General features: G+C 53.7%; 1 long non-coding RNA gene across 45 annotated transcripts; it reads left to right on the top strand.

Annotated features, from left to right (window-relative positions):
- The first annotated feature begins 18,929 nt into the window (after positions 1–18,929).
- Positions 18,930–65,971, top strand: LOC132251310 (uncharacterized). Of its 45 annotated transcripts, none has more exons than XR_009463271.1 (21): positions 23,600–24,417; positions 24,812–25,448; positions 29,575–29,641; positions 31,239–37,170; positions 37,669–38,507; positions 38,662–38,751; positions 39,129–39,291; positions 39,378–39,471; positions 39,718–40,657; positions 40,762–40,922; positions 41,025–41,156; positions 41,265–41,362; positions 45,260–45,421; positions 52,166–52,254; positions 52,457–52,525; positions 53,162–53,288; positions 53,374–53,462; positions 53,745–53,808; positions 54,518–54,707; positions 55,613–55,692; positions 55,898–65,971. It is a non-coding gene; the product is annotated as an uncharacterized LOC132251310 (long non-coding RNA). The 45 variants fall into 45 exon arrangements; XR_009463272.1 differs by having other exon boundaries at positions 41,262–41,337; XR_009463270.1 differs by having other exon boundaries at positions 41,262–41,362.
- The last annotated feature ends 3,343 nt before the right edge of the window (positions 65,972–69,314 follow it).

Below are 69,314 nucleotides of genomic sequence, written 5' to 3'. Positions count from 1 at the left end.
GTAGGCTGGACAGCTTTCCAGGCACAGCTCCTGCTTGAATCCCCGTTGGAGGATTACGAGAAACTTGGTTGCTCCCTCGGAGTTACTGAAGCTCCGTGGGTTCTGTTATTCGGTTCCCAGGTCCCCAGAGCTGTTAAGACTCCGTGGGTTCGAAAATTGGGTATATAGGATAGGGATACGTCTAGGATTGCGCTCGGCAACGGGGAGAGGCCAGAGGCTGTTTAGACCTCTGTTGCCTGGTTAAGAAAGGCGCGTTGGGTCCGTAAGGGTCCACATCGCTTAGAGAGCTTCACACAGCGTGAAGTCTCCTCCTCTCTCCCTCCGGGTGCGTTTTTTCTTTCCTTGCTCTCCGACTTGGGCGGAAACTACCCAAGGCCAATAGCTAGCCGCCGCGTGTGCCTACATTTAGAGCCGGCCAATAACGTGGCGCAGATCTAAATACAAATGGCGGGAACTCTTTGCACCGAGCATTTCTCAAATGCAAAAAGGAATGCACCGTGCAAAGAAAGCTACAAATCGTCGGGAAACATCTCGTTGCACCGGGGTTCTCTCCCGCAGCAAAGAACTCCACCGTGCAAGGAAGCTGCAATTTAGCGGGAAAAATAATTTAGCGGTGCCGAAGCACACACAAACAACAAATCACAACTTTGGGTTGTGACACTACTACTTAAGGATAAAGCTACAATGTTGCATATGTGGATCATTTTAATGTATAGACTTTCCTTAGCTCCTTTTAGGCCTGGTGCTTTGTTTAATTATTTGATCGTTTCCTTTACTTGCTGACCAACTTAGTTGTCACATCTGCAAAGGTTCATGCTGCAGTCAGTCAGAACAAGGCTTTGGACCTTCTGTTTGCAGCACTTCTCCAGCTTAGCGTAGATGCCTTGAAAATGGCTCAGGCTCGGGCCGGCAGCTGGGTCATCTTACCCTCATCCATGGTTAACGGATCAATGGTTAACAGTATGAGCATTTTCCCTTGTGCGAAAGTGTCTGATGTGGATCCTCCCTTTCTCACAGGCCAGTTCTTCTGTGCTTGTCCTTGGAACAAGCTTGTAGGAGAGGAGGTTCAGCATGACCATTGGCTCCTACAGGCCTGGGGTTTAAGGGCCCCCGACAGCTGTCACGTTTGCAACAGGTCCCTGTGTGGGCTGCTGCAAAACAGGTGTGGAAGACATTAAACTTTGCGTTGTAGTTGTATCAGAACTGGCAGAGCCGTCTTGGTTTACTTAGAGCTATACAAGTGACTACAAGGAGGGTTCTCAAAGGAACTCTGACCTCTACAAGTTTATAAGCGTATTTATACTTCAGACAGCGAGAAAAGATGCAGGGTTTAGACAAAGCAACCTTGAAAGAAACAGAAAGAAGTTGATCATTCATTTGTCACACACAAGCAGTTTACTTATTCAGAAAAAAAACACTGTTTTGGGAACAGTTATCAGCTTCTGGTTCAAGGGAAAGAAGGAGGTTAACAGCTGCACACGGAGCTTAATATCTTAAGACAAAACAAGGCACAAAGGTTTTTTTCTTACTGGAGAACATTTTGAAACACATAGCATCAGCATCTTTTTCTCTTCTCTTTCTCTCTTCGTCTCTCCTCTTAGTCAAGTAAGAGACCTGGTTAAACTTAATTTCACACAGGCCTCATTTTCCTGTGCCTAACACCACAGGGCCTGTGAGCCTAATATTTCTGTCTGCCTCTGACTCCCACTTGTCCTGGAAGCCTCCCATGAAACCCCTTGTCCCATCCCAGTTTGTAGCATGGCTCCACCACTATTTCCCAGCTGCCAGGGGAGAGTTGCAAAGCCAGTGGGGAAGAGCTTTCCTTGCTCCCACGCTCCTTATTTCTCTTATCTTGAAGCTGTTTGTCTGTCCCGGTGCTCCTTTTCCGTCCTCCCGCTCACGTAGCCACCCTGTCTCCTCGGTATGCTGGGAGGTGGTGCACATGGACCCCTAAGAAGGACCGTTTGGTTCTGGACTGATACTGCAGCCTCTCTAGAGACCACCTTGCAAAACGCCAAATATTCATTTTTTAAAGAGAAAAAGAAATGAAAAACCTGTTGTTGAGAGAGCACCACAGGACAGCAGTTCAGTGCCAGCGGGGAGTTTGGGATTTCTTGTGTAAAATAGTATAATAGTGAAAATGGGGTTGAATTGATGGTGTTATTCATTGTGTACTTATTCTGAAAAACTTGAATCTGTACAGTGATGTATCCATTAAGGGTGTGTATGTATAATACACACCATACTTAACACAGTGGTCCTCTTACTATCCGTCTGTCTCTGTACACGGGGATAGTGATATAGATATTCACCCGTCATACTTGTGTATAACCGTCTCCTAGTGGCTGTAGTTAATACAGACAGACTAGGTATCCTGTGCAGCCGAACTGTGTGAAGAAAGTCCCGGCTCAGTGCTGCCCTCCTGTGGTTGCGTCCGAGCACGGCGGAGCTCTGTCGGGGGCTCGGTGCTGCCCTCCTGTGGTCCGGTCGGGACATGCACCCAGCACGTGCAGGTGGAGAATAAGCTCTCCTGTGGCCGCGATGAGCAGTGCGGCGGGCCCCCAACCCGGCTCCGCGCTCCCCGTCTGGGGACGGAGCGGGGCTTGGAGCCCGGAGATGAGGGCCGGGAACAAACCCGGGTTCACGCTGCTCGGGGCGGACACACGATCCCGGGACAGGGATCCCGGCGCGACGGAGCCCGGTTCGGCGTCTCGCGTTTCCTTTGGTCGCTATCAGGAGTGCGGCGATTGGCTGACAGGGCTGTGTGGGCGGGGTCAGACCTAAGCGGACCTTGTCTTTGTTCCCTCTGATTAGCCGCTGCCGCAGGAGGCGGGTCCAGGACTCGCCCGCCTTATCCGCAGTCTGATTGGCTGTATTGGATTAGTGAGAGGAGTGGCGATTGGTCCGACTCCTGTCCCCAACGGAGCCGTTCAGCTGGCCGGGCGCAGGCGTGTGCCGCGGGGAAGTGGGGGGCGGTGTCCCCCTTTGCCCCAAGCCGCGCGCCCCGCTTCCGGACCGGTGCTGCCTGGCGGGCTCCGTTCCGACCTGTGTCGTTGCCAGCAAGATTTCCACGGAGTTTCCCCTTTTTGAAGGAGAAAAGAAAAGCCCGTTGTTCAGTGAGAAGCGGAAGGGATCACTTCAAGTCTAGGGGAGAGTGGGGAACATCGCTGTAAATGAAGTAAAATATTGAGCCGAGGGGATTGAAGTGACAGTGTTAATCGTTGTGTGCTTACTTTGGGAAATTGAATTTGTACAGCGATGTGTGTAATAAGGGTGTGCGTGTGCGTGGGGCATAGGTGCCATAATTGGCAGTGAACCCACTACTGTTTACAGAAGGGGAAATCGAGATAGTTGTCGTCCAGACCTACAGTGATAAGTGCAGCTCATACATCTATAACAGGGGCATTGTGCACCCATAGCGCGCGTCAGAAATACACTTGTGGGCGCAGCACCCGCCAGATGAAGGCACGGAGGGGAAATCCCTGCTGAGTGCTGCCCTCCTGTGGCCACGCCGGGCATCGCAGCGCGGAGGTACCGCCGGGAACAAGCCAGCTCCGTGCTGCCGTGCTGTGGCCCACCCGCGGCCCTGCAGCCCGGCTGTAGGGCAGAGGAAATAAAGGCGGCTCCGTGCTGCCCTCCTGGGGCTGGAGCGGCGCTTGGAGCCCGGAGATGAGGGCCCGGAACAAAGCCGGCGCCGTGCCGCCCTCCCTGCGCTCCAACCTGCGCGCTGCAGCTGGGTTTTCAAGCCAAAGAAAAGAAAATATTCCCCTGCGCTACTTCCCTGTGCTTTAATCTGGGTTGCGCGGCAGCGAAAGCACGAAAAGCGGCTCCGGCCGCGCACCTGTAGCTCAGGCAGGCGGGAGATAAAGGCAGGGAGAAAAGAAAAAAGACGTGGCTCGCTCGGCCGGGGCCAGGCGGGCTCGCGCTGCCCGGGGCGCGCACACGATTCCCGGGACATTGATCCCAGCCCGGGGAGCGCGGCAGGCCGGGGATCGGAGTCTCGCGTTTCCATTGGCCATATTAAGACATGAGGCGATTGGGTGGAGTTGCCACTTGGGCGGGATCAGGGCCGCTCCGCCCTTCTTTGCTCTGATTGGCCTCTGCTGACGGAGGCGGGTTCAGGCGAACGCCCTCCGCTGGCCCGGGCACTCGAGCGGTCGCGGAGCGCTGAGGCAGGCTGCTCTGACTGCCACGGCGGGGCGGGAGGGAGATTGCGTTCCCCACCCTGCGGGGCCTGTCAGGCTCTCTTCTGAGGCTGGTGTTGAAGCGTGAAGCTGTGTCTGTCCCAGTGCCCTTTTCTCTCCTACTCCCGCCTGCGTAGCCTCCCTGTCTCCTCGTCATGCTGGGTGGTGGTCTAAGGGGGTGCACGTGGGCCCCCAAGAAGGACTGTTTGAAGCACCACGAGACGTCAATTCAATTGTACGGGAGAGTTTGGGATCTTTGGTGTAAAATAAGGTAATACTGAAAGCAGGATTCACCTGACCGTGTCATTTATTGCATACTTACTTTGAAAAACCTGAAACTGTAAAGACATGTATCCAATAAGGATATGTTTGTATGTGATCCTGTTACTCTCTCTCACTCTGTCTCTATAGGTGGGGATCGGGATATAGATATTAATGTATTCTCCCGGAGCAGCCGGGATTTCAAGCCAGAAAAAATAAAAACGTGTCGTATGCTGCTCCCTTTCTTTTGAACCTGGGCTTTGCAGCCAAATCATGAAGACAGAGAGAAAAAAAACCCAGCTCCGGCCGTGGACCTGTTGCTTAGGCAGGGAGGAGATAAAGGCAGAGAGAGAAGACGACCACAGGCCCCCTCGTTCGGGGCGTAAGTCGGGCAGTGCCCGCGGCGGACACGTGATTCACGGATGTGGATTCAGGGCCGGGGAGCGCAGCAAGGCCGAGCCAGGATTGGACGCTCGTGTTCCTATTGGCCAACATGAGGCGTGCAGCGATTGGGTGGAGTGGCCTCTGGGGCGGAGTCATGACCACTCCTCCCTTCGCTTTGATTGGAGTGCCGGGGGAGGCGGGACCAGGATACTGAGTTCATTGTTCCCATTCTGATTGGTTACCGGGGACTGGAGGGTGGTGTGCGGGCTTCTGTGCGCCGATTGGTCCGGCTCCGATCCCCAGCGGCCCCGCTCAGCTGTCCGCGTGCGCCTGACGGCTCTGCGACCGGATGTAGCGGCGACCACGTGCGGGAGATCGCGCTCCCCACGGCGGGAGCGCCCGGCGCGGCGGTGCTAGCGCCCACGTGTGAGGGAGGCGCGCGGGTGGGGCCCGGGGCGGAGCAGGCCGAGCCGCCGGGCGTGACCCTCGTGTCTGCCCGGCCGGCGCTTGCCCCGCGGAGGCAGCAGCGCTGCGGGAGGATTTGTGCGGGGAGCCGCCGCCCGGCCGCTCCCTCCAACAATCGCCCCGCGCCTGCGCCGTCTCACCGCTCCCGCCGCGGGGGCGCCCGACGCAACGCGGCCTCGTGCCACGGCGCGGGGTACCGCGGGCGGGGCGAGGGTGTTGCGGGGCGTCGTCTGCACCGGGGCGGGCTCGTGAGAAACCCGCCATTTTGTGTGATGTTTTGGAGGCGTTTGTACGGAAACGTTTGTGGAAATGTGGCGACAGCGGGACAATTCCGTGGGGGTTGGGAACTTTATTGTGGAAATGTGTGCAATTAGGGGGGTGTTCCTTTGTTTGTTTGAAAACTGATTATTCTGTGCGGTGATGAAGGACTCTTTGAAAAATATTGTGACTGTGTGTGGAAAACTCATGATTTGAGAACTGTTTGTGAAAATGTGTATGGAAATGTGATGTTGTGTGAAGAAAATTGGGTGGATATTTTAGGGTCACGGGAATATTTTTGTGTGCCTGGTGTGTTGTGGGGCCGATGGAAAACTGTGTGGTGGTTATGTTGTGTGAGGGAAACGGGGTGGAGATTTGGAAACCTGTTTTCAGGGCATGTGGTGGTTTTGTGTGGAAAACCAGCCCTTTTGTGTTGTGACGTGAGAACTCGTAATGGAAATGTGCTGCGCCGGGTCCGTGAGGGTCATCTTATCCCTGCGGTGCGGTAAACGGTGCGTGCGTTTTCACTCGCATGAAAGTGTCTAACGCGAGTCTGGCCTTTCTCCCAGGCTGCTCCTCGTGCCCCCGTCCTTGGAGCCAGCGTGTCAGCGAGGAGCCGCAGCCACAAAACTGGGGCTTGGGGCCGAAGGACCCCCAGGAGCTGTCGTGTCTGCAAGGGTCGCTCCGGGCACTTAGACAGGTGTGCGGGGCCTGCAGCGCTGCCTCGCCAACAGCCGAGGCCCCACGGACGACAGGTGAGTACGTGTTTCTGCTTTGACACGCTCACTGGACACTCGGTTTCTGCCTGGACACACATTGTCCACGTGTCCTGCTCCAGCGGGAACACCTCCAGTGACGGCAGCTCTTGCCTCTAACTGCTGGTAGCACCCCCCACAAACAGTGACCTGCACGTTGGTTCGCAGGATGCTGGGGGCCCAGACCCCACAGATTTTGTATTCTCCCTGCCTGTGCCTGGACCAGGTGCTGAGCACTTTGGTCTGTGCAAGCTTCAGCACTTGTTAGCCACACAGCCCCTGGGACCGTGTCCTACGTGAGAGCTTCTGTCAGCCTCTCCTAGTCTGGTGCTTCCTCAGAAGGCTTTTGTGAGATCCCCTGTCCTGTCCCAGTCTGCAGCAGGCCTGCACCACTGTTCCCCAGGTCCCTTTAGAGTTGTAGGGGAGGGGGGGGAATGCTTCTTTGTCCCCTGCTCTTTGCTTCTGTCAGCTATAAGCTGTTCATCTGTTTTTGTTTTGCTTTTCCCTCCTCTGTCTGTGCTGCCACTGCCTGGCCCCTCTGCTTCCGCGTGGCCGCACTATTCTTGCTGCAGCTGCCCCAAGTCCGCACCTGGGTTGCCCTAGAGCTCCTCTCTGCTGCCATTGCTTTTTTCCCGGGCCGGGAGACGAGGGCAGGTACCAAAATTGGCCCTGCGTCCTCCCCGCTTCAGGTCCTTCAAGCCAGGCATGGAGCATGGGCGGGGGGCGGGGGGGGGGAGGCCTCTCAGTGCTGCCGCCCTGTGACTAACGCTGGGCATTGCAGCCAGGAGACAAAGGGGCAAAAAATTCTGCTCTGCGCCAGCAGGGATCTGTGTTTTCCTCTTCCCACCGAATAGTGAGACACCTGTACGTGGCCCCGGCATTCCCTGCAGACATGGGTCACCTGCTGGGCTGCAGAGGCCCTGGGGAACGGCAACATGTTGGGAGCCCACAGCTGGCAGCCTGCTGCCCATTATGTACAGATGTGGGGGCATGGGTCCCTCCATCCCTTGGAAGTACGTGCAGCAGCAGGGAGCTGGCGCCCCCGACCTGAGCCCGCAGCAGGCAGACAGTGGGTGGGGGGTGCTGGACTTGGCTCCACTGAAGGAGCAGCGGCAATGGGGGACTCCCTCTGGAAGGGCTGGGGAGGTGAGGAGGGTGTGCAGGGGAGTGAGGGGCCTTTCACTTAAATCATGGATTTTGGGGGTTTTATGGGAGGATTAGTAAAGAGGTTTACCTATCAGAAAATAAGCTATTTTTTATCAGGGAAAACCAGGATTCCAGGTCAGTAGAGCAGCGTGTGTGAGGTGGGTGCCCACAGTGTAATACAGTGTGGGCTGTACGCACACTCCCTGGGCACTGCTCTGAGACAGGATCCCGGTGTCGGCCCCGTGCCCGCGGCAGGCAGCAGGAGCGCTCCAACAGCAGCGCGGCTCCAGCGCCATTGTGCGCTCCGGGCAGGAGCGGTAGCTCCGCGTCCCTACGTTCAGGTAGTCCCTGAGGGGGCCGGGGGGGAGCAGACCGAAAGTACTGTGCATGGCCCTTGTGGGTGCCAGGCCGACACTAGCCCAGCGAAGGCAGCGGTGCTGCAGGTGGGATCTCCCGTGGGCAGGTGCGGGGCAGAGCATGGAGTGGCGTGCAGGGTGCGTGGGCTTTTTGTGCGCGCTGCCGTAGCCTGGCCGCTTCCTCCTCGAGCCTTGGAGCTGGTGCTGCCAGGACGCTCCTCCGCGCCACCTGCCCTTGGTCCTTGTACTCGCCCCGCTCGTGAACAGTCACCGCTCTCGTGGGGTGGCCGGTGCAGCAGGGCCGTGCGTTGCGGTGGCGGTGCGGGTGGGAAGGACCCAGCGCCAGATGGACCCAGGGGGGAGCCAGTGTTTTAGCAAATAGAAACCTAGGATTCTGGACTAACCTAGGGATTGGCACCACACCTTGTTGAATGAGTGATGGAATACTTGTAGTAAATGAAGCCTTTCTAAGTCAAGTGAGCCCGAACCAAAGCAAAGTCCAGTTATTAGTTATAAGGTGATGATTTCTCACCAAACGGGCGTCGAAGAGGCGGTCTGTTTCTCTTCAGCTTCTCCAGTAAGCTGGGCACGGCGGCCGTTGGTGTCACAGATTTCTCACTGTTGAAGTGCGCGCTGTTAGCTGTTTCACCGGCTGTGTTATACCCTTTGTCCAGCATCTTCAAAGTCTTCTTTTAGTTGTAGAAATCAAGAGAGTCCCCAGCAGTGATTGCCAAGAACAGCCTGTTAATCAACCTGCTCATTATTGGTATCAGACAGTTCCAAGTGGAACAGTTTCGTAGTAGGTAGGGTGGGAAGGAACCTGAGCAGATCATCAAGTCCGACCCGCTGCCATAGCAGGAGAAAGTACTGGGGCCAAATGACCCCGGCAAGGTGTTCATTTAACTTCCTCTTATAGACCGCCAGGGTAAGAGCCAGCACCGCTTCTCTTGGAAGTTGGTTCCAGGTCCTAGCCGACCTGACTGAAGTCGCGCCTCCTGATGTCTAGTCAACCTACTCTCTGCCAGCTTGTGACCTTTGCTTCTAGTCACTCCTGGTAGTGCTCGGGGGAACGGGGACTCCCCCGGTGCCTGCTGGTGCCCTCTGACTAGTTTGTAAATGGCCGCTAGATCCGCCCTCAGCCTTCTCTTGTGGAGGCTGAACAGGTTCAGGTCCCGTAGCCTCTCCTCGTAGGGCCTGCCCTGCTGCCCGCTGATCATGCAGGTGGCCCTCCTCTGAACCCTCTCAATGCTGTCCACATCCCTCCTGAAGTGCGGCTCCCAGAACTGGTCGCGGTACTCCACCTGCGGCCTGACCAGTGTCGCATAGAGGGGGAGGATCACCTCCTTGGACCTGCGCGAAATGCAGCTGCGGATGCGTGACAAGGTGCGTTTTCCTGACCACATCCCCGCACTGTCGGCCCATGTTCACTTAGGCATCAGTAATGATTCCAAGATCCTCTTCTGCCTCTGCTCTGACGGGAAGGGAGTTCTCCAGCCTGTAGGTATCCTGCTGGCTCTTCCTCCCCAAGTGCAGCACCTTGCACTTGTCAGTGTTGAAACCCATCCTGTTCTCATCTGCTGACCCCCGTAACCTGTCTGGGTCCCATTGCAGCCTATTCCTCCCTTCTAGCGTGCCCACATCCCCCCACATCTTAGTGTCATCAGCAAATTTGAATAAGGTGCTTTTTACCCCCTCGTCCAAGTCACTGAATGACCTTCCTCAGGGACGAGAGGTTATCCATTTCTATGCAGTTTGGAACATATCTAGAAACTGATTAACCACCCGGAAAAACCCAGGTGTCCTTGGAAACCGAGGTAAATCACGAGAAAACAACAGAGACCAAACTAGATCGGGAGAAGGCACCTGTCCCAAACGGAGAGTGTCTGTTCCTGCACATAAACACGAGTTGATTGCAGAAGAAATATTTGCCATCCTTATTAATCAAAGATAGACATTTCACAGGGTTACATACCAGACAGGTAGGAGCCTACTTGAAATGATCGTGAATCTAGTAAGATAAGCTGGAAGGGAGACCTTGTTATTTCTTCCCAGATGGCCTAGCCCTGGACTCGCAGCCTTGTGCACTGCACAGTCGGCATCAGTATTTTGCGTTCCAGGTTTTGTGAGGAGGCCCCAGCTTGGCACGAGTTTTAGAGTCATGGGGGGCCGTGTGGAAAGGTGCCCGCGTGCGGTGACGTGGAGCCGCGTTGGCTCGAGGAGGTTTGTGTGTGGAAAACCGGCCGTTGTGTGGTGAGCTGGGAAGCGTTTTTCTGTCAGTGTGGTGATTGTTGTGGTGGGAATGTGGTCTTTTTGTGTGGTGATTTCCACAAAAATGCCTCCAAAACACTTTCCACTGTTAATTGTGTGTGGTGGTACATGGCCTTTACTTGAAAATACAGGGTTTTCTGTGCAAAACTGGTTACTTAGAAACCGTTTGTGGAAATATGGTGGTTTTGTGTAAGGAAAACGGGGTAGTAATGTTAGGCTGATTTAGGAACTTTTTTGGTGCGACTGGTGTGTTGTGGGACCTGTGGAAAACTGCGTGGGGATCGGTTAAGCGTATGGAAAGATGGTTATGTTGTATGAAGGGAAGCGTCTGAGGATTTGGAAACCTTTTTTGTGGCACGTGTGCGGGCTCGTGGCGGTTTGTGTGTGGAAAACCGGCCGCTTTGTGTGGTGAGTTTTGGTAGTGCCGTGATGTTTTTGGTGGGAACTTGGTCATTTTGTGTGGTGGTTTGGAGGAGTTTTTGTGGAAATGTTTGGGGATGTATTGGGACATTGGGAGAGTCCTGTGGGGATTTGGGACCTTTATCTGGAAATGTGATTATTTTTTATAGATCGCATGTGGACCTTGTTTCTTGGAAATACTGTGATTTTTGTGAGAAAAAACCTGATGATTTGGGAACTGTTTGTGGAAATATGGTGATTTTGTGTGTGGAAAATGGTGTAGTATTAGGGTGTTTAATGAACTTGTTTGTGCAGCTGGTGTGGTCTGGGACGTGTGGAGTATTTAGCGGTGATTGGGTAAGTGTGTGGAAATACTGCTGTGTGATGGAAATTGTGGGGATTTGGAACTCGTTTTGGAGGGCACGTGGCAGTTTTTCTGTAGAAAACAGGCCATTTTGTGTGGCGATCTCAGAAGCTGCTTTTTTTTTTTTTTGAAATGTGACTATTTGGGTGGGAAGTTGGTTGTTCTGTTTTATAATAATTTGGAGATGTGTTTGTGGCAAGGTTTGAGATAATATGGTACTGGGAGAGTTTTGTGGGGCTTTGGAAGCTTGTTTGTGGAAATATTTGGGGGGGGGGGGGTTGTGAAAGCCCTGTATGTGCATGGTGATGAAGGAATTTTTGTGAAAGTATGGTGATTTGGGTGATTTGGGAGTTGTTTGTGGAAACAATATATGCTGATTTTGTATGTGGAAAACGGTGTGGTAATATTAGGGTGAATTGTGAACTTCTGTGTGCAATGGGTGTGTTGGAGGACATGTGGAATATCTTGTGGTGATTGGGTAAGTGTGGAAATATGCTTGTGCTGAGTGAGGGAAATGGTGTGGGAATGTGGAAGCCTTTTTGAGGGCACGTGGTGGTTTCCGTGTGCAAAACGGTTCGTTCTGTGTGGTGATTTGAGTATCCTCCCTTTTTTTTCCCTGGAAGTGTGGTGTGTTTTTTTTTTTTTTTTGGTGTGTAGATGGTAATTTTGTGGTAATTTGGAGATGTGTTTGTGGAAAGGTTGGGGATAATACTGTACTGGGAGAATTTTGTGGGAATTTGGGAGCTTTTTTGTGGAAATGTTTGGAGTTTTTTTGTGAAAGACCTGATTGTGCGTGGCGATGATGGAAGTTTTGTGGAAGTATGGTGATTTTGTGTGGAAAACTGATGATTTGGGAGCTGTTTGTGCAAATGTGAGTTAGTAGGAAATGGTGTGGTGATTTTAGACTGATTTAGGAACTTATTTGTGCAAAATGTGTAGAAATGTGATTTTTGTTCTGGCATGTAGGACCTTTCTTTGGAAATATAGGGGTTTTGTCTGGAAAACTGGTTATTTCAGAAATGTTTGTGGAAATGTCTCCGGAAATACGGTGATTTTGTTCGTAGAAAAATGTCTCTGTAATTTTAACGTGATTTGGGAACTGTTCTGTGCGATTGCTGTTTTGTGAGACCTGTGCGAAAATCTGTGGTGAATGGGTAAGCATATGGAAATATGCTTGTGTCATATGAGGGAAAGTGCATGGTGATTTGGAAACTTTTTTTGTAGGACTGTGTGTTAAACCAAAAATGACGTGATTTGTGTGGTGACTTGGGAACCCTTCCTGGAACTGGGCTGGGTTGGCCCATGGCAGTCATCTGATCCACTGTGGTGCGGTTAACGGTGCGTGTGTTTTCACCCATGTGAAACTGTCTAACGTGGGTCTGCCCTTGCTCGCAGTTACTTCTCGTGCACCCGTCCTCAGAGCCAGCAACTTCCAACAGCCAGCGAGGGGCTGCAGCGTGACAGAAGCGGGACTCGGGGCAGAAGGGCCCCCAGCAGCTGTCGTGTCTGCAAGGGTCACTCGGGGCACTCGGGCGGGTGTGCGGGGCCTGCGGGGATCCCTTGGAAACAGCCAAGGCACCAGGGGTGACAGGCGAGTACACGATTCTAGTTTGACACACTCGGCAGACAGAACATACCAGCAGCTGCCTAAGCTTCTGCCTGCATGCATATCGTTCATGTGCCCTGCTCCAGTGGTAACTCCTGTAGTGACTGCAGCTCTTGCTTCAAGCTGCTGTTAGCACCCTCCAAAAGCACTGACCTGCCCCTTGGCTCGCAGGATCCTGGGGGCCCAGACCTCACAGGCTTTGTATTCTTCCTCCTTGTTCCTGGGTGAGGTGTTGAGCACTTTGATCTCTGCAGGCTTCACCTTTTGTTAGCCACCCAGCGCCTGTGACCCTGTGCTACCTGCCAGCCTGTGTCAGCCTCTCCTAGTCTCATCCTTCCTCTGAAGGCCTCCCAAGAAATCCCCAGTTCTGTCCCAGTCTGCCGTAGGCCTGCACCCCTGTTTCCCGGCTTCCTTCAGACAGTTGCAGGAGAGTGGGGAGAAAGCTTCCTTGCTCACCAGCTCCTTGCTTCTCTCAGCTGTTTATCCGTCTCAGTTCCCCTTTCTTCCTCCACCTTTCCTTGTTCTATTACTGTTTTGTGTATATGCTGGAGAGTGCTGTAAGCCAAGCACGGCCCGGTATTTGGGCCTGCAGGCCAGATAGGCAGCTCTGGGGAGCTGCAGCGGGCTGATCAGCACTGCCCACTCTGAATAGCTTGTAGCCCATGCGCCCAGTGCCTTCTCCCCGCCACTGTCAATAGTGCACAGTCCCAGCCCTTGCTCTGGCCTGCCCCGAGCTCACTCCAAACTCGCCCTGCCCAGGGTGGACCAGCTGAAACCTGCACGCGCGCTCCTGATCCTGGCCCTTCATGCACTTTCTCTGGGGTGCCTGCCCATGCTGAGGAGTGGCAGCAGCAGTGCACAAACTGCTACTGCATGTGGGAGAAATGTGGCCCCTCTTGTTCACCCTGGCCAAGCCCTTCTTGCTGCAGCTATTAGGAGTCCCCGCCTGGGCTGCCCTGTGGCTTCTCACTGCCGTGTCTGGGCTGCCCACCAGGGCAGCGGTGGCAGCTTAGCAGAGCTGCAGGGCAGTTTGGACATTGGCTTTGAGCAGCTGCAGCAAGAAGGTTCTGGCAGCTGAGAAGTGTGTGGGGCCACGGTTCCCTCGTGCTGAGTAGCAGCTTCTGCTTGGCCGCTGCTGCTATTGCTCCTGCTGCTCACGGTGGGTAGACGACTCTGGAGCATGTGTAGGGCAGGCCAGGTTTGGGGCTGTGCTCGTGGGTTCTGGGTAGTCTGGAGATAGTCCTGTCCGCCAAGTTGAAAGCAGGGCGGATGGGGGCAGAGCTAGACAGGCTGTCCAGCTGCAGCCCTGCTGTGTGGGCAGGGGACGGCAGGTTGCATCATGGGCTGGACAACGCCTGTGTCGGGTAGGACCGAGGGCCCGCCCCGGCCCAAACAAAGTCCCTCCGTGGGCCAAATCCAGACACTGATCTATATGTTGCCCACCCCGGCATAATCAGATGCACATGTCACACCCAGGATGTCTCTGGAGAAGTAGAAGACAAGGCAAAGCAAGTTCCTCCATAAAATGTACACCAGATTATTGGGACGTTAGTAATCGGGGACCTTTGGCCAGAGCGGCTACATACATCAAAGAATACGTAGACTTACTTAGTACTAGGGGGCCAGTGCCAGGGCCCCTCGCAATCTGACCTTCAGGTTCGAGGCCAGTTCCAGAATCCCACATATTTGCCTTTGGGGATTTTGTAGGTTGAAATTTCTGTACTCCAGCCCACTTCTCTGAGATAAGGATTTCCTGGCCCATTTTGTAGAGAGCAGGGAAACACAGGGCCTGGGACCTTTGTTCTTACCTGAAGTCACCTCATTAGCACTGGATGTCATCATTGGACTATACATCTCAGCTCCCCTGAATCTTTTCTGACATGCTACTCTTGATGTGATAGACTGAACTGTTTCTGGGTTCAGAGAATGTGGAAGGAGGGGTAATGATGTGTAATGTAGTGTAGCAAAAAAGAGGTGAGGGTGGTTCAGGACTCCCTAAGACTCTTCCCCTGGACTAATACAGACTCTTGGTACTTTAGTAGTTGCAGAATACAGCTTTGCATTGAGGGGCCTCATTTGACCCCCAAGTACAGTAAAAGCTGTGTTAACCAGCATTCTCTATCCGGAATACACTATTAACGGGAGTTCCTGGCTGGCCGCAGGAGGCGGGAGGGAAAGGTTGCATGTGGCGGCTGCCACCGCCACCTGCCACCCTGTACTGCTGCTGTCACCATCTCCCCTCCCCTCCCCTCCGCTCTTCAGGGATTTTCCAAAAAGATGAAAACCCGACTGAGATAACCAGAAATTTTAGACGCTCGCTCCCCCCACCCCCCACTCATGGCAGTTAACAAAGCTTTTGCTGTATAATCATTCCAGATAAAAATTCCCAGATATTGCTTCTGAGAGTATGAATGGGGGAGAAATATGAACATTTTTTTTAACTTTTTGATACTAGCAGTGAGTTTAACCCAGGATTTCCATGACCGATCTCAGCATATTCAGTGCCACATTTGTGGCCGTTGCTGCTTAGCACTGAAAAGATTTGCAGGCTAGAAGCTGGCTTTCCTTTATACAGTTACACCTGCGTACGATGGAACCCTTTTACGTAGAGGGTTTTTTACTCGGTGATGCAGGCTATTAAAAACCGGGTGTACCATTCAGTCTTTTGAGAGACAAGACTACAGCACTTTTATGATTGGGACAATTTGGCAAGCTTATAGCCAGAATTTTTGGAAAGTATCGTTTTTTTGTAACTTATTACTAGGCATGCTGGTTTTCTTTTAGAAAAAAAAATCACAAGTTCTCTGATTAAACCCCCACCCAAACCCTCCTTGTTTTGTTATTGCAATGAAGTGTGTGTGTGTGTGTGTGTGTGTGTGTATGTATATATATATATAGAGAGAAATTGGAAATCCTAGCAGTGACTCAATCACTATCATAAAATAAATTCTAAATAGCTATAAATCTTGGCATGTGAATGGGTTTCTTATCATGGAACATCAGAGCTCCCCCTGCCCCCGTTGTTCACTGGGACGCGGGTCCAGGAGGAGCTGTCCCCCTGCCTGGCTTTGCGGTGATGAGCATCAGTGATATGCTCCAGTCGGTCCGTCCCCCCTCTCCTCCTGGAGCCCCTCAATCTCCACCCACAGCCCTTTTGGTCGTGCCGACGCTCCCAGACTAGTTGACTGGGGGCCCAGATCTGCAGGCTCCTGCCCCCACAGCAGCACCTGAGCCTGTCTGCCAGATGTGGAAGGCGGTGGTTGCTGCGGCCTGAATGGAGTGCAGAGCCTGGAGCCCGGCTTCCCCTTTTTCACAGGTTACACAGCTGGATTGGTCCCTGTGGGAGGTGGGGGGGCTGAATGGGGGTTGCCTGCTGTGGTCTTGGGCACCTTGCCCTCGTGCCCCGGTGGCCATCATGGCAGGGCAGAGCAAAGCTTGTTACCACTGTTGCGAACCCTCTGCTGCTGTGGGGAGGCACCCCCTGCCTGCTCATTGGAACCAAGGAGCGCAACTCCACGCTGCCACCCTTGCTGGCTGGTGGGCAGGGGTCACCTTGCCACTGCGGTGCGGGGCTCGCAGCAGTGCCAATGATGCTCCCGACCCTGGAGTGCCCTGCCATGCTGGGTGTGCCCTGCTGGGCCAGAGAGGACCCCAGGAGAGGCCAGCAGTCTGGGAAGATACAGCATGCTGCGGGCGGCCTGCCACCACCCTACGTGCAAATCTGGGGGGCATGTGCCCCCATGTCTCCCTGGTAGCGTGTGCAGTGGCGAGGAGTCAGGCCCCCGCCCACTCCCCTCTCGGGCCCTTCCTTTATTTGCTGGCCAAGTTAGTTGTCATATCTGCAGGGGTTCATGCTGCGTTCAGTGAGAAGAAGGCTTTGAGCTTTCTGCTTAGCAGCACTTCTGCAGCTTAGTCTAGGTGCCTTGAAAATGGCCGAGGCTGGGAGCAGGATCCTGTTACTGTCATCCGTGTTATGGTTAACAGTGTGAGCGTTTTACATCGTGTGAAAGTGTCTGATGTGGATCCGCCCTTTCTCACAGGCTAGTCCTTGTGCAACTGTCCTTGGCACCAGGTTATTGGTGAAGAGGTTCAGTGTGACAGTGGGCTCCAAAATGCCTGGGGTAGAAGGGCCCCCGACAGTTGACACGTCTGCAAAGGGTCCCTGTGCTGGCTGTAGAGAAACAGGGTTATGGGGCCTGCGCTAATCTCTTGAAAAGATCCGAGCCAACCCCGGCAGCAAGTGAGCGCGTGTTCCTGCCTTGGACACCCTCACGGAACACAACGTGCCACTAGTTGCCTTGGTTTCTCACTGGATGCACGTTGTTTGCTTGCACATGTCCAAAGGTACCACCTGCAGTGACTGCAGCTCTGGCCTCTGAACTACTAGGGCGCCTTGCAAAAGCAATGGCCTGCCTTGGGCTAGGCTGATATTAGTGGCCCAGACCCAGACACTTCCTGTTGTTTCCTGCTGTGCCTGGATTAGGTGTTGAGCACTTGGACCTCTTCCAGCATCAGCACGTATTAGCTTCTTATTCTTCTGTGGCCAACACCGGAGGGCATATGACCATGCTGTCTCTGTCAGCCTCTGTCTCAGCCTTCCCATGCTGGCTCCCATGAAAACCCTTGTCCCATCACAATGTGCAGTGGGGCTGCAACAGTATTTCCTAGCTGCAACTGGAGAATTGTGAGGTGGGTGGGAAAGAGCCTTCGTTGCCTGCACGCTCCTTCTTTTTTTCAGCTTGGAGCTGCTTGTCTGTCCCAGTGCTCCTTTTCTGTTCTCCTCTGTATATGCTGGCCCTGCGTAGCCCTCCTGTCTCCTGTGTATGCTGGGAGATGGTGTATGAGGGTGTACATAGGCCTCCAGTCAGAACTGTTTACTTACGGAGTTAAGCTGAAACCCCTCTACAGAGCATCATGCGAAGTGCCTACACATCTGCAGCAGTGGAAGGCGAATGGGGTAAGGGTTAGAGGTGAGGGGATGGCTCTGTGTTGCCCTCTGTGAGATCCCAGGGAAGCACGTTGTTACGGGCGGTCGAGTGGGTCACAGTACAACCATTCTTCCATGCCTGAGCTTCAGCCCATGAGGTTTGGGTGCAGGTTTCCCCCTGGGTGACATGACACTGCTTGTACAGGCGCAGTCACCTGAGCACAGAGCCAGGGGGAACTGTATGGTACGGTTGGGTTTGAAATGCAAAGGAGCAGGGACCAGGATGCACTGGTCCGAGTTGGGTTACAAACTAGTGAGGGGTTTCATACATGTCTGGGGCAGGGCACTGGGGGTCCCTGTGCTTCTGGCTTGTGGGGGAGGAGCCTGGTGCTGGGGATGCCCCTTGCTGCTGCCCCCGCAGCCCATGCTAGTGAGATGCTTTAACGCCCTTGACTCCCAGCGCTTCGTCTCCGCTTGTGTTGTGATGCCGTCACTGCTGACCCGCAGCCCCCGCTCCCCGTTCTTGTCCCCACGGAAAAGGTCAGTCCCGCGTGCGGCTCCCGCCAGCGATCACTAGAGGAGCCGGGGCTGGGGGCGTGTCCTGGAGCGCGCGGCAGGTCTGGCATCAGAGGCGCGTGTTCCCGTTGGCCGCCTTGAGGCGAGCCGCGATTGGGTGGAAGAGCTGTATGGGCGGGGTCTTGGAGACTCCGCCCTTCCTCGCTTTGATTGGCCTTTGCCGGTGGAGGCGGGTCCAGGAGGAAGTCTCGTTCTCCGCAGTCTGATTGGCTGTTGGGTTTGGTAGGAGGAGTAGACCCAACTGCGTGCTGATTGGTCCGACTCTGATCTTCAGCGGCTCCGTTTGCGCTGGCAGGGCGGGTGGTGGTTTTTTGGCCGCAGGCCGCGTGCCCTGCATGGGATCTGATGCTGCCTGTGGGCTCCTTTCTGAGGTGTGTCGTTCCTAGCAAGGTTTGCATGGTGTTTCCCTGTTTTAAAGTTAATTAAAAATGAAAAAAGGTTGTTCAGTAAGAACTGCATGACATCTGTTCTAGTGGAGAGTGGGGATCCTTGTTTTAACATAAGTACCATGTTGAGCCCGGTGCGGGGGGACGAAGAATTGCCGGTATTATTCGTATTCTACGTCCTTGTCACGACAGAAATGCGTGGAGGTGGGATGCGTGTGCAGATGTGTATACAGTGCGTGTGCTCTGTGTAGAATATATACGGGAGCCCCGCGGCAGTACTGAGCGGTTGCCCCCTCCCCGCCGTTGTGTCCCGGCTTCGCGCCCGGCTGCAGGGACAGGAGGGCACGTGGAGCCACTTTCGTCCCTGTCCTTGTCCGCTGGCTGGCTGCAATGCCCGGCGTGACCACAGGAGAGCAGCACTGAGCCGTCCTCAGGAGCCGTTCCCCCCCTCCCGCAGTGCCCTGCGTGAGCCACCGGGGGCAGCACCGAGCGCGCTCTCCTTCGAACCCTGGTGCGGCGGGGGGGCGGGGACCTTGGGTTTGTAACCCGCGTGGGAGCGGGGCACGTGCGGGGTGCGCGGGGCCGCAGCCCGGGAGCCGCGGAGCCGGTGCTGGCGGGACGCTGCCCCGCGCCGCCTGCGTCTGGCCCCGCTGCTCGTCGCCGCTGTCCTGGGGCGCCCGGCCCGGCCTCGTTCCGCAGCGGCAGGGGCAGGACCCGGGGGTGTCTGTGGGGGCTGTGTCCTGTGTGGAAACGTGAGTTGGGAACCTTTTTCTGGCAGTGCGGTGATTTTGTGGGTGGGAAGTTGGTCATTTAGTGTGGTGATTTGGGGCGTTTCTGTGGAAATGTTTGGGGAAATATGGAGACTTTGGGGGAAATCTGGGGATTTGGGACCTTTTTTCTGGATGTATGTGGAAATGTGTTTTTTGCTGTGGGAAACTGGGAATTGTGTGTGATGATAGCTCCTTTCCTTGAAAACACAGTGGCTCTGTATTTAAAGGTGGTTACTCTAGTAGTTGGTAGAAATGTGTTTAGAGAGATGGTGTGGTAATTTTAGGGTGAGTTGGGAGGGTTTTTAGGGGACTGGTTTGTTGTGGGATGTGTGGGAAAATTGCGTGGCAATTGGGCAAGCATATGGAAATACGGTCAGGTTGTGTCAGGGAAATTTTCTGGGGATTTGGAAACCCTTTTTGTAGGAATGTGTATAGGTAAGTGAAGATATTTGTGTAGTGATTTGGGTACCCTTAATGGAAATGTGCTGGGTCGGCCCACGGCGGTCGTCTTATCCACTGCGGCGCGGTTAACGGCGTGTGCGTTTTCACTCGTGTGAAACGGTCTAACGTGGGCGTGCCCTTTCTCTGAGGCTCTCCTCATGCACCTGTCCTTGGCACCAGCATATCAGTGGTGAGCTGCAGTGTGACAGAAGTGTTACTTGGGGCAGAAGGGCCCCCAGGAGCTGTCATGTCTGCAAGGGTCATTCTGGGTACCGAGACGGGTGTGGCGGTCCCTTGGAAACAGCCAAAGCACCACAGGCGAGTACGTGTTTCTGCTTCGACACGCCAAGCGGACAGAACGCACCAGCAGTTGCCTAGGCTTCTGCCTGGAGGCACGTCATTCACGTGCCCTGCTCCAACGGGAACACCTCCACTGACTGCAGCTCTTGCCTCCAACTGCTGGTAGCACCCTCAAAAAGCAATGGCTTGCCCCTTGACTTGCAGAATACTGGGGGCCCAGACCCCACAGACTTTGTATTCTCTTCCCCTGTGCCTGGGGGAGGTGTTGAGCCCTTTGATCTCTGCAGTCTTCAGCACTTGTTAGCCACTCCTCCTTATGTGCGCAACACCCAGCCCCTGTGACCTTGTCCTACCTGACAGCCTCTGTCTGCCTCTCCTAGTCTCATCCTTCCTCGGAAGGCTTCCCATGAAATCCCGTCTTCTGTCCCAGCGTGCAGCAGGCCTGCACCAATGTTTTCCAGCTTGCTTTAGAGAGTTGTAGGGTAGGGGTGGTGCTTCCTTGCCCCCTGCTGTTTGCTTCTGTCAGCTTTAAGGTGTTCATGTATTTCAGTTTTCCTTTTCTCCCGTCCTCTGTGGTGCCTGTGTCTTGCGCATATGCAGGATGTTGGCGTAAGGCAGGGGCCGGCAGCTCTTTGGTCCTGTGGGCCACGGAGGCGGTACTGGGGAAGGCGAAGCGGGCCGGTCAGCGGTGCCGATCCCGAATAGCCCAGGTCCCGCGTGCCCTACGGCTCCTCCCCGTACTGCCAACAGTGCCCAGCCTAAGCCCCGACCCCCAGCTCACCCTGCACCTTCTCTGGACTCCCTGGACAAAGTTGACCAGATGGAACCTGTGTGCATAACCCTGGCCCGTTGTGCCCCTGCTCCAGACAACCCGTGCACACTGAGCAGCGGCAGTAGCTGTTGCTCGACATGGCGGAAACATGACTCCTCCTCGTCACGGCGGCCGGTCCCTTCTTCCTGCGGCTGCGCAGAGTCTACACGTGGGCTGCCCTGGGGCTTGTCTCCACTGCCATCGCTGCTGCTTCCGGGCCGTGCGGCAGGGCCGTGACGGCTGTGCAAAGGAACCGTAGGGCAGCCCAGCCTCAGGCTCGTAGCGGTTGCAGCCAGAAGAGCCTGGTAGCTGTGAAAGGTGTGGGGCCACTTGCCCCTTGTGCCGAGCACGAGCTTGCGTTCACCTCTGGCAGCTACGGCCGCTGCTCAGCGTGGGTGGGCACACGTAGAGGAGGCGCCGTGCAGTTTGGGGTTTGGGCCGTGTGCACGGGTTCTGGCTGGGCTGGTGCTCGTCCACTCTGCCGGGCCTAGTCCTGAGCGGGCACTGGCTGGATGGAGTTGGAGCTGTGCGTGTGGGTCCCTGCCAGTAGCTTGGGTTTGGGGCAGTGGCGGCAGAAACTGAAAGCAGCTTTCTTTGCCTGCGCAGCCTGGGGAGGCAGTTCAGGCGCACCCCGCTGCATGCCCAGAGGCAGCGGGATGCACCAGAGGCTAGACAGTGATTGGGCAAGACAGGATTGAGGTACCTGCCAAGGGGCAGACTGAGTCCCTCCATGGGCCACATCTGCCCATGCTACTCATGGTGTTTCATATGGAACAGCTTTTAGGAGCAGAGTATCTGGAAGGAGGACTACTGTTGTAAAACTGTCCGTCTCCCTGCAGCTGTCTCCCCACACGGATTTGTGGCGCTGAGCAGCCGTAATATGCTGGTGCCCTGCCCATGGCGTTTTCCCTCCCCCCTCAAGGCCAGTGCCCCTCGCTCCCCTTTTCTATGCTGATGCTGAAACCTGTCTAGAGAGCAGGTTGCAAAGCACCACACTTTCATTTTTTAAGCAGAAAAAGAAATGAAAAAACCTGTTGTTGTTCAGGAAGCACCGCAGGACATCAGTTCAACTTCAGGGGAGTTTGAGATGTGTGGTATACAGATTCTCACCTGTGCAGGAGGGAGGAGGAGGCTAACAGCAGATTGTCTCCACTTTGCAAATGTCTTTTAAAGCTTTCCTCTGTTCACATCGAATGTTTACGTGTGGTTTTTGCTTTGTTTTTTAAATGGATATTCCGATACGTGTCAAGCAGATTGGCGTCGCTGGAAGTTTGGGAATGGGAGCGAATCCGTTTTCCAGCGGACTTGGGAGATGTCAATGAGCGGGGGCCCGTGTCCCTGGAAAAAATGCAACTCTGGAAGGGAAGAGCACTGCTCATCTCTTTCCCTGCCCACCTGGGAATGCTCCTTGTCCTGTTTTGTTTCTTTTACTCTGCTGTCTAGACCGATTTTTAATTTACAAAGGTTCACAAAACCAAAAATCAGTTGGTGTTTTAAGCTGCTTTTTTCCCACCTTTTCAGGAAGCAGTTACTCATCTTTGGTCTTGCCTGGTATTGAAGGCTGGAGAAACAGATTCTTATTGTACTTTCTCAGGCCATTGCTTGTGATGTAAATGCAGGCTTATTACTTGTTAACAGTTGCAAAGAGCATGTTCATCTAACACAGGAGGTACATGGTCCCACTAGGGACCTCTTACTGGACTTGGTGCTGGCGACAGGGGATGACCTGGTAGGGAATTGACTGACTCGAGGTAACCTAGGGGACAGTGACCATCCACTGATTGGATTCACTATCTGGCACAGGGTGGGAAAAATAACCAGTAGGGTAGGAGTGCTAGACTTCAGTGTGGTCAGGAGATTAGTTAGCGAGGCGCTGAAGGACAAGAGCACTGGTAAGATGGGAGTCCAGGAATGGGAGTTGTTCCTAAAGGGAGCAATCCTACAGGTGTAGGAGAAGATGATCCCGTTGCACAGGAGAGGGGAAAGAGGGGCCAAGAAACCCTCCTGGCTGAACAGCAAAATGCAGGAAAACCTAGGGGCAAAAAAGAGGCATATACACAGTGGAAGCATGTGAGATTTACCAAGGTGGAGTATACCTACTTGGCCTGCACTTGCAGGGAGGCAGTTAGAAAGGGTGAACCAGAAATGGAGCTTGGGCTGGCAACAAAAATTAAAAACAAGTAAAGTCTTTCTTTAGGTGTATAAGGAGTAAAAAGAAGGTGCCATGGTAGCATAGGAACCCTACAGGACAAAGTAGGGTAAATAGTGATAGGTGGGGTGAGCGGGGCAAGGTTGAGCTCTTCAGTGAGTTTTTTGCTTCTGTATTCCTGAACATGGAACAGGACAGGTCTCCCAGTTGGATGCTAGACAGGCATAAAAGGGACACCAGCCCACCAAGTGTTTGTGCCAACTTGGTGAAGAGGCACTTGGAAAGACTGGGTGTGTTTAAGTCAGCAGACCCACGTGATCTTCATCCAAGGGTGCCAAAGGATTTGGCAGCATTATAGGAGAGCCCCGACACAGCTGTTTGAGCACTCGTGGCACTCGGGTCAGGTCCCAGAGGGCTGGAAAAGGGCCAGTGCGGTCCCTACCTTTAAGAAGGGAAAGGAGGATCCGGGTAACTAGACACCAGTTAGTCTCACTTCTATTCTGAGGAAAACCTTTGAAAACATTAAGGATCACATTTGTGGGAGTCCTGGAAGGTGGGGGGATGCTGAAGGGCAGTGAGCACATATTCATAGCAGGTAGATCCTGCCTGACTAACCTTGTTTCTTTTTATGACCAGGTCACAAAATGCTTACACACAGGAATTGAGGTAGATGTCATCTACTTGCATTTTAAGAAGGCCTTCAATATGGTATCTCATTCTAATGTCATTAATAAACTGAGCCGCTGTCACGTAGATGATTACACGATCAGGTTGGTGGCAAAATGGCTCAGCGTCATACCCAGAGAATGGCGGTGGATGGGTCGGTATCGACCTGGAAAGATGTGGGCAGTGGAGTCTGACAAGGCTCGGTCCTTGGACCTGTGCTGTTTAATGTCTTCGTGAGTCACTTGGATGAGGGCGTGGAAAGCACTCTGTCCAAATATGCAGATGATACCAAATTTATGGGTAACGTTAACATGCTAAAGCAGAGGTCCTCAAACTGTGGTCTCTGGACCAGCGCTGGTCCACAAGCTCCATGTAGGTGGTCCTCAGAAAGGTTGCAGAACAATTGAGAATCTCTGCATTTGGCCCTGCAGTTGATTACTTTTTTTTCCGGTGACGGAGATTAAGCGGTCCGCTGAGACCCTCGGCAATTTTCAAGCGGTCCGTGCAAAACAAAGTTTGAGAGCCGGTGCGCTAGAGGGTTGGGACCAAATCTGTGGGCACCTGGGCAGGTTGGAAAAATGGGCAGACCAGAATAGGATGCAGTTGAACAAAGACAAGTGCAAAGTGCTGCACCTAGGGAGAAGGAATCACCGGCACGCTTACAGGCTGCGGGAGGGCTTTCTCAGCATCAGAGCAGCGGAAAGGGATCTCGGAGTCGGCGTTGATACCGAGATGAGCGTGAGTTGTCAACGTGACAAAGCGATTGGTAAAGCTAACTGCACTTTATCATGTGTTCGCAGGTGCAGGACAAACAGGTCCAGGGAGGTGATGCTTACCCTCTACGCGACATTGGTCGAGCTGCAGTTGGAGTACTCTGTCCGGTTTTGGACGCCACACTTCAAGAGGGATGTGGACAACCTTGTGAGGGTTCAGAGGAGGGCAAAAGTATATCTATTATAGAAAATAACATGCAGTATATTTAGTTACATCAATTGCCACACTGCTAGCTAAAGATAAACCTATGATATACCATATAGGGATCATTTATGTACGGTCTGTTAGCTCCTTTTAGGACTTGTGCTTTGTTTAATTGTGTTTGACGGTTTCCTTTACTTGCTGACCAAGTTAGTTGTCGCAGCTGCGAAGGTTCACGCTGCGGTTACTCGGAACAAAGCCTTGGCCCTTGTGCTTAACAGCGTAAGCGCGGCTCAGCCTAGGCACCTTGAAAATGGCCGAGGCTGGCAGCAGGGTCATCTTATCGCTATCTGTGCTGGGGTTAACAGCGTGAGCATTTTACCTTGCGTGAAAGTGTCTGATGTGCGTCTGCCCTTTCTCACAGGCTAGTCCTTGCGCTCCTGTCCTTGGAACCAGCTTATCGGCGAGGAAGCGCAGCGTGACATTCGGAACCAAAAGGCCCGGAGTAGAAGGGCCCCCGACATCCGTCGCATCTGCAACGGGTCCCTGCGTGAGCTACTGAGAAATGAGCGTTTGGGGCCCGCACCGGTCTCTCGGAAACATCCGAGCCAGCCCTGGCAGCAGGTGCCTGCGCGTTCCTGCCTCGTACGCGGTCAGGGAACGCTACGCGCCAGCAGTTGCCTCGGCTTCTGACCGGACGCATCCAAAGCTAGCACCTCCAGCGGCTGCAGCTGTTGCTTCCCAACTACTAGGAGAGCCTTGCAAAAGCAATGGCCTGCCCCTGGGCCAGGCTGATACCAGTGGCTCAGACCCAGAGACTTGCTGTTGTACCTCCCGGTGTCTGGATTAGGTGTCGAGCACTTGGAACTCTGGCAGCTTCAGCACATATTAACCTCTCGTCCTCCTGTGGCCAACACCACGGAGCCCGTGACCCTAATGTTTCTGTCAGCCTCTGTCCCACCCTTCCCCTGAAGGCCTCCCGTGAAATCCCTTGTCCCATCACAGTCTGCAGGTTGGCTCCAGCGGTATTTCCCAGCTGCACGTGGAGAGTTGCAAGGGAGGTGGGGAAGAGTTTTATGCCTCCATACTCTTTACTTGTTTCAGCCTGAAGCTGTTTGTTTATCTCAGGGCCTTTTTTTCCTCTCTCTCCTCCTCTGTCTGTGCTTCTGCTGTGTAGCCACTGCCTCCTGTGTATGTGGGAAGGTGATGTAAGGGGGTGCACAGTTACCCTTAAGAAGGAGCAATTTTTCTATGGAGTTAAGCTGAAACTGCTGTACAGAGCGTCTTGCAAAGTGCCTTCGGGTCTGCAGCGGTAGAAGGTATATGGGGTAAGGCACAGAGCTGAGGGAATTGCACTGTGTTGCCCTCTGTGAGCTTCCTGGGAAACACTTGGGGCGGGGGGGTGGGGGTGCAGTTCATGTAGGTGCCTGGGCAGTGCAACCATTTTTCTTCCATGCCCATGGGGTGTGGGTGCAGGTTTCCCCCTGGGTGACATGACACTGCCAGTGCAGGCCCAGTCACCTGAGCGTAGAGCCAGGGGGGACTTTATGGTATGGTTGGGTTTGAACTACAAAGGAGCAGGGACCAGGATGCACGGGTGTCAGAGATGTGTTCCAGACCAGGTGAGGGGTGCATGCAGGTCCGTGGCAGCGTCCTAGGGCAGGGCAGGGCACTGGGGGGTCCCTGTGCTTCTGGCTAGTGCGGGAGGAGCCTGGTGCTGGGGGGTGCTCTGTGCTGCTGCCCACCAGCCCGTGCTTCTGGGATGCTTTGGTGCCCCTGACTCCCAGCCCGCAGCCTCTGCTTGTCTTGTGTTGCCCTCACTCCTGACCCGCAGCCTTGTCCCCATGGAAAAGATCAGTCCCAAATGCGACTCAGGTGGGTGAACAGGTGATCCAGGGCTGGGTTTGGTGGGGGAGCGGGGGCAACGTGTCCCCTAAGTGCACGGTGGCATGCGGTTGTGTCCCTCACTGGTGCTGTGTGGGCTGGGGCTGTGGTCCCACTGTTCCTGAAAGCAATGGGTTGCACCTGCTGGGCTGCAGAGGCCCCGGGGCGAGGGCAGCAGGGAGGGAGCCCGAGTCTGCAGTGGGCAGCCTGCCCCTGCCCTGCACACAGGATTGTGGGCACGGGTTCCCGCTGCCCCTCGGGAATGTGCACAGCTGTGAGGAGCCCCCCACCCAGCCTGAGCCCGCAGCAGGCAGGCAGTGGGTGGGGGGAGCTGGGCTTTGGTCTGCTGCAGCAGCCGCTGTCTCCTGCCGGGCAGGGCGCCGTGGACACGGGTCCCTGGCCCCATAGTGCTGGCAGCTGGGGGCCCCCTCTGGTAGAGCTGAGGGCCAGGAGGTTGGGCGGAGTGGGGAGTTGAGGGGCTTTTCATTTTAATCAGACATTTTGGTGTTTTTATTTGAGAATTAGTGGGGTTATCTATCAGAGATTTTGCCTTTTTTTTTTTTATCAGGGAAAAGCAGGATGCCTCGTCATTAGAGCAGCACGTGGGAGCCAGGGCCTGCAGCGTTATCAGGCGTGGGGTGGACACGCGGTTCCCGGTGTCAGTCAGAGCCCGGTGGGTGGCGGGCACGCTCCGCAGCAGCACCCGGGCTCCGGCGCTGCCGTGCGCTCTGGACACGAGGGGCAGCTCTGAGCCGGCACGTGTGGGGCCGTCTGCAAGGCTGGCTCGGGGCAGAGCAGACCGGGGTGCTGTGCGCGACCCTCGGGGCTGTCAGGCAGCCGCTTGCCCAGCGGAGGCATCAGCGCTGCAGGCGGGATCCCCCATGGCCACGGGCAGGGCAGGGCAGGGCACGGGGGGGCGGGCGGGTGTTCTGTGCGCGGTGCCGCAGCTCGGCCCCTTCCTCCTCGAGCTGGAGCTGGCGGGACGCTGCTCCGCCCCGCTCCGCTTGGCCCTGGGCGCGCTGCTCGCCCCGCGCCCCCCGCACGGGGTCGGAGCCGCCGCTCTCCTGGGGCGCCTGGTGCGGCCTCGTTGCGCGGCGGGGCAGCGCGGTGCGGGCGGGCAGGCCCCGGCGCCGGACGGACCCGGGGGGGGGGTGGAAATGTGCCTGTGAGCAGGGGCGTGGAGCTGTGTGAGCACCGGGTGGTTTTCATGTTGCCTGTTTTGTGTGGGGGGCTTGGGAGACATTTTTTGTGGCAGTGTGATGATCTTTTTGGTGGGAAGTTGGTCCTTTAGTGTGGCGATTTGGAGGTGGTTTGTGGAAATGTGTGAAATATGGTGGTATTGGGAGAATTGTGTGAGGAGTTGGGACCTGTATTTGGAAATTGTGGAAATGTGATTGTTTGGGGGGAATTTGGTCATGGTGTGTGGTGATATAGTGCCTTGTTTGGAAATACTGCTATTTTGTGTGGAAACGTGATGGTTTGGGAACCTTGTGGAAATGTGTGTGGAAATCTGGTGATTTTGTGTGGAAGTGGTGTGGTAATTTTAGGGTGATTTGGGAACTGTTTGTGCGACTGGCGTGTTGTGGGACCTGTGGACAATTGTATGGGGATTGGTTCACTGTATGGAAATACGGCTGTGTTGTGGGGGGAAAATGGTCTGGGGATTTGGAAACCCTTTTTGTGGGCTCATGTGTGGGCTTGTGGTGGTTTGCGTGTGGAAAACCAGACATCCTTTGTGATGACTTGGGGGCGTTTTTGTGGCAATGTTTGGAGATGTTTTGTGACGTTGGGAGAGGTCTGTGGGGATTTGGGACGTTTATTTGGGGAGTGTGTGGAAATGTTAAAATGTTGTGAAAACCTGGTGATGGTGTGTGGTACTAAAGGACGTTGTTTCTTGGAAAATGTGATTTTTGTGTGGAAAACTAGTGATTTATGAACTCAGTGGAGATGTCTGTGGAAATGTGGTGATTATGCCAGTGAGAAGTGGTGTGGTAGTTTTAGGGTAATTTGGGAACTGTTTGTGTAACTGATGTTCGTGGGAGCTGTGGAAATGTGTGTGCATGGGAATATGGTTGTGTTGTGTGGGGGAAACGGTGTGGGGATTTGGAAACCTTTTTTAAGGGCATGTGGCGACTTTTGTGTGGAAAACAGTTTGTTCTGTGTGGTGATTTGAGAACCCCCTTTTTATCTGGAAGTGCTGATTTGTTTGGTGGCAGGCGAGTCATTTTGTGCTAATTTGGTGATGGGTTGGTGGAAAGGTGTGGGGAAACGTGGTATTGGGAGAATTCTGTGGGGACTGGGGAGCGTGTCTGTGGAAATGTGCTTTTTTGTGGAAGATGTGATGGTGTGTGGTGAAAAAGGATCTGTTTTGGAAATGTGATTTTTTTTGCGTGGAAAACTGGTGATCTGGCACAGGTGTACATGGAAATGTGAGTGGAAATATCTGGTGATTTTTTTGTGTGTGTGGAAAATGGTCTGGTAATATTAGGGCGATTTAGGAACCGTTTTTGTGGAACTTGTGTGTTGTGGGACGTGTGGAATAGTTTGTGGTGACTGGGTAAGTGTGGAAATATGCTTGTGTTGTGTGAGGGAAATGGTGGGCAGGGGTTGGAAAAATTTCTGTGGGCACGTGTGTACCTGTGTTTGGACACGTGGTGGTTTCCATGTCGAAAACTGGCCCTGATTTGAAAACCCTTTTTCTGGCAGTGTGGTAGGGTGTTGGGTTTTTTTGAGTGGGAGGTTGGTCATTTTGTGTGGCGATATGGAAGTTTTTTTGTAGAAACGTTTGGGGAAATATGGTGGTTTTGGGAGAGTTCTGTGGTGCTTTGGGAACTTTTTCCTGGAAATGTTTGGAAATGTGATTTTTGTTGTGGAATTTAGGACCTAGAGGTATACAGGACATTTGTTTGGGACTATAGGGGTTTTGCGTGGAAATATGATGATTTAATTTTTAGAAAATGGTGTGGTAACTTTAGGGTGATTTGGGAACTGTTTTGTGCGACCTGTGGAAAATCGTGTGGCGATGGGGTAAGCATATGGAAATATGGGTATGTTGTATGAGGGGAAAATGCATGGTGATTTGGAAACCTTTTTTGTAGTAGTGCGTGTAGAAAAGTGTGATTTTGTGTGTGTGTGTGGTCATTTGATAAGTCTGAACGGGAATGTGCTGGGCTGGCCCACGGGGGTCATTTCATCCGCTGCGGTGCGGTTAACAGTGCGTGTCTTCTCACTCCAATGAAACGGTCTAATGTGGGTCTTCCCTTTCTTTCCAACTGCTCCTTGTGCACCTGTTCATGGGAGCAGTGTCAGCGAGGAGCTGCAGCGTGAAAGAAGTGGGACTTGGAAATATCCAAGGGACCACGGGTAACAGGTGAGTGTGAGTTTCTGCCTTAAACACTCTGATGGGGTAAAATGCACCCGCAGCTGCTTACGCTTCTGCCTGGAGGTGCATCATCTGCGTGTCACTCCCCATTTATGGGGGCCTCAATTCACCTCCTTCCGCCGCACCTGATTTACATGTGGGGACCCACTCTTCAGCCTGTGGGCAGGCATGTACCTGTGTACATGGTCACATGCACATAGCACCCCTTTGTGACCCCTCCTCCTGTTTCCCTGAGCACCTTGCAGGATGGAAGTCTGGCAGCCTGCAAGGAGAAACCCACCATTGGTCATGCTGTTCCCCTTTAGAGGTGAAAATCTGGATTTTTCTCATTTAAAGGAGAAAATCTGGGGGCGCTGGGTATCAGCAAATAAAAACCTAGGTTTCCGGACTAGCCCAGGGATTGACACGACACTCGGTTCGAGGAGTGACGGAAAGGCTTTATTTACTACAAGTATTTAAGATCAAGTCAGGCAAATCCAAACCAAATCAAAGTCCAGTAATTAGCTGTAAGGTGATGATTTCTCGCCAAACAGGCGACAAAGAGGCGGTCTGTTTCCCTTCACCTTGTAGAGTAAGTTGGGTGCGTCGGCAAGCCGTATCAGAGAGATTTTTCACTCCTGAAGCGTGCGTGTGCTGTGTGCTGTTTTACTTTTTATCCCCTTACTTTAGCATCTTCAAAGCATTCTTTTAGTTGTGTAAATTAAGATGGAGTCCCAAACAGTAACCGACAGGAAAAACCTGCCAAGTACCGGTTATCAGAAATTTCTAATGCGAACGAGTTAGCTTCTTCGGTAACGAGAGGTTATTCAGTTTGGAACGTATCGAGAAACCGATTGACTGCTAGGAAAAACATACTAAATCAGGAGGAGACATCTATTACATACGGAGAATGTGTTTCAGCATATAAACGCGACTTAGTCGGAAAAGAGATATTTATCGTGCTAATTAATTGAGGATAGACGCTTCATACCGTTACACACCAGACAACTAAGAGTCTGTGTGAAATCATCCTGAATATAGCCCGATAAGATGGAAGAGACTTCATAATTCTTTCTTAGGTGGCCTGGCCATGAAATTGCATTGTCTTGCGTTATGCAGTTAGCGTTATTATTCAGTATTTTAACTTTTGTGAGTAGGGCCAAGCTTTACATGATTTTCAGAGTCGTTACTGGGTCGGGGTTCTTAAGGTGACATACTGGGTTTTACTGCATTTTTCCCTGGTGAATGCAAAACCCGGGTCCCTGCCAATTACCCTTTTTGTACGTGAAGTGAAGACGCTATGACATTTGCCGGTGATGCTCTTAGCGTATAAAGGATTACAACCCTCCAAATTGGATAAAGCAGCTAGAGATAGGGCTAGAATATGCACTTTTATTGATCACACCTCGAGGCATAAGAATAAACCCTTTGTGCTATGCCTACCTAGTGACTTGTCACACCACAATACAGATTGCCCAGTCTACCGGCTGGGGGAGATGCAGGAGGGAGGAGGAGGCTAACAGGAGGTTGTCTCCACTTTGCAAAGGTCTTTGTAGTTTCGCTTTTGTAAAAACCTAATTTTTACGTGGGCTTTTTAAATCGATAGTTTGACGGGCGTCACGTAGACTCGTTTTGCTGAAACTTTGGGAACGGGACCGAACCCATTTTCCTGTGCGCTTGGACCTGCAGATGGCTGGGGCCCGTGTCCCTGGGGAAACTCCTAGTCTGGAAGGGAGGAACACTGCTCATCTCTCTCCCTGCCTGCCTGGGAACGCTCCTTGCCTTGTGTTTGTTAGACTCTGCCATTTAGACCTATTTTAACTTGTAACAGGGTCACAAAACCAAATGCCAGTTGCTGCTCGTAGCTGCCGTTTCCCATCGTTCCAGAAAGCAGCTACTCGCTCTTGGTCTTGTCTGGTATTAAAGTCTTGAGAAACAGAATTTTATTCCACTTTTTTTGGCCGTTCCTTGGGATGTAAGTGTAGGCTCACAGCCTATTCCTTGTATGCCAGCTTAAGCACGTGTCGTTCTTAAGTTAGGCTTCTGGTAGGTGTGTAGTCTGCAATACTGAGCGTGGTCTGTCAGGCCCTGACCATATTTTCAGTTTACACCGAGGGGAATCTGCCCATAGCCTTCCTTCCCCTTTCTCATCACCATCTTCGTAACATCCCTGCCTCTTTACTTGTCGCTCATTTCAGGAGCTGTTGTGTGCCAGTGCTTCTGTTCCCTGGTGCTTTCCCCGGGTACCCACCCTGTCTCCTGTACGTGGTGGAGGACCGGTTTAAGGAGTTGCACGGAGGGCCCCACAGAAGTCCTGTGTGGTCACGGGTTTACAATGAAGACTTGCAGCTGTGTGTTACTATTTCTGGGGTGTGCCATGTGTGAGGTGCAGCTGTCAGAGGAACGCTTTGGAGATGTCGCTCACGCAGGGAAGCAAAATTGTTCTGCTCCCCACTACTGAGCTTTAAAGGGTGATACCTGTGAGACATCACATCCCCTGTCCAAACCTGAGCCATCTGAGCAGGGGAAGTGGCATGGGAGCGGGGGCCAAGATACCTGGTTGACAGCCCAGACTGCAAGTTGAAGGCTGCAATGGAAGCGCTCAGAGTGTGGCCTGTCAGATTCCAACAAAATCTGTCAAGTCTCACATGTAGCTTATCACAAGGAAACGAAAAAGAAAAGGACATGAGCAGGGGCCCATGTTAGAGTCTTAGTGCATTGGTCAGCGATTGGGGGTGAGGGGGTGCATGTCCCTCCTTCACTGCTTGTGTGTTGACTGTCATTGTTAAAGGACCAGGGTTGGGGGCGGGGGCATTCTTGGCTGCTTGGCCAAGTGCCTGGGGGAAGAGCTAGGAGGGAGGGGGAGGTTCAGCAACCCCGGACTGGCCAGGTCTCCCCCTGCCTCCCACAGGGCTGCGCTACCTGCTACTGGCAGTGACTCTGCCTGGAGCAGTTGGCAGGCCCTTGTAAGCAGCCTGCACTGCTTGGGAGATGTGGGCTGTGACACCTTGGTTTTCTGGACTGTGGTAAGAAAGCAAACAGCCTTGTAGTACAGGCTTCAGTTGTGGGACTGCACCCTGTTGTTGAGACCCCCCCCAGGGGCTTATTTCTTGTATGTCCATGCAGGATAGTTGGAGGGGTGGGGAATGGAAGGAAGAGGCATGGATGAGACCTGCATCTTCTGTTCAGCAAATTTCTGTAAGTAATGTTAGTACTACTAATATTATCCCTGTTCTGATTCTTACTATTACTATTATTTGTTTTCCCATATACTTTGCCAACAAAGCACCTGGCAGGTCCAGTAAGAAAAGGAAGTTTCCAAACAGGTGACAGAAGGAAACCAAATGATTTAAGTATGCAAGTGGTGGTGGTGGTGTTGGGAAGGTTCAGGAACCATGGGGGAGGCAAGATTTTTTGTTATGTCTTGTGTGGCAACAACAGCACGGTTTGGACGGACAGAAGCAAGGTTTTAGGCATCCCAGTCCCCTTTTTCAGTCCTGGTTCCTTCCCAGCATCCTGAGGAAAGGTACTGTCATACCCCAAAGGTTGCCTGTATCTTACAGTTGGTCTGGTAAAACAGGGGTCAAAAAACCTATGGCCTGTGGTTTGGATCCAGCCTGTGAAGAAACTGGTTCTAGCCTGTAGCAGTTCAACCAAGGAGCAGCACACTCCCATGGTGACAGCAGCAGGGACATCCCCAGCGGCCTGTTGCCACTGCGTTCAGTTTGTTCTTTGTGCTGCAGCAGAAGCAGCCTCCCCAGGGTCCCGGCCCCTGCCTCTTTCTTTTGAGTCCCTTCACAGCCTGTGGAGATTGCCGGGGAGCAAGCTGTCACGTTGGCAACGGTGCACAACGGCAAAAGAACGGCCCTTCCCTGCAAGGAAAGATTGCACCTAACTCCGAGCGAGCAGAGCAGAGCAGAGCATGGACACAGAGCGAGATGCTCATCAGTAGGGTAGTCTGGCCTTGCCGTTGCTAGGAGTGCCCAAGTAGGGAGGTGTTGGAATAATTTCTCAGCTTTTTCCCTAGATCGCTCTAAGAGGAGAGGGGAGCGCTAAGCACACTTGGGTTCGTGCACGCTCCCCATCGTTTTCAGAAGCGGACGGCAGGAGAAAGTTTGCGGTCAGCGATAGCAGCACAAGGCCACGCAACCAGGCTGGGGAACGTGCGGCTCTTTCCTAAACCAGGAGTGGCAGGACTTGCACAGCTTTGCCAGGTGAATGCTGTGCCTGAGTCCTATATATTGCTTACCTTGGCTCTTGCTGCCCTCTCCCTCCCTGCCTCCACGAGCACAGGTACAGCCTTTCTTAAGCCCCTCTCACTGCTACCTGGCCAACTTTTAAAGCAGTGGTTCTTGCCCTTTTTCACTGTAGGACCCCCCACCATCCTGGTCCGTGATTCAGAGAGTCTCTCCCTCCCTCCCTCCTGTTCCTTGACCCTGCCCCCAGGCAGCCTTGCAGCATTTCTCTCTACCTTGCTGTGACCCTTTCAAATCTTGCAGAGGAACCTCTCTGCTCCCTTTGGCTGGTGGTGTAGATAACAGGGAGGAAGGTAGGGAGCCTCTTCCTGTCCTGGAGGGCACAGTGAGCAGAGCTAGGGTATAAAGATGGACGTGGGCCCCGTGCAGCGAGCGGAGGCTGCTTCGGCACCGGACCTGAGGACGAGGACCGAGCTGAGCACGGTTGCGTTCTTGTTGCCCGGGCAAATGGGGAAGGTCGTGCCGGCAGTCGGGTCGAGGACAGGCTCTGGCATGGCACTGCCGAAAGCATTTTGGCAAAGTTGAGGCTCAGCAAGGCCTGCCCATACTGCTGCTTGGTTCCTTAGTATCGCAATCCTGTTTTGGTTTCTGAGTTCCCCCATTTCGTGTTCTTACTAACAGCTCGTTACCGCCGGGCCTCAGCCGAGGAGGCTGTGGCCAGTCTGCGCTCAGAACCTTGCAGGCCGACGCGGGCACAGAAATGACGCAGCTACGGCTCCCTCGATGGTTACCCTTGAAATGCAAAAGGCGGGTCCCACTACAGTGGCCACCCAGGCAGCTAAGAGGCAGGAGACCAAGCTGCAGCCTGAGCTTGCCTGTCATACCCCAAAGGTCCCCCACGCAGTAGTGCAGCACCACGCACGTTCTCCCCCGCGGGGTGGGAGGTGGTGGGTCTGACTGGCAGCAGGTCCCTCGCTGGTGCAGATTCCCTCACCTTTGCCTTCCAGCTCGCCCGGTCCTGCAGACACCCGAAGCAAAGGTCTGGGGTGGGAGCCAGGTGCCAACAGCTGGGGGTTGGGTTTAACGCCGTGTGCCGGGTAGTGTGGCGTGGGCCAGGTGCTCTTTCTTGGCTGAGTGGGTCAGGTGCCTCACCTGCAGAGGTGTTGGGGGCTATGGCATTAGCGCCAAGCCGGGGTCAGGACGGGTGCTGGAAACAAGTGCTTGTCGCACACGGCCACGGAACAAGACTGTGCGCAGCTCCGCATGACAAGGCGGCACCTGCGGCGGTGATGCCTGATGCGCGCTAGCGCTTCCTCACAGGTAGGACCTGCCTCGGGCCGGCGCAGTCCGGCAGCCGCGGGACCGCGTACCTGCCCGAGGCTGGGGTGCGCCGAGAGCCGCAGCGGCCCCTGCCTGGCGGTGAGGACGGCGCTGGCGGACAGGGAGGGCAGAGTTTGCAGTCCCGGTCCCTCCTCCCGTCCCAGGGGCAGAGCCAGACCCAGCGCGCACTGCCCTGCGGCCGGGCCGGAGTGCGCGGGGCGGGCGGCAGGAGCGGGGGGCGGTTGGGGTCCGAGCGCTCTTCCTGGGGGCCTGGGCGGGATCCGCCGGGCCGCCCTCGGGTCCCGGCGCGGCAGCGGGAAGCCGAGGTGCGGCTGGTGCCGCCTGGGCGGTGGCGGCCACGGGCCCCGGTTCGTGCGGCGGGGCCCGGCGGCCCGTGCGGAGCTGCCTCCCTGCGCGCCCGGGGCGCTCATCCCGTGAAAAGCCGAGCACTGGCGGGCGCGGCACGTGACCGGAAGGGGCGGGGCTCGGCGGGCCGCCCTCGGGGCGCTGGAGGCGGGAGCTGTGGGCTGCGCTGCGCCGGGGCCGGGGAAGGCGCCGCGCCCTCTGTGCGGGCTGGGCGTGCCCGGTCCCCCGTGCCGGGGCGGCGCTGCCCCGTGTCCCCGCGCTCCTGCGTTTTGTCCGTTCTCGTTTTCGTGTTGTTAACCCGCCGCTTTCTCTGCGCTGCTCCCAGCCGGCGGGCGCGCTGCTCCGCGGGGTGCTGTCCCGCGGGCGCCTGGGGCCCTGCTTTGCTGGGGCCGGGGGTGTTTTGGGAGCCGTTGGCTGAGACCTGCCCTCGGTCCGAGTCCTGGCCTGGGAGTGCTGTTAATTGCCCGCGTTAATTGCCTCGAGTCGGGGCGGGTCTTTCCGCCGCGGTGCCTGGTCTCCGAGGAGAAGGGGGCCGCGGGGCCTGGGTGCGAGGAGCGTCCCCTGTGCCGGCTGGGCCTTCCCCTGGGCTCCGGCCCCTGCGTGCCCTGGGCCTTGGCCCGAGGTGCCCCAGCCGCACCTGGCCTGCACTGCCCTGCCCTGCCGGGGGGCGGGGGCGGAAGGCTTGACCCTGCGGGTGCCGGGAGCCAGCTGCGGCCGGCTGGTCTCGGGGCCCGGCAGAAATGCGTCTCGCGTGGGGCTGGGGGTGAGCGGTCCCGTTGTGGGGCGGCGTCCTGAGCTCTGCTGTTTTTAATGCTAGTTTACTAGCTGCAGCCCCCAAAACGCTAGGAATTACATTTTTATTCCAAAAGTATTTATTGAAGTCCAGGATTTTTAGGTACCCTTTGAGTGCGTACTTTAACACAGCGTCAGCAATTATTTCCGGTGCAGGGCCACTCACCAAGTGGTGGCACGGGTTGCAGCCCTGCCCCTGGCTCGGTGCCCTGCCCCTTGGGCAGCAAGTCCTATCCCGTAACCCTGGCCTTTGCCACTAGAAGTCCCTCTCCTTTCCCCCTGGAAACACTCCTTTCAGGAAGGGGTTTTGTCATCTCAGAAGCAGAAAAATACCAAGTTAGGTTCTAAAAAGAGAACATCTACAACAATGACTAATTTTATTAAAAAAAAAAAAAGCGGTCATTTGATTTCAAGAGTCACTCTTGTGCTCCCCGGGCACTGGAAACACATCCAGCCTGAGCTTCTCTGAGCACAGCCAGGCTTCCAGAAACCGGTGCACCATTGGATCCAGCAGGTGCAGCCTGTGAGCTGGGGCTGCAGCCGTGCAGCTAGCACCCTGCCTGGGCAGCCTTGAGGGAAGCACCCGCCCCCTGCAACTCGGGGGCTGTGCAATGCCCAGCAGCTCCTGTTGGCAGGCTCTGCTGAGGGCTGTGGGTGGGGGGAAGCAGTGAGGGGCTTGATCTCTCTTCTTCCCCCTCCCCCAGCCTGCGTGCATCTGTGGGCAGGCTCCAGAGCACTGTGGTTGTTTCATTAAGCATGGTGACGAGCTGCTGAGATTAGACCATCGGAGCGCTCTGGAGAGACGGAATAAGCCTCTGGAAGGGGGAAAACTTATAGAGGGGATGACTGGTTCCTATGGAGGGGGTGCGGGGTGGAATAGAGCTGCTTCTGTAACTCTTTGGGTGGGAGTTGTTCTGCCCTCGGTGCTGTGAGGACTGGAAGTGGAGTTGCTTGTAAGGTTTTTTTGGTTGTGGTGGGGTCGGTTGGCCTTTCTGCCAAAGTTTCTAGGGTCTGAGAAGCAAGTGTAATGAAGAGACCTAGAGCTGATGACTCATGGAGGGAGCAAGAGGCTGGGTGTGTGCTTCTGGATTCCCTGTGGTGAGGCCTCTGCCCCTGTGCCCTTAGCTGCCTTGGAGCGGGACACGGTCACAGCCCGGGGGAGGTGCAAGCTTCCTTGGATCGGTGTGGGGTTGTCTTTGATTTGTCAGTTCGTTGCAAGGCACAGGGATGGCTTCTGGGAGCTTGGAGACACTGGGTGGTGGGGCCTGGATGTGTGTGTATGCTGTTTGGGAGGGATTTCCCCTGCCTTTCAGTCTGCTCTTGATTGACCCTGTGGGCTCCGTGGCTTGTTTTGTCTTTCAGGATCCTGGCTGTTGTGGAGAGACTTTGGGTTGGAGATGGATGCAAAGAAGTGGAGGCGTGCCATGGTGATGGAGGATAGAGCAGGAGGAGTAGTGTGATGGAAGGTGGACTTACCTCAAGCGGGGGTGGTGTTTTGAGTGGGGGTGTCTGGGTGGGCTGGGAAGTCCCTGCTCTGGGTTGGTGTCCTGAGCTGCATGCTCCCAGGGCAGGGCTACTCAAGCGGAGGGCCATGGCACCCAGGAGTGCCTCTGAGATGAGTGGTGTACGGCTGGGCTGGCTTGGCCCAGAGTTGCTCTGAGTCTGTGCAAAGATCTCCAGGTTGCGGTGGGACAGAGGATTGGGTCTCTGCCTGGCTGTACCTGTTGCCACATGCCTCCTTTCAGTGCTGGGAATTGCATTTATGTCTCATCTCTCTGGGTGTGTCACTGGTGTCTGTCTTTGTACTTCTGTTCTTAAAAATCACTGCAGCACTTGTTACTTTGTTCTTCCCAGGACTGAAAGGAGGGTTGTGTTTGCATGTAAATTGATCCCCTCACTTGGGAGGGGTGTAGCTGCAGCCCCCTGCGGTTTGTTAGTGGGGCCAGTCCAAGCTGCTGTTGTACCCCTGGTTGGGAGGGAGGGGATGCTGTCCCGTTGGTGGTGTGAGACCTGCGCATAGCGCTGCAAGTGTTAATTTCTGTTGTTCATTTTTGGCGGTGTGGACATGTTTGGCAAGATGACCAAAGTCTGGTCCTGAGTGGAAAAGAGCTGAGGAAGAGGTGAAGAGCCCTGGAGCTGGTATGGCGTGGAAGGAGTTGGAGACGGCCTGAAGCCATGCTCACGTGATCACCTGGAGCGAGGTATTTGCTTCTTGTGGGTTGCAGCTCTGGATGGAGAGATCCTGCAGTTGGTAAGGGGTTGCTTGGAGCAGTGTGGGGCTAACTGCTAGACTCAGACATTCGTGCTTTGCCCTTTGATGTTTTTCATGCTGAGGCTTTTCTTTTGCGTCCTCAGCAGGTGCCTGCATTGTATCTGGGAAAGGGATAGCAAGCATGAGGACTGATGGGGCACAAGGACTGAAGGCGCAGCGTGATGCCAGGTGTGGTGAGTGCTGGCTCTCGGGGCTGAGGCTTTCCCCTGCTGTCTGCCTACCCTGTGCGTGCCCATAGCAGTGTGTTGAGGTGCTCCCTTGGCTGGATGTGTGGGGTGGCAATTCTCCCGGTGGTTCCCTTTGACTGTGTTTTGTTCTTCCACTTGGGGTGAATACCTGTGCTTGCTGTGCTTGCTGTGGGAAAGCCCTAGGAGGACTCTGCCTGCACCCTTGCAGCTATGGGGGGGGGGGGGGGTTTAAAAAAAAAAAAGGAAAAGAAAGGGTGCCGGTGGGGTCTTGGCAGGGTGGGGCCACTGTCCCCAGCCCGGTGAGGCCTCTGAGTTGCTGATAGTGGCAATTTCCTTTTCTTTGTCTCTGTATGTGTGTGGAGGAGCCATCTTCTGAAGGCTTGAGGGCTGTGGAGCAGACTCTGTGAAGATGAAGTGAAGAGTCCCAGCGATGGTGCAGGAGGAAACGGGCAGCCCTGTTGTGACTTCCTGATTTGCGTGGTGTGAGGCCTCTTCCCCTGTGGCATCACCTGGCTGGAGTCTGGGGTGGGTCTGAGCTGTCTTGCAACAGTGTGATGCGTTTGTCTTCCTGCCTGACCACTTCTTCCACACTTGTTCTTTCATGTTTCTAGGAGGTTTTGTGTGTAGCTTTGCAGGCGGTGCGTCTCCGCTCCCACTTCTTGCTGTGAGGATGCCTGGATAAGCAGCAGCATGATTGTGGCTGGGGTGAGTAGTGCCTGTTGGAGGTGAGGGCTCTCCTGCGGTGGCTGTCCCCTGTGTAGGTTAGCTGAGTCCTTGATTGCTTGTAAATATGCACCTCAGGCTGGCCACAGGCATGCCTTTGTGAGCAGAGTTAGTGGATAGGGGGGCTGGATGTATGCTGGGGGTTTGGAGAGGGGAACGTCCCTTATCTCCGAGTCGGTGCCCTTGCATTCCCTCGGTGGGCTGATGAGGTTTTTGTTTTTTTTCCAGTGGCCTCAATGTTGTGGGGGAGAGGAACAGAAGCGAGGCTTCTGCGGTGGTGGTAGAAGATGGAGGAACTGGATCCCGAAAGGTGGGCTGGGTTAAAGTGGGAGGCTGGGTTGCGTTTTCCCTGGTCGTGTTTGGGTGGGGAAGGAAACGCCTTGTGCGTAATGGGGTCTGGAGCTCCGTGCTGTCTGGGAAGTGATGCTGAAGCACGGACTTGTGGCCCTTAGGGATGCTGCAGAGCAGGGGGTGTAAGCCTGAATTGGGTTTAATTTGGTGGTGAGACCTGACTCCTTGTAAAGGCTGGAAATTGTCCTTGAGTATATTAGGGGTTTCAGTGTTTGCCCCTGGCTTCTGGGTGCAGGTGACAGCATTGGATGTGCTGGGACAGAGGAGCGGCTGCGTGCGTGTCCGCCTCTGCCTGGCTGTTGCTGCTGCCAGTGGTCTTCCTTCAGTTCTGGGAATTGCACTCTGTCCTATGTCTCTGGGTGTGTCACTGGTGTTTCTTTCTACTTTGATATCTAAAATCACAGCAGCACTTCTTCTTTCTTTCTTTGCTCTTCCCAGAGCTGGAAGGATAGGTGTGTTTGCAACTGAATTGATCCCCTCATTTGGGTGGGCTTTGACTGCACCCTGTGTGCCTCGCGTGCGAGTGGGGGTGTTATGCTTTCGGTGTCCTAGGCTGCTGGGGGTGGGGGGCGTTGTCTCTGCTGTCAGTACTATGAGACGTGAATACTGTTGCGTGTAGTAATTGCTTGTTGTTTTGGGTGTGATGTTAATATGTCGAGCGTGAGTGGAGAAGAGCTGAGGCGAAGAGACCTAGAGCCAGCGCTAGGTAGAAGCGGGTGGAGGAAGCAGGTGGTTGTGCAGCCATGCTCGCTTCTGGGTCACCTGGAGGGAGGCCTCTGCCTGTTCGGTGGACCTGTGTGCATGAGCAGAGCCTGCAGTGAGTAAGATGTTACTTGGAGCGGTGTGGCGTGGTCTTCCCACGGGGCGGTTGCTTGTGCTTGCCCATTTTGTTTTGCAGTGACGTTTCTTGTGTGCCCTCAGGAGGTCCCTGCTTCCCCTGTGTGGAGAGGATGGCAAGGAGGGAGGAGAGTGCGCCGGAGGAAGAGGAGCGCGATGCTAGGTCCCATGAGTGCTGTCTCTTGGGGTGAGGCCCTTCTCACAGATGGATGGGTGCACCCTGGGCAGGCACGTCTTGGAGAGCTGTGAGCTGGGGCCTGGGTGTGTGTGGTGTGAATTGTACCTGTGGGTTTCTTCTTCTGTTCATTTGTCCCCTTTGGGGTGACTGCGTGTTCTGTCCCTTGCAGGGTCCTGACCTGTGCAGAGGGAAATGACTGCCGGTTGAAGGAGTGAAGCTGAGCAGCGCCCACGGAGGGTGAAGCAGGAGGAACTCGATGCCGCACGGCGTGTCGGTGCCGGATGGGCAGTTCTGGCAATTGGTACGAAACGGCGTGGGGCGGTCTAGGGTTTTTGGAGTCTGGCAGTTAGTTTTTGTTTTGCTCTTTGTTGCTAGTTGTGCTGAGGTTTTTCCTTGGCTGCCTCAGCAGGTGCCTGTCTCCCATATGGGGAGAGGATGGCAAGCAAGGATGCTTGAGGGCTGGAGGAGAAGAGTGATGCCAGGTGTGGCAAGTGCTGGCGGTCAGGGGTGAGGCCTTTCCCCTTGTGCCTGTGTACCCTGTGTGTGCCCTTAGTGGTGGGGAGAGGTGCTCCCTTGGCTGGACGTGTAGGGTGGGAATGCCTCCGCAAAGATCAGGACCCTGGACTGGAGTTCAGCCCAAGGAGCAGAACTAAACACAGGAGAAGGAAGCCACTGAGGAGAAGGGAGAGGGCGAGGGACTGGAGCAGAGCAGTGGTAAGGGAGCAAGACGAGCAGGATGCTAGAAGGTGCTGTGGGATGGTGGGGGTGTCTGTGTGTGGTGGGAAGGCCCTGGTGTGGGACGTTGTCATGAGTTCAATTAGTGCAAGCAGTTACGGTCAACCGGGGTGTCGCGGAACCTGAGGTTTCCCTCGTTCCTTGCGGTGGCTCGCTGTGGCCAGGGGTCCCTCATCTGGCTCTGCGTGAGGCTTGAGCATCCCCGCCTGCCCCTGCCACTAGCTTTTTTGGCTCCCTGGGCTGGGTTTGGTCCAACATCTGGGTGCCGGTGTCTGGCTTTCCCAGGTTTTGTTGGGGCAGGAGTTGGGTGTGCGTCTCTGTCTAGCTGTTTGTCTTCCCACAGGCTCTCCTACCAGTGCCAGGAATGGCTTGTCCTGTGTCCGTGTGCTTTCTTGTTTGTCTTGTTGCTTTGAGAGTCGCTGCAGCATTTCTCTCCTCTTGCCAGAACTGGCAGGAGACCTGCGTTTGCACATTAAAATTGCTCCCTTTGCTTGCTGAGGGAAACTCCTGAGCGGGCTCTGGCTGGATAGTCACAGCTATGGGGGGCGGTGGTAAAATAAATTTGCTTGGGAGTGTTGGCAGGGAGGGTCCACTGTCCCCAGCGCTGTGAGGCCTCTGAGTTGTTGATAGTGGCCTTTGCCTCTTTGTGAATGTGCGTGTGGAGGAGCCATCTTGCCAGGGCTTCAGGCTTGTGAAGCGGACACTTAGCAGAATAGGTGAAGAGACCCACAGGTGGCAGCGGAGGAAATGGGCAGCCCTTTCACGCCTTCCCATTTTGTCTCGTGTGAGGCCTCTGCCTCTGTGGCGTCACCCGTCTGGAGCCCGCGGCGGGTTGGAGCTTCCTCGGACCACCGCGACGTATTTGTCTTCTTGTCGGACCGCTTCTTCGCACTCGCTCTTTCGTGTTTCCAGGTGGTTTTGTGCGTGTACCTTTTGCAGGTGGCGTACCCCCTCCCCTTTCCAGCTGTGAGGTTGAGTGGAGAATGAGCCGCACGGTCGTGGCTGTGGCGAGTAGTGCCTGTAGGAGATGAGGGGTCTCCTGTGGTGGTTGCGCCGTATGTGTGGCGGTTGCTGTGATTGGTGACTCCTTGATTGCTGTGAATATGTGGCTCGGGGTGACCACAGGCAAGCCTTTAAGAGCTCAGTTGGTGGGTAGTGGGGCTGAATGTGTGTGGTGGGGGTTTGGAGAGGAGCTTTCTTCCTCTGAGTTTGTGCCCTTGTGTCCCCTCTTAGAGCTGATGAGGTTTTTGTTGTTTTTTCAGCTGCGTTGATCTCGGGGGAGGAGGATACAAGGGCATGTTGTGGCGTGATGATGGAAGGTGGAGGAACAGGATGGTGAAAGGTGGGCTGGGTTAGAGTTGCAGGGGTGGGATTTGCCCTGGTGATTTTCAGGTGGGGGAGGTAATACCTAGTGTGGGACAGTGTCTGGAGCTCCATGCTTCCTGGGCAGTGATGGTGACGGAGGGGAATGTGGGCACCAAGTGTGCTCTAGAGCTGGGTGGTATAACCCTGGATTAGATTTTACCCTGGTTGTGAGTTGTTGTGTTTGTGTGAAGTCTCAGAATTGCCCTTGGCTATATAGGGTTTATCCCTGGCATCTGGGTGCAGATCTTGCCCTTGGATGTGCGGGGGTAGAGGAGCGCATGTGTGCGTCTCTGCCTCTGCCTGCCTGTTGCCGCTGCCACTGGCCTCCCTTCCGTTCTGGGAACTGCACTTTGTTCTGTCTCTCTGGGTTTGTCACTGGTGTTCCTTCCTTGTTTGTTTGTGGCTTTTCTTCGTTTTGGTTTTTTGTTTTAACCACTCTAGCACTTCCTTTGTTCTTCCTTTGCTCTTCCTAGACCTGGAAAAAAGGCCATGTTGGCACCTAAATTGGTTCCCCCTTTGGGGAGTGGCTTGACTGCACCCTGCCTACTTTGTTTTGGGAGTGGTTTGGAGGGGAAGGTGTCTCCCCTCAGTACTATGAGATATGAATACTGTCCCATGTAGTAATTGCTTGTTGTTTTGGGGTAATGCCAATGTTTGGACTGCGAGCAAAAGAGAGCTTGAGATAGAGGAGAAGCGACGTAGAGCCGCGACCATTTAGGAAGTGGAGGAAGCGGGCGGCTGCGCACACGTGGTGACTTGCGGGTGGACTTGGGGGCAGAGCCTGTAGCGAGTAAGATGTTACTTTGAGCGGCGTGGGATTGTGTTCCAGTAGGGCAGTTGCTTGTGCTTTGCACTTGCGTGTGGCTTCAGGAGGTGCCTGTGTACCCTTGTGTGGAGAGGAAGGCAAGCAGGGATGAGACTGGGCTGGAGAAGGAGCAGCGTTATGCCAGGTTGGGCGAGTGCTGCGTCTGGGGGTGAGCCTTTTGTCCTGGCTGGATGGGTGCACCCTGGCCAGGCATGCCTTGGGGAGCTTTGAGCTCAGGGCTGGGTGCGTGGGGTGGGAATTGTACCTGTTGGTCCCTCTGTCTGTTCACTTGTGCCCCTAGGGGTGACTGCCTGTTCTGTCCCTTTGTAGGATCTTGTCTAGTGTGGAGGGAAGTGAATGCTGGTTTAGGGAGTGGAGCTGAGCAGTTGGGGAGGAACTGGGTGTTGTGAGGTGTGTTGGCATTAGATGGGTAGATCCAGTAGTAGGTAAGGAGCTTGCTTGGAGTAGTCTGGGGTTGTGAAGTCTGGCAGGTATTTCTGCTTTGCCCTTTATGAGTCTTTGTGGTGAGGTTTTTCCTTTGTGCCCACAGCAGGCGCGTGCCTCTGGGATGGGGAGAGTTAGGGTTAGGATGCACGATGGCTGGTGTGGCAGTGTGATGCCGGCTGTGGTGGCTGCTGGCTCTCAGGGCTGAGGCCTTCCCCCTGCTGTCTGCCTACCCTGTGCAGTGTGTTGAGGTGTTCCCTTGGCTGCATGTGTGGGGTGTGAATTCCCCCGGTGGTTCCCTTCTCCCGTGTTTTGTTCTTCCACTTGGGGTGAATACCTGTTCTCTCTATTCTCTAGGTTCCTGGTGTACATGGAGGGAATGGTGAGGGGAAAGGGTAAGGGCCCCTGAGGATCAGGATGCTAAAAGATGTTTTGCGTTTGGGATAGCGGGGCTGTCTGGGTGTGGTGGGAAGGTTCAGGCAGAGTGTTGTCGGGTTTGAGGTTTGCCTCATCTCTAGTAGTGGCTTGCTCTGGCCAGGAGTCCCTCATCTGGCTGTACATGAGGCTTGAGTATCCCTGCCTGCCTCTGGCACTAAGTGTTGTGGGTCCCTGAGCTGGGTTTGGTCCAACATTTGGGTGCTGGTGTCTGACCCTCTCTAGATTTTGCGGGGGCAGAAGTTTGGTGTGTGTCTCTGCCTAGCTGGTTGTCTTGCCACAGGCTGTCCCAGCAGTGACAGGCATGGCTTGTCCTGTGTCCGTGTGCCTTTCTGTTTGTCGTGTTGTCTTCCAAGTCAGTGCAGTCTTTCTCTGCTCTTCCCAGAACTGGCAGGAGACCTGTGTTTGGACGTCTCGAGTGCTTCCCTTGCTTGCTATGGGAAAGCCCTGAGAGGGCTCTGCCTGCACCCTCGCAGCTACGGGATCAGATGGTTTAAAAAAACAAAAAAATAACAAAAGTTGCCCATGGAGTCCTGGCAGGAGGGGCTGCTACCTCCAGTGCCATGGGGCCTCTGAGTTGTTAACAGTGGCAAGTGTGTCTCTTTTGTCTGTCTGTGGAGGAGTCCTCTTGCCAAGGCTTCAGGACTGTGAAGCAGAGACTGGAAGAAGAGGTGAAGAGCCCCAGAGATGGCGGAGGAGAAAACGCACAGCTGTCTCCTGACTTCCCAATTTGTGTGGCGTCAGGCCCCTGGCCCTGCGGCATCACGCGGTTGGAACCTGCGGTGCGTCTGAGCTTCCTCGGAGCGGTGCGATGTCTTCGTTTCCCTGTCTGACCGTTTCTTTCACAGTTGTTCTATCATGTTTGCAGGATGTACTGTGTGTATGGTGGTTGCTGTGGTGCATTGCTTTTTGATGCGCTGTGACTATCTGGCTCTGGGCGGCCACAGGCAAGCCTTTAAGAGCTCAGCTAGCGAGTAGTGAGTCTGGATGTGTCTGCCGGGTGTTTGCAGAGGAGCTTTCCCTGTCTCTAGCTTTGTGCCGTTGCTTCTGCTCTCTGGGCTGGCTAGGTTTCTGTTCTTTTTCCAGCATAGTCTATCTTGATGGGGTGAAGGATACAGGGAGTACTGTGCCACAATGTTGGAAGATGAAGGAACAGAATACTTAAAAGTGGGCTTGGTTAGGGAGGGGTGGTGGGGTGGTGGTGAGTGGTTTCTTCCCTGTGGTTTTTTGGGTGAGGGAGCAAACGCCTAGTGTCTGATAGTGTCTGGCGCTTCTTGTTTCCAGCAGGGTTCTGGCCTCCTGGGGTGCCCCAGAGCTGGGTGGTGTAAGCCTGGGTTGGGTTTAGCCTGTGTGTGTGTCCTGGCTCTCTTTGTACAGGCTGACAATAACCTTTGAGTATATAGGTGGTTTCAGTGTTTGCCCCTGGCATCTGGATGCAGATCTTGTCCCTGGGTGTGGTGGGGCAGAGGAGCGGGTGCCTGTCTCTCTGCCTCTGCCTGCCTGTTGCTGCTGCTGCTGCTGGCCTCCCTTCCGTTCTGGGAAGGGCACTTCGTTCTGTCTGTCTGGGTTTGTCACTGGTGTTTCTGTCTACGTGGATTTTGAACATCAGTGCAGCACTTGTTGTTCTTGCTTTCCTATTCCCAGAGCTGGAAGGAGGGGTGTGTTGGCAATTAAATTGGTCCCCTCCTTCGGGAGGGGTCTGAATGCACCCTATGTTGCTTGTTTGGGGCAGTTGCTTGTGCTTTGTCCTTTTGTTTGGTAGTGAACTTTCCCCATGTGCTGTCAGGAGGTTCCTGCATCCTGTGAGAGGAGACGAAGCGAAGCAGGGACAAGTGAGGGCTGCAGAAGGAGCGGCATAATGCCAGGCACGGTGAGGGCTGTCCCGAGGCTAAAGCCTTTTCTGCGGCTGAATGGGAGGCGTTGTAGCCGGGCGCCCCTCGGAGACCTTTGAGCCGGGGAGCGGGTGTGTGGTGTGGGAGTTGTACTGTGGGTTCCTTCTCCTTGGTTGTGGTCCTGGAGTGACTACCTGTTCTCTTCCTTCTAGGGTCCTGGCCCGTGTGCAGGGAAATGTATGCTGGTTCAGGGGGTGGAGTGGACTAGTGCCCATGGAGGATGAAGCAGTAGGAGTTGGCTGTTGCATGGTGTGTTGGCATTGAATGGGCACATCCTGCAGTTGGTAAATGATTGCTTGAAGCAGTGTGGGGTTGCCCAGGTCTGGCAGGTTTTTGTGCTTTGCCCTTTGTTGTTTTCTGTGCTCGTTGCGCCGAGGTTTTCCTTTGCGTCCTCGGCAGGCGCTTGCCTCCCGTGGGGAAGGGATGGCAAGCGAGGCTGCGCAAGGGGTGACGGAGCACTGCGATGCCACGTGTGGCGCGTGCCGGTTCTCTGGGCTGAGGCCTTCGCCCTGGTGTCTGCGTGCCCTCTGTGTGCCCTTTGCAGTGTGATGAGGTGCTCTGTTGGCTTGCTGTGTGTTGTGGGACTTGCTCAGTGGTTTGCTCATCCTGTGTTTAGTTCTGCTTGTTGGGCTGATCACTTGTTGTCTGTTCTCTGTACGGTCCTGGTATGTGTGGAGGAAAAGGAAGAGGGCTAAGGAGCGGAGCAGAACAGTGGTAATGGAGGAAGAGAAGCAGGATGCTGGGAGGTGGGGTGGGTTGGGGCGGGCGGTGTCTGGATGTGGTGGGAAGGCCCTGGTCTGGCATGGTGTCTATGTTAGGTGATCCCAGTCAGAGATGCTGGAGCAGGGTGTTGCGGCATTTGAGCTTCCTCTCATCTCTTGCGGTGGCCTGCTGTGTCCAGGGGCCCCTCGTGCGGCTCTTCACGAGGCTTGAGAATGCGTGCCTGTTCCTGCCAGCCGGTTTTTTGGCTCCTTGAGCTGTGTTTGCTACAACACTTGGGTGCCGGTGTCTGGCCCTCTCCAGGTTTTGGCGGGGCAGAAGTTTGGTGCGTCTTTGCCTACCTGGCTGTCTTGGCACAGGCTCTCCCACCGGTGCTGGGACTGGCTTGTCCTCTGTCCATGTGCCTTTGTTTGTCTTGTTGTCTTGAAAGTTGTTGCAGCCTTTTTCTGTTGTTCCCAGATCTGGCAGGAGACCTGTGTTTGCACACCTAAATTGCTTCCCTTGCTATCGAAGGGAAAGTCCTGAGGGGTCTGGCTGTCCTGTGACAGCTGTCGGCCGGGGGTTGGGGCGTAGGGGATAAGTCGCGTGCGGCGTCTCGGCAGGGAGCGGCCGTTGTCCCCGGTGCCGCGAAGCCTCGGAGTTGTCGATAGTGCCAATTGCCTTTTCCTTACGTGTGTGGAGGAGCCATCTTGTGAAGGTTGCAGGCCTATGAAGCAGCCACTGGGAAGATTTCATAGACATTCGGGCTGGAAGGGACCTCGGAAGATCATCGAGTCCAGCCCCCCGCCCAAAGGGCAGGAAGTCAGCTGGGGTCATAGGATCCCAGCAAGATGAGCATCCAGTTTGTTCTTAAAGGTGTTCAGTGTAGGCACTTGAACCGCCTCCGGCGGCAGGCTGTTCCAGACCTTGGGGGCTCGGACAGTAGAGAAATTCTTCCTTATGTCCAGCCCGAAACGGTCTTGTCGTAGTTTATGACCATTCGACCTAGTCGTCATCCCTTGGGGCGCGCTCTGGTGAACAAAGGTTCCCCCAGATACTGGTGGTCACCCCCGATAAACTTATAGGTGGCCACCAGATCACCCCTGAGCCTGCGCTTTTCCAGGCTAAAGAGCCCCAGGGCTCTCAGCCTGTCGTCGTAGGGTCTGCTTCCCTGAGCTCTGATCATGCGCGTGGCTCTTCTCTGGACTCTCTCAAGCTTCTCCACATCCTTTTTGAATTGTGGAGCCCAAAACTGGACGCAGTGCTCCAGCTGCGGCCTCGCCAGGGCCAAGTATAAGGGGAGAATGATGTCCCAGGATTTGCTTGAGAAGCATCTGTGGATGGAAGCCAGCGTTTTGGTTGCTTTAATAGCCGCAGCATCGCACTGCAGGCTCATGTTCATCTTGTGGTCAATGATGACCCCCAAGTCTCTTTCTTCCATAGTGCTAGCCAACGTAGCACTGTTGAGCCTATAAGGATGCTGCAGGTTTTTCTTCTCAAGGTGGAGAACCTTGCATTTATCGGCGTTGAACACCATCACATTCTCGTCCGCCCACTTGCTGAGCCTGTCCAGGTCAGCCTGGATCGCCCGCCTGTCTTCTGGCGTGGATGCTTTGCCCCAAAGTTTGGTGTCGTCGGCGAACTTGGCCGGCCCGCTTCTGACTCCAGTGTCCGCATCGTTAATGAAGATGTTGAACAGTATGGATCCAAGGACAGAGCCTTGGGGGACCCCGCTGGTCACAGGACACTACGATGAGTGACTTCCATCAATTACTACCCTCTGGGTCCGACCACGGAGCCAATTTTCCATCGAGTGGATCCTGGAGGACCCAAGGTGACAATTGGCCAGAGGCGATCATGGGAAACCAGATCAAAGGCTTTTTTGAAGTCAAGATATGACATCAACCTCTTCTCCCTTGTCCAGGTGATAGGTCACCCGGTCGTAGAAGGAAATGAGATTGGTCAAGCGAGACCTACCCGTAACAAACCCATGCTGGCTATCCCTTAAGACGTTGGCGTCGGCCAGTCCGTTAAGGATGGCCTCTTTAATTAACTTTTCTAAGATCTTCCCCGGGATAGAAGTCAGGCTGATGGGCCTATAGTTAGCCGGATCCACTTTCCTCCCTTTCTTGAAGATAGGCACCACGTTGGCCTTCTTCCAGTCTTCGGGCACGACACCAGAGCGCCAAGAGTTGTCAAAGATCCACGCTAGAGGCTGGGCTATGATGCTCGCCAGCTCCTCGAGTACCCTGGGGTGAAGATTGTCAGGGCCGGCTGAGTCGAAGGTATCCAGCTTTTCAAGATGTTCCTTCATGAAGTCAGCATCAATGGAGGACAGGGGATCACGCTCACCCGGTGAAGAGACCCACAGTGGGCAGCCCTGTTATGATTTCCCGATTTGGCACGGTGCGAGGCCTCTACCTCTACTGTGTCACCTGGCTGGAGTGTGTGGTGGGTCTGAGCTCCCTTGGAGCAGCGCGATGTATTTGTCTTCCTGCTTGGTCACTTTTTCCACGCTTGTTCTTTCAGGTTTCCAGGAGGTTTTGTGCGTGTACCTGTGCAGGTGGTGTGTCCCCACTCTGTCTTCTGGCTGTGAGGATGCCTGGATAAGGAGCAGCGTGGTTGTGGCTGTGGTGAGCAGTGCCTGTTGGAGATGAGGGCTCTCCTGTGGTGGCTGTGCCCTGTGTAAGCTAGGTGGGTTTTTGATTGCCTGTGAATATCCAGTTCAGGCTGGGCAGAAGCAAGCGTTTGAGAGCTCAGGTAGTGGGTTGTGGTGCTGGAGGTTTGGAGAGGAGCTTACCTTGGCTCTGACTAGGTTGCCTTGTGTCCCCTGTTTGGGGTGATGAGGGTTTTGTTTGATTTCTAGTGGCTTTGATCTTGTGGGGGAGAAGGATGTGAGGGCATGTTGTGCTGTAGTGATGGAAGATGGGGGAACAGGGTGCTGAAAATTGGTTTGGTTTAGAGTAGCGGGGTGGAGTGGCTGGTTTGCTCTGGTGATGTTTGGCTCGGGGGTGGGGGGGTGCCAGTCTGCCTGTGTGTTGCTGCTGCCCCTGGCCTCCCTTCAGTTCTGGGAGCTGTACTCTGTGTTGTCTCTCTGGGTGTGTCACTGGTGTTTCTTTCTGCTTTGATGTTGAAAATCACAGCAGCACTTTTTGTTCTTCCTTTGCTCTTCCCAGAGCTGGAAGGATGGGAGTGTTTGCATGTAAATTGGTCCCCTCCTTTGGGAGGGGTTTGCTTGTACGCTCTGTGCCTTGTGTGGGGGTGGCGGCTGTGTGCTGCTTTTGGAGACCGGGGCGGGTGCATCTCTCTCCTTAGTACTGAGATGTGAATACTGTTTCGTGTAGTACTTGCTTGTTGTTTGGGGGGTGATGCAAATATCTGGACCCTGAGCGGGGAAGAGATCAGGTAGAGGTGAAGTGACCTAGTGCCACCACCATGCAGAAGGAGGTGGAAGAAGTTGGTGGCTGTGTCCCTGTCGTCATTTCTGGTTCTCCTTGAGCGAGGCCTTTGCCTGTCAGGTGGAGCTGTGTGCGTGGACAGAGCCTGCAGCAGGTAAGACGTTACTCGTAGCGGCGTGGGATTGTCTTCCGGTCAGGCAGTCGTTTGCGGTCTGCCCTTCTGTTTGGTAGTGAAGTTTCCTGTGTGCCCTCAGGCGGTGCCTGTGTCCCCTGTGTGGGGAGGATGGTGAGCAGGATGAGGGAGGGGTGGAGAAGGAACAGCGTGATGCCCGGTGTGGGTGTTGGGGCTGAGCCCTTTCCTAGGGCTGGATGGGGCGCACCCTGGCCAGGCCTGCCTTGGAGAGCTTTGAGGTGAGGGCTGGGTGTGTGGAGTGGGAGTTCTCCCAATGGGTCCTGTCTTGTGTTTGGTTGTGTCTCCTGGGGTTACGGTCTGTTCTGTGCCTTGTAGGGTTGTGGCTTGTGTGGATGCAAGCGAATGCTGGTTCAGGGAGTGGAGCCAAGCTATGCCCGTGGAGGTTGAAGCAGGCAGAGGTGTGTTGGCAGTTTGTGTGGGAGGCCTTTGCTTGTGAGTTGTGTGTGAGGCCCCTGTGTGGGATGGTGTCTGAAGCTTCGTGCTTGCCGGTCAGTTTGTCTAGTATGCGGGGCAGGCACCTTGGGGGTCTGAGCTGTGATTTTGGTGCTGGTGGGTCCAGCCGGGGTGTTGTGTCTTGCTGTGCTTGAGGAAAGCCTCTGTCTTTGTGTAGGGAGTTTTTGGACTTGTAGCGGATTAACTTTTGACACGTGGGTGTCGATTTTTGCCCCTACATAGATTTTGCTAAGGTAGAGGATTGGGTCCGTCTCTGCCTGGATGTTGCTATTGCCACAGGCTCCCCTTCGGTGCTGGGAACAATGTTTGCTGCTTGCGTGTCTGCATGTGTGTGTCTGTCCTGTTACGTTTGTTACTGAAATCACCGGGGTGTTTTGTTTAGTCCTTCCCAGAAGCGAAGGCGGGAGGGCTGCGTTGGCAGGTGCAAACAGAATCCCCTGCTAGGAAGGGGGAATCCCAGAGAAGGGTCTGTCTGCGCCCCGTCTGTGCTGCGGGGCAAAGCAGGCTGGTGTCGGAGCCCTGGGCGGGAGGGCCGCGGGTGCTAGTAGTGAGGTGCGTGCGTTGCGCCGATGGCAGTAACGGCTTCTCTGTTGCGGGCGGAGGGTTTGTTTGGTGTTTGTCCTGAGGTTTCTGAGGACGATGATGTGCACCAGACTGTGGGAAGAGGGTGAAGCGTCCCAGAGGTGCTGGAGGAGGTGTGGTCAGTCCCTGGTTGCCTGGTTTGAGGCCTCTGGCTTTGTGGTGTCTCTTGGCTGGATCCCTATGCATCTGTGGTCCCTGTGGTAGGTGGGCGAGTGCTTACTTGGAGCAGCGTGGGACTTCTCTCCAATCTGCCAGTTGCCTCCATGTTTTTGTTCTTGTGTTTTGGTGAAGATTTTCTGTATCTTGCAGGTTTCTGTTTTTCTCCAGCCCAGTCCTGGGTGTTGGGCATTGACTAGGTAGGGTAGACGGCTGGAGATCGATCTGGATGTTTCTGACTGGTGAGTACTGGGTGTCAGAGAAAAGGTCCTTCTTGTGGTGGTGTGTCCAGCATATGCTGTGGCTGCTGTGCTGTGGTCCCAGCAGAGGCAAGCCTTGGAGAGCTCAGAGGTGTGGACCAGGGGATGGGATTGCATTGTGTAGCTTTGTGCCTTTGCTTCTGTTGTTGGACTCCCTGGCTGTTGAATGTATTTCTGTTTGCAGGGTCCTGGTCCTTGGAGAGAAGTTTGAGCAGAGAAGGGTGGAAGATGGAGGCAGAGAGGATGGTGCAAGGTGTGTTTGTTCTGGAAGGGGGGTGGGGTGGGGTGACAAGTCCCTGGTGTACTGAGCTTCACGCTCCTGGGCCAGCGATGCTCCGGCAGGAGGTTGTGGCACCATGGGTGGCCCCTCTCTGTACCGGTGCAAGGCTGTGCTGGTGTACCTGGGAGTCCCGCAATTGCCTCGGTGTAAAGAATGGGAATCGTTCCCCTCCATTGTGGGCGATTTCTGGTCCTTTGAGCAGGGTTTGCTTCTGGCATGGGTGCAGATCTTGACTCTGTCTAGGCTCTAGCAGGGCAGAGGATTAGGTGTTTGCCTTGCTGATGCCATTACCACAGCTTCCTGCTTCAGTTCTGGGAATTGTCTGGGGGTATCACGGATGGCTTGGAGTCAACATCACTGCACTATTTCTGTCTCTGTCTCTTTTGTCCTTTTCTTTGCTCTTCCCAGAAGTGAAGGGGGAGGCCTGTGTGCGCACATGTAAATGGCCTCCCTTAGTTGGGAGGGGAGAGCTGTGAGACAGGTCTTGCTGCATCCTGTCAGCTTTGTGGGAGCTAAGTAGGGTGGTTTTGGGTGGAAGGGGCCCCTGCCGCCAGTGCTGTGAGGCCTGTGAGTTGTGCTGTTTTGTGGTAATTGCTGCTTTATCTGCAGCAGGGGGTCTTTTTACCAAGACTTTTGGGGCAGGGAGGAGAAGTGGAGATTGGGCAGAAGAAGAGAAGACATCTTGAAGTCATGAACCATGGAGCTGCCTGTCATTGGTGCATGGAACATGTGATGGGTGAGAGCTTGCTTTGGGGGAAGCTGTTGCTGCCTGGTTTTGCCTTGGCACATTTTGGTGAGGTTTTACTTGTGCATGTTCACAGGTGCTTGTGCTGTAGCTCTGTCGTGAGGAGCAGGGCAGGGGCAGTGACATGCTGAGGGCTGGAGAAGGAGCACCACAAAGATGGCTGTGGTGAGCAGTAGATGTTGATGATGAGGATGTGTTCTCTGTGGTGGCCGTGTCCTGCAAACGGTCTGGTTGTTGTGAAGTAGATGTTTCCTCGGGTTGGATGTTGAACACCCTGCCCAGGCAGGCCGGAGGGAAGCCTTTGTGAACTCTGAGTCTGCGGGTGAGGTGGGTTGGCTGCATCTGCCTGGGGCTTGGGGAGGACCTTCCGCCTATGTTTCGCTTTGCACCTATTTGTCGTCCGTGTTTTGGGCTGATAAGGCACGTGTGGTTTTTCCCCTGTCCCAGAGGCCTTGGTCAGGCGTGAAGTATGTGAGCCAGGAGAGTCGTACAGCACACACGCAGGATGGAGGTAGAAAAGGGATGGGGGAGTGGTTTGTGGGGAGGGGGTTGGGTGGTGGCTGTATGTTGTTTGGGGGCGGTGTGGGTGGGGTAGGACGGCCCTGGTTTGCGATAGCCTCCTGAGCTTTTTGCTTCCAGGGCAACAAGTCGAGTGGGGGGCTTCTTTGGCCAGGGCTGCTGTGAAATCTGGCGTAGGGCTGGGCCAGCCGGTCCGAGTCTGTCGGACTCCACGTATAGGAGAAACGACGGATGTCTAAGGAGCTTGTGGGGCGTTTGATCCGGGCTCATCCCTGGCACTTGGGGTGCAGGCCTGGCCCCTCTCTGGGGTGTGTTGAGGGTGAGCTCTGGGTTTGCGTTCGTGCCCCTGACTTGCTGTTGCTACAGGCCTCCCCTCAGTCTTAGGAACAGCGCTATGTCCTGTGTGCCTGGGGGTGTCACTGGTGTCTCTCTCTTTCTACCTCTTTGCAAAATGTCTGCAGCACTTGTTCTTTTTCTGCTCTTGTCAGGACTGGAGGGAAGGCTGTGGTGGGTTTTTTCCTGCCACCTAAAATGGTTTCCACCTCGGGGAGGGGTCTGACTGCACCCTGTGTGCCCTGTTTAGGCTGGGTGGGGGTATCGCCTTTGAATTCTCGGGGGTTGCTTTTGCCCTCAGGGCTGTGAGTCCCGTGTGCCGCGTGACTTTTCCTAATTTATTTTTGTTTTGGTGACATGTACGGGAGTCATCTGGCTGAGGCTCGAGGCTCCTAAGTGGGCATCGGGAAGAAGAGGTGGAGATATAGCGCCTGTGACCTGAGGAAGCTGGTGAAAGAAACGGATGTCGGCGCATTCGCTTTGCGGTTGCCCGGTGTGAGACTTCTGCCCGTGTGGTGGCCCTGGGCTGGAAGCCTTGCTGCGTGAAGCCTGCGATAGGTGAGATCTGAATCGGAGCGGTGTGAGACATTTGGTCCGTGGAAGTTGGGAGGTGGATTTGAGCGGGCTTGGGGGGAGCATCTCTTGGCCTCCCTCGGTGGTGCTGGTGACGGTCCTGTAGAGGGAAGGGTTGTGGGCTCCTGCCGTTGGTCACAGGGTGTATTTAGGGTTGTCAGACTGTGCTTGCCTGTGGCACTTGGGTGTTGGTCTTGCACTTCTAGGTTGTTTTGGGCCAGACGATTGGGTTTGTGTTGGCGTGCCTGTTGCTGTTGTGAGAGGGCCTTCGCAGTGCTGGGAATGGTTTGTCTGGTTTCTGCCTGTCTCATCTTTGTTCATTGTGCCTGAATTCACTGTTGCCTGTCTTTGCTCTTTGCCGGACTGAAAGGAGGGGACTTTTCTGTAGTGCTGAAGTTCTGCCCTCTTAATTGGGGGGGAAGTTCAGAGGGGTCTTAATGCTTCGTGTCTCCTTGGTGGGCATGTGGGGTGCTGTGTGCGCCCTACGTAGGGGGTGGGGGGGTGCTGTAGTCTCAGTGCTCTGCAAGTGTTAATAGATGTATTATTGTTTTGGGGATGGGAGGGTGCAGCTGTGTATTGCTTTGCTGGCTCCTGTGGTGTGGGATGAGGTGTTGGGTTCACGGTGAAGAGCCCCAGACCTGGTGCCATGGCCATGTTGGAGGAATCGGGAGGTTACTTGGAGTCGCCTTGCATGGAGTCACGTGGCTGTGCCAGTCAGAGCTGGGAGACTTGTGGTGTGAGCCGTGTGGGGCATTGTTCCTGTTTTGCGGGGAGCTTTTTCCATGGGCATTTTTGTTGGTGTGGGGGGGCGGGGTTTTCTTCTGTTTTGATGTGTCTAGCTTTGCATTTGTATTTGAGGGGTTTTCTTTTTTTCCCCTCTGTGTCTGTAGATGTTGGATTGCTGCTCCCTGTGTGGTGAGAAGGATTGGCTGCAATGACTGGAGGCCTGGAAAAGGAGCCGTGTGGCCAGGTACGGCGTGCATTTGACTTTTGGGGCTGGAGCCTCTCGGTAGCGGCTGCGTGGCGGAGCCTGCAGTCGCCTTGTCGAGGCGGCTTCTTGGCTGCAAGTGGAACAAATTGCCAGAGCCCAGCGGCTGGTGGTGTTGGGATGCGCGGTGTGTGTAGTGCTTGCCTTGCTTCCCTTGTGCTGAAAGTGTGTTCTGTGTTCTTGCCAGGGTCCTGGCCTGCATGGAGGGAAGTAGGTGAGAGGACTGCATCGTGGAAGAGCCGTGGGACAGTGTTGGATGACAGACGCGGACCGGCCGGATGTTGCCCGCTATGTTGGAATGTCCCTTCTGTATTGGGATTCTGCGTGGGGGTGTGGGGTGGGTTTGGGAGTGTCCTCAGCTTTATGATCCTGGAGCCAGGGGTTTGCAAGTAGTATGTTTGGGTCAGTTTGTCTGTGCTGTGGGTGGACCTAGGGTGACCAGAGTTGATATCCATTCCTGTGACCCTGTAGTTGGACGAGCACCCAGACACTTGCAGGAACCGCTGGGCAAGCAGGCCCAGAGCTTTCAACTGTTGAGCACGGCAATGCTGGAGCCAGCTAGCATGGAAGCAGAAGGGCCGGCCGGGCGCGGGGCCCGGGCTGCCTCTGTGGCTTCTGTGCTAGTGAGGTTGAGAATTGCAGTGCTGGGGGGTTGGAGGTTTTGGACCTGCTTGTGCAGGGTTCTTGTTGGTGTTGGGGTGCTGGTTCTGCTGGGTCAGAGCAATGGGTTTTATTCTGCCTGACTGCCATGTTTACCGTGTCCTACAGGGCTGGGAGCCTGTCGTAGCAGTGTGTGTTTGGCTGGGGCGGGGTGGTTGTCTGGTTTGGTCCCTGAGCAGTGTGGTGAGCATGTTTGTTATTACCCTGAAATAAAATAGTTTTCTGATAGCCTACTGTTAGGCTAACAATAATTTAGATTATTAAGAAGTATTAGCTTTGCAGTTGAATACAAGGCATGACCTGTGGCCTAGCAATGCCGCTGACCACAAGGCAGAATGATAGCTAAGCCTTTGCTTATGTTAAGTAATCATTTTAACTGTGTTGACTATTTTCTGAGTAAAATGCAGCAAGTGAATCTGTCTGTGTGCTGTAAACCAGATACAGCAAGGAACAAGGTAAGAGGAAGAAGCCATTGTTCTAAGTACAGTGATCGTGTCCTTAAGAAGTATCTAGTACTGTGCAAGTTTTTGCTAACATATCATCATGTTACTGTTACTTATGTTAGAAAATATTGTTGGAAAATCAATGTGACCTTTGTATGACCTTTGGTCAATGCTGGCTGATGCAACCTTGCAGTAAGATTGCCATGATCTGTCAATATAGGCGGGCAGACAAGGTGATTGGGCCCAACCGTGCGGGGTGAGCAAAGCCAAGCCATCTTGGTGATTTCCTCTGAGTTTTGCGCATGCGTTATGAAGGAGCTTATGTAACCAGAGTTTATAAATCTATGTGTTTGAGTTGCAGTCGGGGGGTCTCTCTGCCGTTACGAGGACAGGGGACCTTTGGTCGAATAAACTGAAAAGACCACGCCCTTGTCTCCTGCTTATTGGAGTCTCAGGTGGGAAACGAGCCCTGTTCGGGTTAAGAGAGTCTGCAGGTGTTCCCTTACCAGATTGGGAGTCTGGTCAGACAATTTCTCTCACAATTTGGCGAGCCAGCCAGGAGCACCCAGCTCGTCGCGCTGCTGCTGCCGCCTAAACCCAACCTCCGGCCGGCCGTAACAGAGGTGAGTTCACCATGGGAGTCTTGGGTTGAGGCTGCAGACACGGCGGGACGATAAGGTGACTCCTTCAATTTTACTGGCATGGTGTGGTCTTTTATATGTTGTGTATGTCTTGTCTAACGTGTTATAGGCCAGTCTGTTCTCCGGTTCCTCAAACCTGGGCACACAGGCAATTTTAGTTAATTGCCCGTTCGACTCTTTTGAGGCGATAAATCTGTGTGGCGCATTTTATGTCTCCATTCGCGCACCGAGGAACCGTCTCTGTTTCTGACCTTTTAACTGGATAAGTCCTCCAACCTGTTTGAGGCATCCTAGAAGCCTGCCTTTCCAGGTTGGTTAGGTCTAGGGCAGCCAAGAAAGCAGGGTTTTTGGGGAGCTTAATAGTATATCAGGTCATCTGGGAAAGGGATGTCCGCCAAGAATGACGATGGGACAGAAACAGTCAATTCTGGCTAGTAGTCCTCTTGGAGAATTGTTAAGCAACTGGAATAAGTTATCTGGACATGGCCAATTGAGTAAGAAGCGCGCTATAGCCTTATGTACTAGTGTCTGGCCTGGCTACACTTATAAAAACCCTGAACTTCAGTGGCCAGTGTTGGGATCCCTCGGTGTAGATAAATGAAGGTACCTCAGGGGGTTCCTAGAGGAACCCCATCCCCGACTAATGGATTATTGGTATCTCTGGTGTGATTTGATGGATTTAATTCTGCAGAGGAAAAAAAAAACTGATTACTTCTGGCCGCTCAACAACGTCTGTGGTGTCTTCTCCCCCTTATTCTCCCGCTATGCCACCATTGGTGACTAGGGGACCAGCCATAATAAACCCGGCCGCTTAGGCCGTGGCCCTTCCGGCACCTTTTACCCCTCCATCAGGCTCCTCTCCTCCCGTAACAGGAGTGTCAGGGTCTGTACCTGCCTCCTCGGAGCCTACTTTCAGTCCCATAGCAGGACATACTAGGTAGCGTTTGAATCAGGTCATACACCTGCTCTTGTACACATGTAATGACATCTGCGCACCCCCATCACACATGCAGTCACGCCTGCTCAGAGTCCCTTACAGACATGCGCCTGCACAGAACCCCAAAACACACTGCGACATACACATGTGCCCCAACAGGTGTGCGTGACACACTTGCACACAAATGTGCATCCTCGCACATATGCATGTGCAGTCTCACACACGTACCCAGAGCCCAGGTGCTTGTGACACGTGCATGCTCACACACACATGGAACTCAGGTGTCTGACACACATGCATATGTGCTCTCGCGGACACAGTCTAGCACACATGTACAGAACCCAAGTGTCTGTGGCACACAGGCAAGTACCCTGACATATTCACATTCACACACACACAACCCCACATGGGTAGATATGAATCAACCTGCCCCCAATGATGTGTGCAATTATTGTAAACAATTGGGGCATTGGAGACGAGATCGCCCAAACTGCCCTAAGGGACTTCCCCCTTATGGAGGAAGAAAGGGGGGAAGCCAGGGAAACAACCGGGCTGCCAGCACCGATCCTACAGATCCCTGGGTCCAGAGTTTGCAACAAGATATAGATGACTCCCAGTGAAATAAGGGGGCGGCTCTTCCACACGATGTATTTAGGGGAATCTTCCTCTTTTGAGTATACCTGCGCCCCTTCATCCCCTTATGTACCACTTCAAATAGCAGGAAAATTTATAAATGTCTTATAGATAGAGGAGCAGATCTGTCCTCACTGGGAGAATCTCCAGAAAGGGCGGGAATTGCAGTCTCAGGATCTGAAAAGATTACGAGAGTAATTGGAAAATCTATGCAAGTGCCCCGTGGCACTGAAACACAAGTGCAGATAGGACCCTTGACCACCATTCATGCTTTCCTATTAGCTGAAGGAACTGTAGTGCACCTCCTTGGAAGAAATCTACTCTATAAACTACAGACCAGAAACCCTTCACCCTACTTACTCATGAGAATCAAGGCGTTGCTTCAGGTGTCTTAACTCAGCCATGGGGAGTTTCTAATCGTCCCATAGCATACTATTCTGCTCAGTTAAATCCTGTAGCAAGGGCAGCAATTCTCTGTCTTAGAGCAGTCGCTGCTGCCGCTGTGCTAGTTCAAAAGGCTCAAGATTTAGTGTTAGGACACTCTCTTGTGGTTGAAATATCTCATTCAGTGGAAGCTCTCCTACTACAGCAGAACCTCTGCCAGCAGGGACCAACGCCCAGGCCGCTGAGCTAGCGGCACTCTGACGAGCATGCAAATTGGCCACAGCCTCCAGGGTCACTATCTATACTGACTCTAAATATGCTTTTAGTATCTGTCATGCGCTAGGACAGTCCTGGTGACAAAGAGGTTTTATCACGTCCTCTGATGCTGTAATCAGCAATGCCACGGAAGTCCAAGAACTGCTAGAGGCTGTCGTGTTACCAGGTGATATAGCGGTAATGCACGGTCCCAGACATTCCAGAGAAGATACTGACATCGCTAAAGGAAAGCATCTTGCAGATGCTGTAGCTAGAGCCGCTGCACTACAAACTAAAGGAAGTCTCCTTGCATCTCAAGTTGTTCTTCCACCCTTGTCTGTGATTTATGACAAAGTCCCAGCGGATGAAGTATCTATATGGGTCCAAAAGTGGGAAGCTGCGCAAGGAAAGGATGCAGTGTGACATGTGCCAGACGGTAGACCAATTGCTCCTCGCACCTTGCTCCGAAGTCTGGCTCAGGATGCCCACAGATGCTGTCAGTCGGGAAAAGGAGAAATAGCAGAACAGGTCCTCTCCACCTGGTTTGCTCCAGGTATACATCTAGAAGCTGCCCGAATAACTCTGCAATGTTCAGAGTGCAGAGCCTTCAACAAATACAGAGGACACACAAAATTACAAGGGGCCCGACCGTGGGCCTATTTACCCTTTGAAAAACGACATGGATTTGCTCAAAGCTGTAAATTTCAAGCACTGCCTAGTAGTGGTAGATCAAGTAACAGGATGGCCAGAAGCTTTCCCCACTCGAGAAGCGGATTCAGTAGCAGTAGCCAAACCCGTATTAAAAGAAATCATCCCACATTTTGGCATTCCAGGAGGAATAAACTCTGACCGGGGAACTCACTTTACAGAAACTGTTTTAAAAGAAGTTTACAGAGTTTTTGGAATAATAACATACTTCCACGCACCCTATCGCCCTCCGTCCTCGGGTCAGGTAGAGAGTATGAATCGGAGTATAAAATCCCTTTTAGGAAAGATCTGCTCCTAAACCAAATTGAAATGGTCAGATGCCTTACCAAGGGTGCTGTTTGCTATAAGAACAAAACCCAAATGGCCTCTCAACCTTGTCCCCCTACGAGTTGTTGTTTGGTCATGCTCCTGTTATATAAGAGATGGGAAAATCTGCATGTTAGCTTACTGGGCGGAGATGAAGCTTTAATTAGTTATGTTTTATCCTTACAGGAGTCTCTCTAGTGTTTACACAGGTCAGCTGCTTTGGTTCAGCCGGTACCCCTGGACTGTAACCTTCACTCCTATCAATCAGGACGCTGAGTTTGGGTAAAACAACATTGGCGAAAAACCGCCTCGGCCCAAGTCTGGGCAGGTCCGTACCAAGTTCTTCTTACTATACACGCTGCTGTGAAAATCGCCGAGAAAGAGGGCCGGATTCATCGCAGTCGCCTCAAACCTGGTATCGGCAAGTAATGACCGGTCAGCTGCTGTTCCGCCTCGATGGCTAGAAAGAATCGGAGAATCGTGGACCGTTCAGACTCCTTAATAGAAATGATACGTGTATTAAGCTTGCTTTGTATTATCTTTCTTGTTATACTTTGTGTTTGTATTTCACTGTGGATGCAGGGAAGGTTGTAAGTTAATAATGGCATTTCACCGGGCTATCCTAACAGGATTATTGCTCTTGATGCATAAAACACCATGGCTATTTATGGGAAAGCGATACAGAACAGGAAGACCAGTGGAAAGATAATACTTACCTGATTTCCACTATAGCTATAGCACAGGCCCTAAAATGTGTGTAATGGTTGGATATGTGGTACACAGTCTCCTTCTACTAACTTTCCACCCTATCCTTTAATCTCTTGGGAAGGGATTTTTTCTAATCCAGAGTGGGTTGATATGGATAGAGCTGGAATAAGTACCTGGCAGGACAATCCTTATTTTAAAGAGAGAGTACTTTCAGACATCATGTTATCTGCCCAGGTGTGTTGGGAAAATCCTCATGGAATAGGAAAAGAGATTTTTAGGATGGCAACCAGGTTGTAAACTAACCATTAATGCCACACACTTAATTTGGCCTAACAATACTGCAGTGGGGACTAAAGAAGCTGAAAAGAAAGGTTACATCCCCTGGAATGTGTCTGCTCCCTGCAGTTCCTTGCAGCGTCCTTATGTATGGCAATGTATGGAAGGTTCCATCCGATGCTGCGCCCCTAATAAAACTTGGGCTTGGAGTCACGGCTGTTTCACGTCTTGCATATACAGCTCCTTTGCAAAGCCAAGTTGTTCGTATGTTAACTATACCATTTACAGAGACGGTTCAGTACCTTGCCCCAGAGATCCTCATACTACCGCATCAATCAACTAGCACGTGCATTAGAACTTATTGCCAATAGCACAGCAGAGGGCATTGAATTAGTGCAAGACCAGGCTTCTTGCAACCATGCTATGACTTTAGAAAATCGCTTCGCTTTAGACTATTTGTTAGCTAGAGAAGGAGGGGTATGTGCTTTAATCACAGGAGGACCCTGCTGCACCTATATTCCTGACCACTCTGACAACATAACTGCTGCAGTAAAAACAATTCGAGACACAGCACGACAGGTAAACTCTTTGCGAAGTTGGTCAGTAATAGAACGGATTGCCTCAACTTTAGGAATGTGGGGAAGGTATATCTTAGAATACATTTTATGGGGATTAGGAATCTTCTTGGTTATTATTGTAATAATTGCTGTAATTACAGCCTGTGTAGTTTGAGTTAAGCAAAAAGTAATTAATCTCAATATTATGCAAACCTGGGAAATGGCTAGCAGGCCATAGGCCTGTGGGTGTAAGGGGGGATTGTTAGAAACTATTGTTGGAAAATCAGTGTGACCTTTGTATCACCTTTGGGCAATGCTAGCTGATGCAACCTTGCAGTAAGGTTGCCATGATCTGTCAATATAGGCGGGCAAACAAGGTGATTGGGCCCAACCATGCGGGGTGAGCAAAGCCAAGCCATCTTCGTGATTTCCTCTGAGTTTTGCACATGTGTTATGAAGGAGCTTATGTAACGAGAGTTTATAAAGCTACATGTTGAGTTGCAGTTGGGGTCTCTGTTCCCTTATGCGGACAGGGGACCTTCGGCCCAATAAACTGAAAAGACCACACCCTTGTCTGCTGCTTATTGGAGTCTCAGCTGGGAAACGAGCCCTGTTTGGGTTAAGAGAGTCTGCAGGTGTTCCCTTACCAGCTTGGGAGTCTGGTCAGACAATTTCTCTCACAATTAATTTGTAGCTTTTAGAAAGTGCTAGTTCAGCTTAATAGAAATATGCTGTTATGAAGATTCGTAAAGCACCGCCCAAGTACTGCTTTTGGTTAACCCTTGTAGTGCGCAAGTTTATTACCCTGAAATAGAATAGTTTTCTGATAGCATACTGTTAGGTTAACAATAATTTGGATTATTAAGAAGTATTAGCTTTACAGCTGAATACAAGGCATGACCTGTGGCCTAGCAATGCAGCTGACCACAAGGCAGAATGATAGCTAGGCCTTTGCTTATGTCAAGTAATCATTTTAACTACACCAAGCATTTTCTGAGTTAAAAAGTGAATCTGTGTCTGTGTGCTAAAAAAAATCAGCTACAGCAAAAAGTAAGATAAAACAGAGAAACCATTGTTTGAGCTTACTGGTTGTGTCCTTGAAAAATATCTTCTACTGTATAAGGTTTTGCTAACATAATGTTACTGTTACTTAACTTTTAGCTTTAAAAAGTGCTAGTTCAGCTTAATAAAAATATGCTGTCACAAAGATTTATAGATCACCGTCCCAAGTATTGCTTTTTGTTAACCATATAGTTTTGCTTTGTTGTAAAAAAATATAAAAGATCGCCTCACCCTTGAGGGGGGGCCTTTTTGCCTTTTGCTGGCTTTATGGTCTTTGCTCGAGCAAATAAACAGCTGTCTTTCTTTACCCGCGTTGTCTGTCAATCAAATTACAGCTAGACAACCGAGCTTAGGGAGATTTCTCCCACCACACCCTGTAGTCTTGCCTTATTGTAAAAAGTCTAAAAGAACAGCCCACCCTTGAGTGGGGGGCATTTTGGCTTTTTGCTGGCTTATGGTCATTGCTCGAGCAAATAAACGGCAGTAAATCTTTACCTGCGTTGCTTGGTTTCTATTGCAGCTAGACAACAAACTCCTCCTGGGAGTTTTCTCCCACCACAGCAGGAAGGAGGATGTTGAAGGTTTCTGAGCCATAAGCTCGAGCCCTCTCTTTGGAAGGGGTGTTAGAAAATATTGTTAGAAAATTAATGTGACCTCTGTATGACCTTGGATCAATGCTGGCTGATGCAACCTTGCACGAAGATTGCTGCTGATATGTCAATCTTGGCAGACAAGCAAGGTGATTGGGCTCAACCATGCGGGGTGAGCAAAGTCATGCCATTTTAGCAATTTTCTGCTGGGTTTTGCACATGTGTTATGGGAAAGGCTTATGTAACGAAAGTTCATAAGTATGTGTTGAGTTGGAGTCGGGGTCTCTCTGCCCTTACGAGGACAGGGGACCTTCAGCCAAATAAACTGAAAAGACCACACCCTCGTCTCCTGCTTATTGGAGTCTCAGCTGGGATAGGAGCCCCCTTAGGGTTAAGAAAGTCTGCAGGTGTTCCCTTACGAGATTGGGAGCCTGGCCAGACAATTTCTCTGATGGGGAAAGCAGAGCCGTCTGTTACTCAGCTTTGTTTTGTTGTTGCCCATAGTGGAGGTATTGCAAAAATGTATCATCTCACTACACCAAAGGCTTCTCAGCTGAAAACTGTAAACTGGAAATTGTTTCTTCTTCTCTCTCCCCCATCACTGCGGGGCCAGGAGGCGGGGGGGGGGGGGGGGGGGGTCGTGTTAGGGGGAGAGAACAGTCTGAACAACGCTTGCTTCACGATAAGGCTGAGTCCTGTGGGAACACAGATTAGTTACTGCCTGCTTTGCACATAAACTTTGCAGAAAACTGTAGCAAATGACAGATTGCCACAATGGAATCTTGTTTAGGAGAGGTATAAAAATGTATTTTCGGGCATGGCTAGGGGTTAACATGACTTTGAGGTTTGAGCTCCGTTGTCGATCTGTTTGCAAACAAACATAGTTGAAATGGATCCAGCCTAAGTGTGTATAACTCTCTCTTGAGGTATATGGAAAAAGCCTCCAGAAACACGAAACTAGCCGTTTGTGCAACAGAGGCACCCCCCTCCCCCTGTCAGCTCAACCACCTTCTTGTCCCTCCAAGGCCCCTGCCTTGTAGTGCCTCTTGGGCCTGCGTGGTGTTGCTGGTCGTTGTGTTTGGGTGTGAGGGGGGTGCAGCCAAGGTGATGGTTCCTGTGGAGAAGGGGAGTAGAAGCAGAAGTAGTTACGAAGAGCCTGGGTGCTGGGCTGATGTCGTGGGAGAAAACTCCCTGGTGTTCGTTGTCTAGCTGGCTTAGAGACCAGACAACACGGGTGAAGGGGTAACTGCAGTTTATCTACTCGAGTAAAGACCATAAAACAGCAAAGAGGTAAAATGGCCTCGACTTAAGGGTGAGGCTGTCTTGTATACATTTTCTAAGAAAGAAACTACAAGGTTATTGAATATGCAATACTTATGGTAATCATCTCCTTACATGGTGCATTACAAATCTCAGTACTTTTGCAGAGGAAAAAAGTTAGTGTTATCTTACACACTGCAATCTGTTATCCTGTACTCCGCTGTAACATCTTCTTGCCTCTGGGCCCCCCCCCCCGCCTTATCTTATCTGACTCCTAGCTGCAGCTGGTACCCAGTACACAGACTTAACCATTTTGTTAGAAAAAAGCAGAAATTAAGGCACCTGACATAAGAAAATGACTGGCTTAGAAATCATTCTGTCTTGTGGTCAGCAAGATTGCTAGGCCACAGGTCATGCCTAGTGTTTAGCTACAAAGGTAATACTATTTAATAATCTAAATTACCCTGAAATAAAATAGTTTTCTGTAGTATACTGTTAACAATAAAGAGAAACCCATCACTTTGAGTGTGAGGTGGAAGAGGTGCCAGGAGGATGTGTGTGCTCGGTGGGGTGACAGGGGTGCGAAGCTGCCTGCCTGGGGGTGGTGGGATCGTGCTGTGCTCCGTTGCTTGTTTGCTTTGTTTGGTGATGTTTGTGTGTGTCTTTGTGTTGTTTGTGTTCTGCCTGTTTGTTGTGAGGTTGGCAATGTTTTCTTGCTGGTGGTTTGTTTTGTACATGGCTGTTTGCTCACCTCCTATATGTTGAGCTTTTTGTATGTAACATGTAGAGGAACTTCTGGGTCAGCCTGGAAAAATAAAATAAAGGAGAAATGGTTCTGGTACCTGCTGCATTGAGTTTATTTACTTTTTGTATTTATTACTTTTCTCGTGGGGGGCAGGGGCAGGGCTGGGTGCTCGTGTCCCGTGCGCTGCGAGGCGGGTGGGACGGGTCCGGGCAGGGGAGCTCCCCGCGTCTGGGCCCTGGGTCCGCGAGGCAGGGAGGGATCGTGGGCCGAAGCGGGCCCTGTGGCCGAGGGCGGAGGCTCTATTGTCCCGGGCCCGGGGTAGCGCGGAGCCGGGCTGTCCCCTTCGTGCGCGGTGTGGCCCGCGGGGGCGGCGCTGAGCTGTCTTCCCGGTGCTCGCCCCGGTCCATCCCGGCTGCTCCCCCCCCCCGGGTCCGGGTTTTTCGGGAGCTGCGAGAAGAGCGCGGATTCCTGCGCATGGCTGCATGGGGCGGGGGGGTGGGGGGGGCGTCACGTGACGGCCACGTGCAAGCGAGCGGCGGTGGGGAGCGGCTCCGTGCGGTAAGTTTGGGGGGGGGAAGTGAGCCCCCCCCGTGGTGGGTGCGGCGGCGGGGCCGGAAGCTGCGCGGGGCGCGTGGGGAGAGCCCCGGGGCCGGGAGCAGATCGCGAATCCGCGCGCGTCCTGCCCCCACTCGTGGCCACTCGCTGTGCAGTGGGGGAGACCCGGGGTCGCCGGTGGCCCCGCGCGTGTCCCGTGCCGCCCAGGTGACGGTCCTGCTGACTGCTGGGGGCGCTCCCGGCGGCCGGAGCACCCGGCTCCACTTGCTTCGCTCTCCCGGCGGGTCCCGGCCGTGGGGGGGGGGCGTGCAGCGGGCCGCGGAGCCCCGAGCTGACTGGCGCCCCCGGGCTCTGTTTCGGATCTCCTGTCCCGGGTGTGGTGCAGGGTGGGGAGCAGTGCACTTGCAGCTGCCAGCCTGCATCTGTGCCTGCCTGGCATATACATGCCGGGGTCTTGTGCCCCGTGCTGTGCTTGGGAGTCCCCCCTTGCCCATCTAGCTGCCTGGGGCTCTGTTCTGCTCCCTGTCCCCGCCCTTTGGCTGCACATTTTTGCCTCGGATCCCATGCATGCCTGCCTGCAGCCTTGTCTGACACTTTCCCTCTGGTGGGGCCTGAATGTGTGTGTGTGTGTGCTTGTGTGTGTGTGTGTGTGTGTGTGTGCTTGTGTGCGTGCATGCACATGCATGGGCTGTTGTCCCCAAAGGACAGTGAGTTCATGCCTGGTGCGCTTGTGCCAGTAAAGACAGAGGGATGAAGGATCCAACTTAATCTTTATTTCTGCACAGAAAGCAGTGCTTGGCAATCGTTTGCAAAGCAAGCACACCCACCCAAGTGGGTATCAGCCTTATATAGCCTCTTCTCGCCTTACACACTGTACAGTCACTAGAGGTTGTCTCTTTTGGTCCATGCGCACTTCGCCCCCTAGGTACAGACTACCCCTAGCCAGCTGAACTGGGCTTCCTAATAGGTAATTTGCTCATGTAGCAGCTGGTATTCAGCCAGCCTAGGAAGCAACCCCCCTTCCAACTCCCCGCAAGTAACCCCCCTTCCAACTTTCCCCAGACTTTGTTGATACAGCTTTTCCTACTAGCGAGGCCAGCAATTAGCAACTAAGCAACAAGCAATCTCCCCCTGCCTAAACAACCTACTCTATGCCCTTGGTTAGATACGATACTTTTGCAAAAGATACAAAGCTGTTCGCTAAGTAGAAAATGCATAGTGAAAGTTCAGGGGTGCTCCTCAGGGCTGCCCACTGCCTAATTGCCTTCCTGTTGGAAAAGGAAGGAACGTGCAGGGTGCTGAAAACCTGGGTCCTGGCATATTGCAGTTTAATAAAACACAGGTCTGGTTTCTTTGGCTTGTTTGACACTGGACCGAGCACCAGACACCACAGAGACCGACGGCGAAGGTCATATATTTGCACTTGCTTGCCCCGCTTGTGTTCTGTTACCCAACCTGTCCCTGCTGCCCCCCACCAGTTGCCCCCTTTGTCCTGCTGCTTGCCTTGAGCTGTGAACTTGGCTGGTTTTGGCTGCTTCATTTTTTGCACTAAGCCAGCCAGCGTGTGGCCCGTCCATAACGTGTGCCTTTTTAAGGCCCGTTTATTTTATCCCTGTAACCCTCTGCAATGGCCTTTAACACCCTGCCCCTTGTCCCTTTCACTCCTTGTTCCTTACTGGCAGTGTCCCTTGGCTCTGTAAAGTGGAAGAGCTGTTTAACCACCAAGGCCTTTAGCTTCCCTGCTGTTTAACTGCAAGGTCCCTGCAGCCGGCACTTGTTCTGCCTCAAGCTACCTGTATCTGCTGTCAAGCCCCGTGCTGCCTTAACCTGCCTCTTGCCTCCGCAAGCCCCCATCTTTCCCGCTCAAGCCCGCTGCAGGCTCCTGCATGTCCTCTCAAGCCCCTGTTGCCTTAAGCTGTGTCTGGGCCCCCTGAACGTCTCTGCATCCCTCACTTTTTTCACCTCAAGGTTGCTGCATCCCCCCTTGTGTACCCTCTAGCCCCCTGCACCCCCCCTCTTTGCTCTTCCAGCCTCCTGAAGTCCCCTCAAGTTTGCTGCTGCCTTAACTCCGCTCTGGCCCCCTCAAGCTCCCTGCATTCCTCCTGTTTGCCTGTCATGTCCCCTGCATCCCCTGTCTTTCCTCTTGAAGCCTTGTGCATGCTCTGTCAAGCCCCCTGCTGTGTTAAATTGTGCTCTGGGTCCCTCAAGGTTCCTACATTTCTCTGCCTTTCCCCCTGAAGCCCGCTGCATCCCCTCTTTTTGCCTGTCAAGTGCCCTACATGTCCTGTCAAGACCCCTGCTGCTGCAACCCTCCTCTTGTGCCCTCAAGGTCCTTGTGTGCCCCCTGTTTCCTTGTGAAGCTCTATGCATCCCCTGTATTTACCCCTTGAGCTCCCTATATCCCTTGTCTTTGCTCTTCCAGCCCCCTGCATCTCCCAGTGTTTCTGGCTCAAGCTCCATGTATCCTGTCTTTTTGCCCCTGAAGCTTCCTGCTGCCTTAAGCTCTGTCTGGCCCCCTCAAGCGACGTGTATCCCTGCTCTGTGTTCCTGAAGCCTCCGGCAGGCCCCTGCGTCCCCTGTGAAGGCCCTGGTGCCTTAACGTGTGTGTGGCCCCTCTCAAGGTCCGTGCATCTCCCACTTTTTCTGTCTCAAGCTCGTTGCATTCCCCCTTGTGGCCCCTCAAGCTGCCTGGAGCGTTGCCTTTGCTCCTCCAGCCTCCTGCATGTGCCCTCAAGCCCCCCCGGGCCTTAAGTGCCCTCTGGCCCTCTCAAGCTCCCTGGATTGCCTATGTTTTCCCGTCAAGCCTCGTGCATGCCGTGTCAAGCACTGTGCTGCCTTAACCCCTGTCTGGCCCGCTCAGGGTCCCTGGATTCCCCCCCCCCCC

Source organism: Alligator mississippiensis, chromosome 7, assembly GCF_030867095.1.
Source record: "Alligator mississippiensis isolate rAllMis1 chromosome 7, rAllMis1, whole genome shotgun sequence".
NCBI classification, from domain to species: domain Eukaryota; kingdom Metazoa; phylum Chordata; order Crocodylia; family Alligatoridae; genus Alligator; species Alligator mississippiensis.
This window is presented reverse-complemented; position numbering and strand designations above follow the sequence as displayed.